The sequence below is a fragment of the Bidens hawaiensis genome, unplaced genomic scaffold (assembly GCF_021521415.1).
Source record: "Bidens hawaiensis isolate Kalapana, Puna unplaced genomic scaffold, B.hawaiensis_p1.1 tig00006635_1, whole genome shotgun sequence".
Taxonomy (NCBI): Eukaryota; Viridiplantae; Streptophyta; class Magnoliopsida; order Asterales; family Asteraceae; genus Bidens; species Bidens hawaiensis.
This window is the reverse complement of record NW_027491449.1, coordinates 352,793-424,881: the sequence shown is the minus strand read 5'-3', so window position 1 is coordinate 424,881 and position 72,089 is coordinate 352,793. Positions and strand designations below refer to the sequence as shown.

General features: G+C 38.1%; 3 protein-coding genes and 1 pseudogene across 5 annotated transcripts; 1 reads left to right on the top strand and 3 right to left on the bottom strand.

Moving 5' to 3' along the window:
* The window catches only part of LOC143633241 (protein FAR1-RELATED SEQUENCE 5-like), a 10,300-nt pseudogene extending 983 nt beyond the window's left edge, over positions 1 to 9,317 (bottom strand).
* A 38,097-nt stretch (positions 9,318 to 47,414) lies between these two features.
* LOC143633246 (14-3-3-like protein D) lies at positions 47,415 to 49,749 on the top strand. 3 transcript variants are annotated; one of them, XM_077101587.1, is made up of 7 exons: positions 47,415 to 47,538; positions 48,167 to 48,476; positions 48,548 to 48,635; positions 48,721 to 48,831; positions 48,912 to 49,059; positions 49,307 to 49,365; positions 49,497 to 49,749. In XM_077101587.1, the coding sequence occupies exons 1-7, from the start codon at positions 47,469 to 47,471 to the stop codon at positions 49,497 to 49,499; spliced, it is 789 nt and encodes a 262-aa protein (XP_076957702.1). In that variant the 5' UTR covers positions 47,415 to 47,468; the 3' UTR covers positions 49,500 to 49,749. The 3 variants fall into 3 exon arrangements, with proteins under 3 accessions (XP_076957702.1, XP_076957703.1, XP_076957704.1); XM_077101588.1 differs by having other exon boundaries at positions 48,721 to 48,844; positions 48,925 to 49,059; XM_077101589.1 differs by lacking the exons at positions 49,307 to 49,365; positions 49,497 to 49,749 and having other exon boundaries at positions 48,912 to 49,064.
* Positions 49,750 to 56,334: 6,585 nt separating this feature from the next.
* On the bottom strand, positions 56,335 to 58,333 carry LOC143633234 (reticulon-like protein B17). The gene is made up of 8 exons (XM_077101576.1): positions 57,839 to 58,333; positions 57,602 to 57,758; positions 57,443 to 57,517; positions 57,203 to 57,344; positions 57,051 to 57,120; positions 56,896 to 56,961; positions 56,698 to 56,820; positions 56,335 to 56,531 (listed from the first exon to the last, which is right to left on the bottom strand). The coding sequence occupies exons 1-8, from the start codon at positions 58,302 to 58,304 to the stop codon at positions 56,407 to 56,409; spliced, it is 1,224 nt and encodes a 407-aa protein (XP_076957691.1). The 5' UTR covers positions 58,305 to 58,333; the 3' UTR covers positions 56,335 to 56,406.
* Positions 58,334 to 60,262: 1,929 nt separating this feature from the next.
* LOC143633243 (nicotianamine aminotransferase 1-like) lies at positions 60,263 to 63,073 on the bottom strand. Its single transcript, XM_077101583.1, has 7 exons — positions 62,811 to 63,073; positions 61,527 to 61,866; positions 61,223 to 61,441; positions 61,065 to 61,124; positions 60,833 to 60,988; positions 60,659 to 60,752; positions 60,263 to 60,552 (listed from the first exon to the last, which is right to left on the bottom strand). Exons 1-7 carry the CDS (start codon positions 63,071 to 63,073, stop codon positions 60,434 to 60,436), a joined length of 1,251 nt encoding a protein of 416 aa, XP_076957698.1. The 3' UTR covers positions 60,263 to 60,433.
* Between the last annotated feature and the right edge of the window lie 9,016 nt (positions 63,074 to 72,089).

The following is a 72,089-nucleotide window of genomic DNA, read 5'->3' as shown; positions in this document are numbered from 1 at the left end:
CCCCACTCGAGGCCTCTCTTTCTCCTTCCCCATCCTTCCTACCATCACCACCCGCCCCTTCAGCAGTTCGTTCACGGCTCCCGGCAGATTTTTCGGGATTTAGGTTCTTCACAGCAGCAACTACAGCTTGAACAATGGCTGCTTGAACTGCAGGACCAAGTTGAACCTCTTCGTTATTGCTCGGGTTTCTTCCAGCTACGCTTCCTTTCTCTCCAGTTTTGGAAGCTGGTTTAACCGAAGGTTGTTGGTCACGACGAGGCCTGCCACGACGCCCAGTGCGGCCTCCTGCTCAATTGCCCTAGATCCAACCATCGTATTCTAAAAAGGAAAACACAAACGTCATCACTCGAGGAATTATTTAGCACGTGATTCGTAAGGTAAGTAGTTAATGACGTTGATCAAGTGTAATTAACTATTTTCATTACTCCTCAGGTTCTACATACTTCCCTTCATGATTTTACTTGTGCTGGTTTCTACTCTTAAACAGTTAATCAATCAAAATCAATTAATCCTATCCCTAACCTGCACTCATTCTTCCTTTAGCCAATAAGCTAACATTAACATACATTATATTATCATACACTTTACCTTTACGGAGCTTGCTTGAGTGACACATGACTATCTTGAACTGGCATCTTTTTTCTTTCTCATTTTAATCCCATTCTCTGTTCAAGTCTAAGCATGTAGGATGCTTAAATCTCTCGAACTTTGCTCTGATACCAACTTGTAAGGCCCCGTTACCGGTAGCCCTACTTTAGCATCAGATTTACTCATAAACAAAGTTCTACAAATCAGAGTTTATTAAAACTTTCGCGGAATATAAACTTGTGGTTTAAGACCCGAGTATAAAACATTTAGTTTAGATATGATGAAATGTCACCCCCAAAACAAAAGATAGAAAACGGGGTATGAAGTTACTCACATTCAAGTAATAAACTTGAAAGATTGATTATTTGTAGATTTGCCGGAACGACGAGTTAACGTATGAAGCCTAAAATAAAAGAAGTCTTGGATTTAGAAGGGTTGCCTTGAAGATATTTAAATAAAATAATTGTTGCAAAAAGTAAACAATTTAAAGTTCAAGGTTTAACATGTAACTATTTAAGAATTTATAATAATAACCCTTTAAAAAATGTGAGTTTGCTCAAAACCGGGTTAAAGTATCTAACCTTAATATTTACTTAACCAATGTTAAGTAATAAGGTGGGAAAAATGCTAAAATGCAAGTTCCTTTGGGACAAAGATACTAAAACGGGTTTTTAACGAGTGTTCGGGTTGTCGGTTCGGGTCTTGACAAATGGTCAAACCCAAAGTCAACTTTCCAAAATATTAATTGTTATGAGATAACTCATTAAAATATAATAACACTTAACCAAGTATGTAGATCTATTGTTTAGAACTAACAACGCACGTTAAGCGGGTGTTCGGTTTTGTCGGTCCAAACTATGTTATGAGATCAAGTTGGATCCAACAATTCCAAGTACTGAAGATAATAATTAAAATCAGTTTGTAAACTATTTTTAAAGAAATATACAAGTCTTGATAGCTAAAAACACACTTGTGTGTCTTAAGCGAGTAAAAGTCGGATTTCGTTCGGTTTCCATCTCACAACAAGTTCATAGATGGATTCTACATACCCATATATCATAGATCATGTATAAAAATATACAAATGAAAATACTTAAGTTCTATAACTAAAAAGGTCAACAACAAGTCTTTTTAACAAAAGTTCGGTTTGGTTCGGTTTCCATCTCACAATGAGTTCATAGACGGATTCCACATACCCAAGACTTGTAAATGTGACTAACAAACTAAAATGAGAAGAAGTTAGGCATAAATGATACGTATAATAAGTTATGTGTGTGTGTATATATATCAAGAACACGAAGTCCTCCATGAAGCCTTGCCTTATGACATTCGAAACTTAACCAACCGGAGTCGGTGAAGTAACAAATAAAGGAAACAAGGGGTGTGTATTATATATATGTTGTACCACCATATTAAAGAGTTAGTAATGTTAGATGAACAAGTTAGAATGAAAGGCTATAGTTAGTTTAACTTGAGAAGTCCAAACCTTCAAGAATAAATAAATAAACAACCTTGAATCTATGGAGAAATGAGAGAGTTTTTGGAGAAGATGAACAACCAAAATAGTGTATGGAGCCTTGCTTTTATAATGGTAAGAGTATGGTTCATACAAATAGGGTAAAGATGCATGTGATGATTGAAATGGTCAAACAAGTTTTTGGTAAATGACAATAATAGTCCCCAAAGTTTGGTTTAAGTCATTTTTAAGAAGTTTTTAAGGATCAAAAAGGATGTTTTCAAGACCCAACAAGTGTAAAACAATATTGTAACATAAAATCAATCATTTTGATTATATCATAAGATTTGGTTTACAAAATGGGTCGGTTTACATGATAAACGAATACAAAAACGAATACAAACGAGACCCGAAATTGACGAATGTCACAGTTGTCATCTATGACATCAGTATTTTTAAAACTTTTTTCAAAGAACACAGATTTTAATTCTTTTATCTTCATAGCAAAAGAGTTGAGACCTTCAGAGTCAACCCTCAACATGTCAACACACTGACTTACCATCTCCAAAATCTCAAAACATAAACACTTTGAGGGTTTGAATCCACACTAAAACGGTTTGAAAGTGAGAAAACAGTTCTAGGTAGAACATCCCGTTTCCACCTATCACTTACATACTTAAGGGGGATCTTGTCAACTTTTTTAATTCTATAAACACAAAAGACATGGCGGTACGAAAAACCAATACGAGTGAATCCCATACAAGAACAAGTGGCAGAGTTGTCAGCAGGATCAAAATTAACCTGTAGGAAAAAAAAATATAAGAATGATTATAACTTATGTTAAAGTAGACTTTACTTATAACATATGTTATCAGGGTAACATAAAAAATATGTTAACAACAAAAAGTATGTTAAAGTGACCAAACTTGATCCTTAACATACCAGAAAAACGTTGGTTATGTCCTTCCTTTTGTCCAAGTGTATCACGGAATATAAAACATGAGCATCAGCGGTTTCAGTATTTGTTACATAACAACAATACTTCCCTTTCATTATCTCCTTTCTAACTTGTGACACTCGTCAATTTCAGGTTAACTCCGTTAATCTGAACTCCGTTAATTCAAACTTAAGATCACACGAACTGTAACGCACATCTCATTACATTTAAACTAGGGTTTAGATGACGCATGACAATCACTACACAAGTAGTCTTTCGGAATTCCACCAAGACACACACGAGTCAACTCAAACCGTTGGTGAACAAACAATATATAATATAAACAAGTGCTCGGTATAAATATGTGTTATGTTGACATATGATTGTGTGCTTGCATAGTATAACCTCTTATTATGAATATTATAAACTAGTTATGCTAGAATTAAGTTCACTTGAAGTTTAGGGTGCGATTTGTAGCATGTATTATATTTAATAAATATATAAACAACATAATCACCCAACCCTAATCCCACTCTCTCCCTCTCCCCTACACGACGGCAGCAGCCCCTCCCCTTCTTCACCATTCTCGGCCGATCACCACACACACACACATACATATACAAGTTGTTTACAAGGTTGTTGAAGGATCCAAGGTGATAACTAGGTAAATAAGCTTCATATCTAACCCATTCTATAAGTTAATTGCATGATTAAACCTGCAAATCATAAACCTAAGTGCTAAATGTGTTGTTAGTTGATGAATTAGGATATCATGTATGATTGTTAGTGTAAAGGTTATTAGTTTGTTGAGTTTTAATGAAAACTGATGCTGGACAGATTATTGAATTCGTGTTTGGATGACTGTAACTCGATGTTAATTACATGTTTTGTTGTGATTGTTGATTGTACAATATACTAGGTCGAGTCTAGTTTCTGAAAATTCCGATTTTGTAATTTTTGGACGTATAAAAGTTAGTTTTTATGAGTTTACAAAACTGTTGGGCAAGGCTGATTCGGGAGACCTGCTGTTAGGCTATGTTGAAATTAGTATATCTCATAAACTACAAGACCAAATGGGTTGGTTCCACTTCTGGAAGTTAATATTTTAATTTAGGAGTCTAACCCAATAGGTCTTGCATTAATTGGATTTGTTATTTAACGGGAATAATAAATAAAGTTCTATTGCGCATGATAATGATTTCTGTGTGTTTACTGTGATGTTTTGATCATTGTGATAAAACTGTATATGATAAAAATATAATAAAAATATTTTTAAAAACCTAACCCAAGTGCACTTCTATGATGATTTTTGGTGATTTATTTGACATGTTAGGATTTATTAATAAGACTAATCTTGTCGAGTGAAAATATGCCTGGACAATTTAGCTGCTGTATTACTTGAATTGTCATGAAAAGTGCATAACTGATCGATGATTGCTATGTTTTGACCAAATTGCCCTTGTGGGGGATAATTGCTAGTCATGTACAATGATAATATATGACACTTAAGTAGTTGTTCACACATGTAACGCATCACCAACGTGTTTGTCGAGTCGCACTTATTTCACAAATGGAACACGAAACACATCTCATGCATAAGTTGTATGTGTCGAGTCTAGGGACTCACTTGTAGTTTAAACACTTAGAAAATCTCATTTTTGTTGTTAGAGCACTAGTGAGGATTTTCTTTGATGCACACTTCTCTCGGATTCTTTTTGATTTTCTTCGCAAACAGTGAGTTTCACGTCCCCTTTTTTACTCTTTTTAAACGCTTTTATTTGGGGGAGATAACATACTCCAACGCTGTAGATTTTGTTTAGTTTTTATATATCACTTGTAAGACTAAGTGGCAAACAAACCAACTAAAGTCCTTCATAACATCGAACCGGTTAATATTTGGATAATAGCGAGTCACTGTTGAGTAGTACTACTGGGTTTGACAAACCCCACCCAACTCTAAACTCGACTGTAGGTCGAGTGGGTGTAATCTTGGCTAACACATTACCATGGTCGTGGTTGACATGGTGGCAAGGCAATCGTTAAACAGTCAGCTTCGGTGTCTAACACTTAGTAATACATGCTTGATAGGTTAGCTACTTATTGATATATAATTGACTTAACACTATCTGGTAACGCAAACGCAAACGCAAACACTTTATTTATATAAACCTGTGAACTCACCAACCCTGTGTTGACACTTTTAGTATGTTATTCTCAGGTAGCCGAGGTGGGCGCGCGGTATAGGAACATGCATTCGCTAAACACCATCGCTTTGAAAACTTATTTTAATTTTTATCTTAATAACTTGGGTTTTTAAGTCGTCCTGTGTGGCGCAAACTTTTTGGTTTACAATTTACGCTTCCGCATTTTATTTAAGACTTAATGCCTTGTTGGTTTGAAAACTTTAAACATGGTGTTTGATTATAACTAATGATTCTGACCCCGTTAGTTCACACCCTCTGACGGTAAAACTCCGTTAGTGGATTTTGAAGGTGTGACATAACTTCATTAAAGATGGTTTGAGTGTACAACTCAAACGCATGTTTCTCTATTTCTTCACCGGTACTACTTTTAAAGGAAGCAGATGAAGTCTTGTACTCACAATTTCTTTGAGAATAACGTTGACTGTCTAGTCTAGACTCCATACACAGCATAAACTAGGACAAGAGTGTTAGCGCTAGTTTAGTTGACTTTAAATGTTGCATTCGAGCTTTCACAACGAGATGTAGTCTTCATCAAACAACAAAAAGGGATCTCTCGAAAATAAGCAGGAACCCAACGATCACGGATCTCAAACATATCATTCAACCACTCGTTGTCTTGTAAACCAAACTTCTCAATAAGATAATGCCATCTAGACTCAAATGTATCAGGGGTGATAAACATATTCCAAACCAAACGATGTAGTCTCGAACGCATGTTAGTATTCTCAATAACATCACCAGATACATAATGTAACAAGAAGCAAAAACATATCAAAAAGACAAAACACAGATATCAACAAAATAATCATCGCTCAAAATTAAGATAATAACCTTGGCCGGCAATTTCTTCATTATATGCCACATGCAAAGCCTATGACGTGACTCAGAATATACCTGAACTATTGCTTTCCGCATAGAAGGATCATGATCACTTAAAACTAGCTTGGGTTGTTGACCATGACAATTAAGAAAGGATTGAAGCAACCATTTGTAAGAGTCGATAGTCTCACTACTTATCAAGGCAGCTCCAAAAGAAACACATTTTTTGTGGTGATCTATACCAGTAAAGGGAACAAATATTATTTTGTACCTGGAAAAGTTAGAATCTTAAACAATTAAAACATATGTTTTAAAGATAAAGATATATAAGATAAGTGACAAAAAAAACGTGAAATCAAATGACTAACCTATTAGTCTGATAGGTGGCTTCAAAAGCCAATACGTGACCAAAAGCTTTATAATTCAACTTGGATATCTCATCAGCCTAAAAGATAGATCTTAACTTGCCATTTTCAACAGTAAAATCAAAAAAGAATTCGGGGCAACACTCATATCGATCTTTCAACCGGTCAATAACTAACTGTGAATCCCTATCACCTATGAAAATCCTCATTCCATTATAAAAGTTCTTGAAATCAATAGGTGTACCTCTAACGTTATGATGACCACCCTTTATTGAAACAAGTAAACGATGAGCAACAGTAGGACCAATTCTATTTAGACTCATCTGGTGGATAAAATTTTTGGTTGAGAATGAAAGCTTTCTAGATATCTTTGTCAAGTCACGGTTAAAAGTTTCAATAAGATAATGATTGTGATCTTCTACAAACTTAGACAAAATAAAGTTGCATGTTTCACGACAAAATGAAACACCTACGTGAACCTTGCAATCAGTTACAGTAAATGTCTTTTGCCTGACATACATTGACGGTTTAGACATGGAATCAAAGGAACGTTTTCTTTTAGGGGAACCGTACTTATTACACCTTAGATACTTGTGTGTAGCGACACCTTTCCATTTCTTAGTCAGTCCTTTGCGGACCGAAAAACCAGATTCTTCAGCGTACTTATAGTACATAGTAACAACATCTTCCCATGATTTAAAAAAAGTGCCTTCAATAGGTTTTAGATTGTTATCAACCTTTGGACGCCAAAACTTTGAACCATTAGGAGAATAATAAACATAATAAGCATCCTCTTCTTGAAGAATTGTTTGTTCTATTGAAAGAGGAGATACACATCTGTTGGCCTAAGGATGTTTGGTTGCTAAAGACATTCTCTAAAAAAATCTTTTAAATATAGTAGACAAATAATGCTTCAAAAATAAAGGAATTTAAGTTATAAAAGCATTAAAACAAACGACACCCTTAAAAAACCATTTACAAAAAAATAGATTATAATAATAAAAAGTAGACTTAAAAGATTCATATGAGTTAATGAATTCTACCTTGACTAGTGGGACTAATTAAGTGGTCCAGGAAAGTATTTGGAGTAAACTTATCAAAAGGAATGTTAAAAACTTGTCTGCTTGGAGTAGTTAATGTGATATCGTCACTGTAACCGGCTGGAAAATCCATCACAATAAAGGATAAATGGGTGAAGGAAGGTGGATAACATTAATGGTGAGTGGGTGAGTCTTCAAATATTGTTTACAAAAGAAGAAGTAAATATAATATGGGAGGGGGGGGGGAGGTATGAAATGACATTCTAGTAAACTATTAAAAGACAACAAAGGACAAGCAAAAATAAAAAAGATCTTCCAAAACCAATAAAATATATTATAATAAATGAGGTACAAAGGAGGACTTCACTCAAAGTGTTTGTACAAATAACTAAGAGGTATCATCTACCAAACTCACATCAACATCCCATTCACATTTCAAGTAATACATTTTACTATACCACAAACAAAAAAAATATATACAAAAATGTATCCCATCCCAAGTACACCTCCAGAGGATGTTATTGAAAATAAAAGGTGTTTTGCACTAAATCATGAAAACAATGTGGATGAACAAGCTAACCAGCCAGTTAACCTGAAATTGTCCAATTCGAACCGAATGGTGGGATTAACAATCAGCCACAAGTACACGGGGGCCCACATGAAGACGACCACCTTCCACATCCACCTCCACCTCCACCTCATGCTCCTACTCTTCGACCCACACAACAAGTACCTGACTGGGCAGAAGGGTACGAAACAGACCCCGGGGCGGAATACAAACCACCAATACACTCTCCTCCACCTACAAAAACCGAACCAGATGGTTACGACTATGAACCCGACCCCTTTTACTATGTTAGTGATTCGGACGAGTCATGGGACTATTACAATTGGGGGAGAAAATAAGTTATTTAATGTTTAATTATGTTGTAAGATTAGTGTAGGTTGAATGTTTAATTTACGTTTGTTTAATTATGTAGAAGAAGTAAGGAAGAAAGAATAGCTTAATATTTAATTAAGAAATTAAATATGGTTGTTAAGTCCAATGGTCAAACGTGGTTAAATACATATGCTACTATAACATATGTTAACATATAATGAAAATATGTTAACTTTCAACAACAACATACGTTAACATACAACAAACATATGATGCCGTTATAAAAACATATGTTAACAAACAATGAATATACAATTAACAGACAATTTCAACTCCATTTCTTTCAACAACAAAACACACAGATGCAACCATAATGAACGTATGACAAACATAAAGGGGAATACAGTAATATTAAAATAAAAACAACAAAACATCTAGATTACATTACTAAAAAAAGAGTTCAACATTACAACTACAAATACCGAAATAGAAAATTAAAGTAAAATAAACAACAAAAGAAAGTAAACAAATTAGGGTGATACATCAGGACTGTAATCACCCCATTGGTTATAACAAACTGGACTTAGTCGAGCCCATTGCCACAACAAGCATTCCTCACCCATCAAACTTGGATATGGGTGGTCACCGTCACACAACACTCAAAAACCAAAATCTTTACCAACAAGAGGAACATCATTTTGTATTGTTAAGTCTTCAGTGCCCGAAGGAGAAACAGTTTTAACCTCAGATGCAAGGGGACGGCTGAGATGAGACACATGAGAAGCAGCCGAATAAGGGGACGACTGAGATGTATGACTAACATGTTCAACAACTGGAACAATATCAACAGACAAAGAAAGATCAAACCTAGAATTAACAGGTTCAACAACTGGAACATCATCAGCAAACACGGAAAGATCAAGGCTTTTAGATTGACTATCACAATAAACGAATGGTGTTACTTGATGTTGTTTCTTTGACGGAGAATAGCCAGAAAAATCTAAAACTCGCTTAACTTCGGAAGACATAATTGAATAAATGTAAAACTGGGAAGAGAGAAGGATAAAAGGAGAGAAGATCGGAAGATTGAAGTTAAGGAGAGAAGATTCGGAAGATTTGAAAAAATAAAGTAATGATTTGACATGATGGAAATTATATTATAAGAAAAACCGGCAACATGGATTGAAAAATGTGAAAAGACTAAACTACCCTTCGGGTTAAACAACTATTAAATATATAAAGTGAACACGTGGCAACACCACAACCACATACTTGAGTTTCCAGGGTTTTCTCAACTGGAGAGGGTTTCTGGAATATACTTTCCCTATATATATATATAGGTATTGGATCATTTCAGAAGTTTTTTTACAGCGAGAAGTACGAGAAATAAATCCAACCAATCACAATTTATTCTTTTCTTTATCATTTATTTTATTAAAGGGGTATATTAGTAAAACATTCTTTTTATATTTTTGGTAAGTAATAATAAAAATAAATTAGAAAGAGTTATATATTACTTTTTTTTAATTTGATTTATTACTTATTCCAAATTATGTTTCAAATTTTGATAAACCTACAGCCAAATTCTAACGAATCCTTTTTATCGATCATTCAACTAAAGTCAGATATTTTAGTTCTGTTGTATAACTTTATTCCTAATTCAACATTCAACAAATATATTCAATCATTAAAAATGTATTTCCTTTTCTTCTATTTGCACAGTTCTACTATAATTTTAACATGTACTTTTATTTAGTGCAAGTCATTCCATCCAATTCTCCATTAAAACTCACATGTTAAATACTAATAATACATACTATAACCATACACACAATGTACATGGTACAACAATCATAATCTAGATACTTAAATTTATAAAAAAAATTGTTTAACCAACTAAGGAAAGAAATATGGGGTGCATAAATTAAAATACACAATACACATATTATACAAATTACAAAATCAGAATTATAACCCACTACATTAATACGTTGGAGCAAATCCTCTGATGGCTGATCATTATTTAGAGTGCATATAATAATGATTTTCACCAGGCCAAGCTCATTATTTAGGGTGCGTATATAATGTTTTTACCATTACCAATCCTTCATTGTGTGTGAATCCTTTAAGCCCCAAATGTCATTCATTCTATTTTAAAAATAATCAAAACAAAAAAAAACTTATTAAACATTTAATCATACACCTAAAAATGAAATTCATATAACACCTATGACCAATACACGAAACACATATGCGTTTCCTACTACACTACACAGTTTCTTACTCAACGTACACATTGTTTCTAACTAAAAGAACATAATATGCCCCACAATCAATCATACTAACATAATATCCTACACAAACCAAATCACCTATGTTATTTTGCTACATAGTCAGCATAGCAACAAAATAACATACATAAATCCTACAAATAGTTTATTCTTATACCAAAATAATGTCCCACGCAATCAAACATTCCAATAGATTATTTTACGTAGACAACATACATTCAACATTTCCGGCAAACATTCCAATAGATCATCCTACACATTCTGTTAGAAAATATAAAAAGTAATTATAATCAAGAATATTCAAGGACATGCAAATAACATCATTTATTTTTTGAAGATTGCAACATCAGCGCACCACCAAACTGCCAGCCATGTGTGACCGTTATCTCTAACAATTAAGGGATTTCCTTTTACTTTTTATTCTATTTTCCATTATTAAGAATATGGTTCATATGTATTTATTTTCTTCTTTGGTCTCTGTAACAAATATACACAATTACTAGAAAGAAAAATATTCTCTGATGTCATTTCAAAAACATTCAACATACCAATATAATATCCTACACCGCCAACTTACATAATTTGTTACCTACATATTCAACATCCAAAGATAATACCCCTCACAGCCAAATTACATAAGTTGTTACCTTCACATATTCTCTCTTACACACGTATAGTTACCTACACATAGCCTCTTGCCTACACATACAATACACTTATTAGCACAACCCTACACAATATGTATGTATGTAGTGTAGATACTTATGGATGTAGTGTAGGTACCTATGTATGTCCTTTCATACATGGTATCAAAGCAGGTTGTATGATCTTTGGATCGGCCTACTCAAAATTGATTATCATCTACCAGTTTTTCAATCTCGTGAAACCTTAATTTCTTTCAGAAAATCTGCTACAAACCACATTTTTTCCCAACCATTTAACCCTGACAAAGCTTGAAACAAACCTGTTTACAAGTTCTTCTTTTATCAAAAACAGAACCTTTTTTTTCCAGCCATTAAACCTTCAGCCTGTGTTAAAACATCATGTCCGGGAACAATAATAACGACGACCTCGCATTACAAATTACCAACCTACTCAAAAATGGTCTAAACAGCCAAAATCAATCTCAATAACAAAACCTTTCCGATAGTTTGAAAATTAGTCGCAAGCTAAACAGCCAAAACTATGCGTTGTGGGCTCGAATGATTCGGGTCGCCATCGGTGGGAAATCAAAATCTCTTTTGAGTCACTTATCGGGAAACCCGACACCACCGAAACCTACCGATGAAATGTATGAACAATGGGAAAAAGATGATTTAGTCGTGTTCTCTTGGTTAATACAGAATATTGAACCCGATCTTGCAAGCAACCTAACCGAATTTCACATCGCAAAAACTTTGTGGGATGCCTTGGTGATCACTTACAGCAGTGGGAAGGATAAATTACAAACGTTTGATTTACACGTAAAGGAAAACGGGATCAAACATAATGGAATGTCATTAGAAAACTTTTGGATTATTGTGCAAGGTGTGTAGGGAGAAATCGAAAGACGAGATCCAAACCCCATGACTTGCACAACCGACATCGGAACATACAACAAAATCTGGTCAGAACAAAAACTCTTTCAATTCCTCAACGCCCTTGACCGACAATACGATACCATTAAGCGGGAAATCCTCCGATCGGACCCGTTACCCTCGGCAGAGGGTGCCTACTTGGCCGCTCAAAAAGAGATGGCGCACCAAGGTATACTAGGAAATCTCACAGACAGTTCACCATCTCATAATGGAGTGGCGGCAGGACTAACTGCCAACAGGTCAAACGAATCGAAAGGACAAGGGCTAGGGTTTGTGTCAAAGGGCAAATCGGGCAACAAGAGTTTAAATTTTTCGACATCCCAGATCGATAAGACAAACCTAAAGTGCAGCCATTGTGGGATGTCAAAACATACCAGAGATCAGTGTTTTAAACTCGTGGGCTATCCCGAGTGGTGGAATGATGGGCACAAGAAAAGGAACAACGAAGGGACAAAGGTGGCGGGTACCGTTGGCAGCGCAACTGGAAAAGACAACCACAAGGGTGTTGGGTTCGGCGGCATGGCACTTGCTGATGAAGAAGCTTCAAAGCCTCTACAGAATGATGATGACGGAGGGAGAGGTAACGGGTTTGAGGGAATACACTAAAACTCTTGTATTTGTCATGAATCTTTTATTGATATTATAGATAACAAATTGCTTAAAATACCCCTTAAGGAAGAAAAAGATATAATAAATAATACTAAAGAATCTGATTTGTTAAAGAGCTTCGTTGGTGAATCTACTAATGCCAATAAACATCACCAAGAATATGATTCTTTTAAAACCCATGAACAATTCATTAATAATAGTAAAATATCTAAAGAACATATTATATTTGATACAAGCCAAAAATATAAAAAGCATATCTCAGAATTCCCTCGAAATGATGTTTTTGAAAATAACAAAAACATGGGAGAAGTTAACATGGCCAAAAACAACAAAAATTTAAACATATCTTGGATTTTTGATTGCGGTGTTACCGACACCATGACATTTGAATTATCAGATAAAATTTAAAACTCTAAACCTAAGATTAACTATATAAAAACAGCGAATGGGGGAGTGGTTCCCGTAAAGAGAGGACGGACCATTGAAATTTCACATACTTTAAAACTCTCAAATTGACTTTATATCCCGTCGTTGTCACATAAACTTTTGTCTATTAGTCATGTGACCAAAGAATTAAATTGCTCTGTTTTAATACACCCGACTTTCTGTATATTACAGGACTAGTTGGAGGCCCGCGCGATGCGGCGGCATCATATTACAACACATTACATTTTTTCTGTCGATCGGTTTTTGTTCGGTTCAATACGGAATCGGTATTGGTTCTTTCATATATGTAGAGTGAAGAAAAAACCATGCGTAGCAAAAGTTATGCAAGTGAAAATATTATATTAAAAACTTGGGCTTCCATCTTAAAACTCATGGAGTTGTTTATATAACGTAACAGTAAGCTATTAAACCTGAACCGAATAAGAATTTTTTTTGGGAAGCTATTAAACCTGAACCGAATAAGAATTTTTTTTGGGTTCCTAGATTTCGGACAAGCTTAATTTTCAGTTTAAACCTACATGGTGCATATGCGGAACATAAAAAATAACATTATCTGTTCTTAAGCATCAGCTCTAAGCTAAAATAGCAGCCCTTAATGTGCTCAAAGAAATATAATCATTACAAAACACATGAACTCAAGCAATAACTATAAATAGGCAGGAAATAAAAGAATAAGCAGAAAATGAAAATTGTCTTCAGACATTATTAGCACATTCCAATCAACAGCAAGTTCAACATAAAAGAAAACAAAAGGTTGCACTAAATCAGGTATCACATTTTATTCCCAAATAGAGCTCTTAGCATTCTATCTAATAGACTATTTGAAATCACTGTCAAATACAAACAATACAGAAACAGAGAGAGCTACAATTAGTGAAACTTCCTAATGTGGTGATATTTATAATTCAGGATGTCAGAGTCGCTGCCATGTATTGCTTGTATTAGACATGTTCATAGAAGCCAAAAAATTAATACATAAGATGAAAATAACAATGACTACTTTCTTTTGGAGTGCTCCAAAGAGAGTTTTTATTGGTGATCTTGGTACTGTGAACATGTATCTGCAACAGGTTCAAATGCGTTTTCCTAAAAAGATTAACGATAGCATACAATCAAATATGTTTTGCATTAAAAATGCATAATTCTGCATATTAAAACTGAAACGTTTAGAATTACCTGTCTTTATCGCGAACAACCAACTTTGCGTACAGAGTGTAATCTCGAAATCCAATGAGAATCTTTCAGTAATCCAGCCCGGTATTCCTAACTGAAGTGTAATCTCTGGATTTCTAGCGGGAGACCTGTAAATTAAGTCAAGAAGCTGCTAATTGATCAAAGATAACTGAAATTAACCGACTTCAACTGACACGTCTCTATCAATTAAACGAAAACATACCATGATTAGATTAACCCTAAATATATGCCCTTTCAACTGGATAAAAAAAGTGCAAAAATTACCATGTTTATAATAACTTCTTGTTTTAATTAAATCAAATTATTTGAACCAAATAACCAAAACCCGAACCCAATCACCGAAAATTAATGAACACTCACAAATCATAATGCAAATAATCATAAAAAGATTAGTTTGGCAAACCATGTTTATGCATAACCATATGTAACCCAAGCATGTTGAATTTACACAAACATGTAGAACGCAAATTGAATTTTTTCAAAACATAAATAATTTGTGAATTTGGGTCAAATTATATGTCACGAAAAACCAAATCTAGTCCACGATTAACCAAACCAGCATGTAAAACCGATTAACCACAACCAGCATGACCGAAACCGATTAGCCATGACCGACTTCACCAAAAGTTATGTTATGGTTATAGTTTTGGGGCAAAAATGAAAGATTACAAGCATAAATGAACAAAAAAAAAACTTGCTCATGTTCGTTCGTTTATTAAATAAACGAACTTTCAACTGAAACCGACTTTACACATCAATGCTTATCAAAAAAATACGCAGAAACAACTAATCAACTGTCATGACATCAAGAAAACTAAAAAGCTTTCCCTCTTTCTAGTGCAAAAGAATATATTGCAAATATGTACATTAATTAACGTTTTAAAATAGATATGTGAAAAATTTCAGCTGCACAACTTACAGGTATTTTCAGTCATGTTTCTTTTTAAGCACAAGAAAAGTATATGCAAAAGACAAAACAAGAACCATCATTTCCCATAGATCATTTTTAACTGGTAGCAGATTTAACAACAAACGCTATAAAACCCGATAAGAGAATAATTAAAATGATTCAATAACTATTGAATTAGTAGCAGAATTTAACAATATAAAAGTAATAATTATTAATAAGTTAATTACCCTTCCTTGAACCTTTTTCTCCAACCTTTTCAAAACTTGCTACACAATCCCGAGTTGGCTGCAAAAAAAAAATCATGGCATATGTAAGTAATGAAAGTTCATATTAGCATCTAATATCAATTGATCATTTTATCAAAATAAACTAACAGTATTTTACATTAAATCATAAACCATTTCGTTTAAACATGTTTAAGCTGTTACTATCACATTCCATCAAGATTTCTAAGTTTGAATACCATTTTAATTGAAAGCACATTTCTTTCATGAAAACAAAAATATACAAACATGATGTAGCAGATTTATAGCATGAATTCAAAAGCATCATACATTAATTGGAAAAAAAAATCAAAAACATACCTCACGGTGCAACAAGAACTTGAACTTGTCTAGTGGCCTTGACCTTTCAGCAACTCAAAATCTCCTCCTGATTTCTGAATTCCCGTAACATTTTCAGGTCCCGCTCATTTGAACAGAGAGCACACCGAATCTAAGATTCCAGAAAACAATACACGTCAGTGAGCCCCAACCAAATCCCCCACCTTGTTCTTCCATTTTCATACCTAGAAAATAACAAAAGCTACAATCAAAACCCAAGAAACTAAAATCGCTAACAGGTCACAAAATCAATAGTGGTAGCCAACAACAACTTAAAGAGATAAGATCTAACTGAACATGGGCTAGAAAGGTAATTTAATTAGATTTATCGCCGGATGTGTGGGTCCCGAGAATCAACTTCTGTAGGGAGTAGTCCTTTCCGACAGGGTCCATCATGGTCTGTGAGCCATTCGATGGTGAGCAAGGGGCTTCTGAACGGAGTAATCTCCACTGTGGAATATCGGCTTCTGAAGATCAATAAAAACCAAGAAGGGGAAAACATTGAAGATAGGTAATTGGGGTTAGCACTAAAACCAGGAAAGGGAAGGCGGAGAAACTGTGTTTAAGAGAGAGATGGTTTTGAATTTGAATTCAGTTGTATTTCACCAGAGTTAATAAAAACATTCGTGGAAAATAAAACTTTCATAAACATTACATTAATCCATAACTTGTCTTAGAATAAACACCTCGTCTTTCAAAATAACACAATATTAAACATAAATGTCTTCCGATGCCAGCCTCTTATTCAATGCCACGTGTTCCCCTCAAGCGAGCTGCCTCATTCTACTCACCTGCACGCATACTAAAAGTCAGCTACGCTGAGTGAGTTCTAGTTAATAACATAACATACCTTACATACATACATACGTACTTTCATTCATACTTTCATAATTCAAATTCTACTTTACTCTATTCTATTCTGCCTCGGATAATATTAGGGTCCGGTCCATTTTTCTGCGTTGTATATTATTAGGGTCCAGTCCCTTTTCTGCCTCGGAAGTTATCAGGGTCCGGTCCCATTTCTGCCTCGAGATTATTTAAGGGCTTGGTCCCTTTTCTGCCTTGGATATTATTAGGGTTCAGTCCCTTTTCTACCTTTCTATCTCTTACATTCATAACATACATGCATATCATTTATATTTCATACATAGCATTACCACTTGACAACATGTGCAATATCCAAAGATCGTTCACGTACCGGCAAGCAATCGTTCTTACAATTCACATAATCACATAAGGCATATACTTATCACTTAGGATATATGTATTAACAATCACATCGAGTATGCATACAGCCCCGAAAACATAACACATAAATGGGGCTAGAAACTCACTTGAATGCTGTTACGTTCACCGTTAATAGTTATTCCCTTCTTGAGCTATGCACGGCTAACTGTATAATATTTACATGTATCAGTTAACTTACGCTACTCATATCGTATTTCTATCTTTATATAACCCACATCGAACGGGGGTCCGGGGGCAGCGCCCCTGGTAGCAGGGTTCTAGGGGCGGCAGCCCCTAGCGGGGTCCAAGGGGTAGAGTCCCTGGCTGGGGTTAAGCAGCTAGGTCAGCTTGGAAAAATTTTATTTTCATTAGCTGTCTTAACACATTTTCCATTAACATTTTAAGTTAATTTCTAAGTTGGGCTTATTTGCTAAGTCTAAAATAATGGGCTAGTTGCTTTATATTAGATATGGGCTTAGCCCACTGTCCATTATGGTACTTGGGCCCAATTGGACTCAAGCCCAAAACCCAACAGAGGTCTGATCAGCCGAGAACCCTTTGGCAGGGAACTCGTGACCAAGAACACTTTGGTTGACCGAAAACGTTGACCGAAATCAGCTTTGACCAAGAACTCTGTGGCCGAGAACTCATTGGTCGAGAACCTGTTTTGGCCGAAATCTTAGGTTGACCGAGAACCACATGGTTGACCTCAGATTCTTAAATTAGGCCGAGAACCCTCAGGTCTAATGTTTTCAGTTCATTTCTCCATCCTAATCATTTTTACTCATCACTGTTAACTGTTTTATGGTTTATAACCAGAATTTCAACTACCCATTAACTGTTTTACACCCGCCACTAAGCCAATATCTAGATCCAATCCGTTTTAGGCATAAAGTTTGGACCTTTATAAGTTTAAAACGTTCTAGGCAAGATCTAGGGTTCACTTGACGAACCGTATATAGCCATGAGTTCATTTAATCCATTTTAATCATCAAGTTTGCATTTTTATGACATATCTAGACCCGATTTACTCTAGGGTTGAGTTTCGTGGTAAACCGTTTATAAAAACGTAACCTTTAAACGTAAAGAACATACCTTTAGACGTTTGTAAGGTCACGGCTAGTTTGAGACGTTATCTTGGACTTGTTAGCTCACATGTATGATCGAGATCCTAAGTGATGATGCTCGGTTTATGGCTCGGATGGTGGCCGGCGGCTAAGGGAGATATATTTGGCTTAAGTGTGTGTTTTATGGTGTAGGCAAGAGTGTAGAATGGATGGAAATGGAAAGATTTAGGGTTTAAGGGGTATTTATACTCCCTTAAGCCCATGGACCTAAGGCCCATCTTTCCTTTTTGTTCCATGATTAATTCTATTTAATTAGCCTACTTATATTTTCCCTTTTACAATTTTATTATTTATTTATCAACTCAAGTAAACTTTTCCGTCATAACGAGTCAATATTCATTATTACTATTATTCGAAATTTGGGATGTTACGTAGCGATTTCAAATTTTGAATCTCTTTTTTGGATGTAAGATACCCGCCCAGCCATATTTAGGGTTTGTGTTTACATGTTACAATAGGGTACATTATGCTTGAGAGGTTGTAAACTCTTAATTTTAAGAGTTTTTGATGAAATGACTTTTTTGCCCATCCTATATGTATATTAATATAATATAGATATCAGGGCGGGAGCGATTATTGGGCATGGCACTGAACCCCAGGGATTGTACTATGTGGAAGAAGTGACTCAACACGGTACTGTGATCCTCGCCCATGGAACTATCAATAGAGTAGCTTGGCTATGGCATAGGAGATTAGGACACCCATCTATCGGTTATTTACATATTTTATTTCCAAAGTTATTTCCTTTAATTGAAAGTTTTAGTTCTGAAACTTGTGTCTTGGCCAAAAGCCATAGACATACTTTTAAACCTAATAATATGAGGGTTAATCCACCATTTTTCCCTTATTCATTCGGATGTATGGGGACCGGCAAAAGTTTTTGGAGGTCAAAGTTTTCGTTTTTTCGTTTTATTCGTTGACGATTGCACTCGCATGACATGGCTTTATTTTCTAAAACATAAATATGAAGTTTTTGATAAATTTACTATGTTTTATGCTATGATACAAACACAATTTAAAACCAACATCCAAATTCTATGATCTGATAATGGTGGTGAGTTCATAAACCATTCAATGAAACAATTTTGTCAAACAGAAGGAATAATTTATCAAACGTCGTGTGCACACACTCCCGAACAAAACGGCACCGTCGAACGAAAAAATCGCATTCTTTTGGAAATAACTCGTGCCTTAGTGATTGAATCGCAAGTTCCAACATCTTTTTGGCCTGATGCCCTCGCTACCGCTACGTATCTTCTCAATTGACTACCAACAAAATCCCTCGACCTAAAAACCCCTCTTCAAGCCCTTTCAAAATTCACCAACCTTCCACCGGCCCTCCAATTACAACCACGGATATTTGGATGCTCTGTCTTTGTTCACATACCCAAAAGTAATCGAACCAAGCTTGATCCATGTGCAGAGAAGTGTGTATTTGTTGGTTATGGCATAAATCAAAAAGGATACCGGTGCTATAGTCCAAAAACCCGACAAATGCACACTACCATGAACTGTGACTTTCTTGAAACCGAGTTCTTTTATGCCACGCAACACAGTGGTCATGGGGAGACCGAACATGACACAACGAGTTGGCTTAAATGGGTCCCAAATTGGGCTTCATCGTCAGAAGAAGTCAATCACAGTACCCAATATGAGTTACAAACTTCACAACAATCCGATGGACTAAGAATCAGTGTCTCAGATCCAAATCCTCTCGATCTGCCATCCGAGGTAAGTAATTCTCAAACTACAACAAACAAAGGATCTCATGAAAATCAAATTAGTGACATATCTGATAATCATGAGATAGAAGTTGAACAAACAGTACAAGAGGAACAAGAAGAACCATTACAAAAAGAGACAAGAGAAGAAGAAACGACCGAGAAATATGTCCTTCCTCCAAGGGTCAACAGAGGCATCCCAGCAAAAAGATAATCTCCGGAAAAACAATCTAAATCCTCTAGGTATCCCATAGCAAACATAGCCAACGGAAACCTTTCCAAAGAAGCCAAGTCTTTTACTTCTTCCTTATACGCCGAACGAATTCCATCTTCTATGGGACATGCCCTAGAATCGAGGAATTGGAAGAATGCAATGGATATCGAAATGAAGGCACTAATGAAAAACAATATATGGGAAATATGTAACCTTCCTCCAGGGAAGAAACTAGTAGGATGTCGTTGGGTCTTTATAGTCAAACACAAACCCGACGAAACAATTGAAAGATATAAAGCACGGCTCGTAGCTAAAGGCTACACCCAGACATAAGCTTGTCAGAATTGCATAGCGAAGGTCACAAAATGCACCAACGGTGCAATAAGAGCATTAGCCACTGGGAAACTTGACTTGTCTTCCTTAATCATGTTGTTCTCTATCATCTCATGCTCAGCAGCTTGTAAGAAGAAGATCACACCACCCAGACATACGGGGTGGACTATTCTGATACGGGGTGGACTATTCTGAAACATTCTCCCCAGTAGCCAAATTTGACACAATCAGAGTTCTTTTTTCTATTGCAGCTAATGAAGGTTGGCCTCTTCATCAATTTGATGTTAAGAATGCATTCCTACATGAAGAGTTAGAAGAAGAAGTTTATATGGAAGCTCTACCAGGGTTCACAAATAATTTCCAAGCAAACGAAGTATGTCGGCTAAAAAACTCTCTCTACGGGCTCAAGCAATCCCCTCGAGCATGGTTTGGCGGATTCACTATAGCAATGAAGAAATATGGATACCAACAAAGCAATTCCGATCATACATTATTCCTTAAACGGAAAGGTAAACTTGTGAATTGTTTAATTATATACGTTAATGATATGATCATTACAGGAAACGATGAAGACAAAATGAGAGAGTTGAAGGCCAACCTATTCATAGAATTCGAAATGAATGATTTGGGAAGACTTAAGTACTTTCTTAGAATTGAAGTATCAAGGTCCAAAAAAGGAATCTATATGTGCCAGAAAAAAATACATTCTTGACCTTCTAGCCGAGACAGGAATGATCGACTGCAAGCCCATCGATACACCAATGAAAGTGAACCACAAACTTCTATGGAAAAAGAAGCCAAGTTAGCACACAAAGAAAGATACAAACGCTTGGTGGGTAAACTAATATATCTCTCACATACTCGTCCTGATATAGCATATGCAGTGGGAGTGGTTAGCAAGTTTATGCACCGGCTTCAGGATTCTCACAAGGAGGCAGTAATAGGGATTATTAGGTACCTAAAAGGAACAGTGGGTCATGGAGTTCTCTTTAAACAGAACAAACATATGAAGATCCAACTATATACTGATGCCGACTGGGATGGAGATCAAGACGACCGAAGATCTACATCAGGATATTTCACTCTGGTATGCGGAAACTTGGTGACTTGGAGAAGAAAGACACAAAAAGTAGTGGCTTTATCCGGCGCTGAAGCGGAATTTAGAGGAATTGAACGAGGTGTGGCAAAAGTTCTATGGATCCACAAACTTTTAACTGAGATTGGGTTCCCTCCAACCGAAGCAAGTAGAATTATGCATGATAACAAAGCCGCAATCCAAATTTCAGAAAATCCTGTCCAACATGATTGTACAAAGCATATAGAGGTTGACCGAAACATCATTAAAGAGAAACTTGGAGCTAGAATTATAGAGTTACCGTTCGTCCGATCAGAAGACCAATTAGCAGATATCCTAACAAAGGCCGTCAACGGAAAAATATTCAACAACTGTCTTAGCAAGTTGAGTATTGGAAATCCCACTACTCAATTTGAGGGGGAGTGTTAGAAAATATAAAAAGTAATTATAATCAAGAATTTTCAAGGGTATGCAATTAACATCATTTCTTTATTTGAAGATTGTAACATCAAAGCACGACCAAACTGCCAGCCATGTGTGACCGTTATCTCCAACAATTAAGGGATTTCCTTTTACTTTTTATTCTATTTTCCATGATTAAGAATATGGTTCATATGTATTTATTTTCTTCTTTGGTCTCTGTTACAAATATACACAATTACTAGAAAGAAAAATATTCTCTGATGTCCTTTCAAAACACATTCAACATACCAATATAATATCCTACACCGTCAACTTACATAATTTGTTACCAACATATTCAACATCCAAAGATAATACCCCTCATAGCCAAATTACATAAGTTGTTACCTTCACATATTCTCTCTTACACACGTACAATTACCTACACATAGCCTTTTGCCTACACATACAATACACTTATTAGCACAACCCTACACTATATGTATGTATGTAGTGTAGGTACTTATGGATGTAGTGTAGGTACCTATGTATGTCCTTTCATACATGGTATCAAAGCAGGTTGTTTGATTTTTGGATCGGCCTGTCAGAACCGATTATAATCTACCAGTTTTTCAATCTCGTGAAACCTTAATTTCTTTCAGAAAATCTGCTGCAAACCACATTTTTTCCTAACCATTTAACCCTGCCAAAGCTTGAAACAAACCTGTTTACAAGTTCTTCTTTTTTAAAAAACAGAACCTTTTTTCCAGCCATTAAACCTTCAGCATGTGTTAAAACATCATGTCCGGGAACAATAATAACGACGACCTCGCATTACAAATTACCAACCTAATAAAAAATGGTCTAAACAGCCAAAATCAATATCAAAAACAAAACCTTTCCGATAGTTTGAAAATTATTCTCAAGCTAAACAGCCAAAACTATGCGTTGTAGGCTCGAATGATTCGGGTCGCCATCGGCGGGAAATCAAAATCTCTTTTGAGTCACTTATCGGGAAACCCGACACCACCGGAACCTACCGATGAAACGTATGAACAATGGGAACAAGATGATTTAGTCGTGTTCTCTTGGTTAATACAGAATTTTGAACCCGATCTTGCAAGCAAACTAACTGAATTTCCCATGGCAAAAACTTTGTGGGATGCCTTGGTGATCACTTACAGCAGTGGGAAGGATAAATTACAAACGTTTGATTTACACGTAAAGGGAAACGAGATCAAACAGAATGGAATGTCATTAGAAAACTTTTGGATTATTATGCATAGTGTGTGGGGAGAAATCGAAAGACGAGATCCAAACCCCATGACTTGCACAACCGACATCGGAACATACAACAAAATCTGGTCAGAACAAAACTCTTTCAATTCCTCAACGCCCTTGACCGACAATACGATACCATTAAGCGGGAAATCCTCCGAGCGGACGCGTTACCCTCGGCAGAGGGTGCCTACTCGGCCGCTCAAAAAGAGATGGCGCACCAAGGTATACTAGGAAACCTCACAGACAGTTCATCATCTCAGAATGGAGTGGAGGCAGGACTAACTGCCAACAGGTTAAATGAATCGGAAGGACAAGGGCTAGGGTGTGTGTCAAAGGGCCACAAGAGTTTAAATTTTTCGACATCCCGGATCGATAAGACACACCTAAATTGCAGCCATTGTGGGATGCCAAAACATACAAGAGATCAGTGTTTTAAACTCGTGGGCTATCCCGAGAGGTGGAATGATGGGCACAAGAAAGGGAACAACGAAGGGACAAAGGCGGTAGGTACTGTTGGCAGCGTAACTGGAAAAGACAACCACAAGGGTGCTCGGTTCGGTGGCATGGCACTTGTTGATGAAGAAGCTTCAAAGCCTCTACAGAATGATGATGACGGAGGAAGAGGTAACGGGTTTGAGGGAATACACTAAAACCCTTGTATTTGTCATGAATCTTTTATTGATCCTATAGTTAACAAATTGCTTAAAATACCCCTTGAGGAAGAAAAAGATTTAATAAATAATTCTAAAGAATCTGATTTGTTAAAGAGCTTCGTTGGTGAATCTACTAATGCCAATAAACATCACCAAGAATATGATTCTTTTAAAACCCATGAACAATTCATTAATAATAGTATAATCCCTAAAGAACATATTATATTTGATACAAGCCAAAAATATAAAAAGCATATCTCAGAACTCCCTCGAAATGATGTTTTTGAAAATAACAAAAACATGGGAGAAGTTAACATCGCCAAAACCAACAAAAATTTAAATATATCTTGATTTTTGATTGCAGTGCTACCGACACCATGACATTTGAATTATCAGATAAAATTTCAAATTCTAAACCTAAGATTAACTATATAAAAACAGCAAATGGGGGAGTGGTTCCCGTAAAGGGAGGAGTGACCATTGAAATTTCACCTACTTTAAAACTTTCAAATTGCCTTTATATCCCGTCGTTGTCACATAAACTTTTGTCTATTAGTCATGTGACGAAAGAATTAAATTGCGCTGTTTAATGCACCCGACTTTCTGTAAATTACAGGATATCAAGACGGGAGCGATTATTGGGCATGGCACTGAACCCCAGGGATTGTACTATGTGGAAGAAGTGACTCAACACGGTACTGTGATCCTCACCCATGGAACTATCAATAGGGTAGCTTGGTTATGGCATAGGAGATTAGGACACCCATCTATCGGTTATTTACATATTTTATTTCCGAAGTTATTTCCTTTAATTGAAAGTTTTAGTTCTGAAACTTGTGTCTTGGCCAAAAGCCATAGACATACTTTTAAACCTAATCATATGAGGGTTAATTCACCATTTTCCCTTATTCATTCGGATGTATGGGGACCGGCAAAAGTTTTTGGAGGTCAAAGTTTTCGTTTTTTCGTTTTATTCGTTGACGATTGCACCGCATGACAAGGCTTTATTTTCTAAAACATAAATATGAAGTTTTTGATAAATTTACAATGTTTTATGTTATGATACAAAAACAATTTCAAACCAGCATCCAAATTCTTCGATCTGATAATGGTGGTGAGTTCATAAACCATTCAATGAAACAATTTTGTCAAACAAAATGAATAATTCATCAAACGTCGTGTGCACACACTCCCGAACAAAACGGCACCGTCGAACGAAAAAATCGCATACTTTTAGAAATAACTCGTGACTTAGTGATTGAATCGCAAGTTCCAACATCTTTTTGGCCTGATGCCCTCGCTATCGCTACGTATCTTCTCAATTGACTACCAACAAAATCCCTCGACCTATAAACTCCTCTTCAAGCCCTTTCAGAATTCACCAACCTTCCACCGGCCCTCACAATACAACCACAGATATTTGGATGCTCTGTCTTTGTTCACATACCCAAAAGCAATCGAACCAAGCTTGATCCATGTGCAGAGAAGTGTGTATTTGTTGGTTATGGCATAAATCAAAAAGGATACCGGTGCTATAGTCCAAAAACACGACAAATGCACACTACCATGAACTGTGACTTTCTTGAAACCGAGTTCTTTTATGCCACGCAACACAGTGGTCATGGGGAGACCGAACATAACACACCGAGTTGGCTTAAATGGGTCCCAAATTGGGCTTCATCGTCAGAAGAAGTCAATCACAGTACCCAATATGAGTCACAAACTTCACAACAATCCGATGGACTAAGAATCAGTGTCTCAGATCCAAATCCTCTCGATCTGCCATCCGAGGTAAGTAATTCTCAAACTACAACAAACAAAGGATCTCATGAAAATCAAATTAGTGACATATCTGATAATCATGAGATAGAAGTTGAACAAACAGTACAAGAGGAACAAGAAGAACCAGTACAAAAAGAGACAAGAGAAGAAGAAACGACCGAGAAATATGTCCTTCCTCCAAGGGTCAACAGAGGCATCCCAGCAAAAAGATATTCTCCGGAAAAACAATCTAAATCCTCTAGGTATCCCATAGCAAACATAGCCAACGGAAACCTTTCCAAAGAAGCCAAGTCTTTTACTTCTTCCTTATACGCCGAACGAATTCCATCTTCTATGGAACATGCCCTAGAATCGAGGAATTGGAGGAATGCAATGGATATCGAAATGAAGGCACTAATGAAAAACAATATATGGGAAATATGTAACCTTCCTCCAGGGAAGAAACTAGTAGGATGTCGTTGGGTCTTTACAGTCAAACACAAACCCGACGAAACAATTGAAAGATATAAAGCACGGCTCGTAGCTAAAGGCTACACCCAGACATAAGCTGGTCAGAATTGCATAGCGACGGTCACAAAATGCACCAACGGTGCAATAAGAGCATTAGCCACTGGGAAACTTGACTTGTCTTCCTTAATCATGTTGTTCTCTATCATCTCATGCTCAGCAGCTTGTAAGAAGAAGATCACATCATCAAGCTTGAAAGTTGGAAAGTTGACTTTCTCCTTGATGAATTTGCTAGTAGTATACCATTATCTAGACAAAGATGATAAATGCTTCTTGTTTAGATCCAAATCTGTAATTGCAAGGTCAATGGTTCTGTTCATTGACAATTGCAACAAACCTCTGCAAAACAGATTTCAGACTTTCTCCTTCTTTAAACTTGAATATGTCTAGATTCTGCTTCAATATGTCCTTTTTGATGTATTTTAGTTCAGTGTTTCCCTCAAACATCTCTACAATTGCATGAAACATAGCCTTTGCAATGGTGTAATGAGCCACACTTGTCAGTATTTCCCAAGACAGATCAAGCTTTACCATAGACAGAGCTTTATCATCTTTCTTTTTCATCCGTCTTTCAACCGTTTGATTGTTGTTCGTGCTATCAGGGGTATAGGGTCCATTTTTGATCGAATTCCATATTTCCACATCATTATAATACATGGCAGCCTCAAGCATAATCTTCTATTTGATATAATTTTCCTGTCCTACTAATCTTGGAGTTTTGTTAGTTGAAACCTCTTGTTCATCCATTATTCCAGACATATTTTTGGTATTTTGAAAGATTTTTGAAACAAAACTTACTTAAAACCTTATAAAATTTTTGAAAATAACCAGATCTATGAAATAAATCCTCAGATCTGATGAATCTGGATGGATAATAACAAGATCTAGACACAAAAGGAAAGAAATCAAAGTAAGGCTAAGTAAATAGAACTATTAAACCTCAAACAACCGTAGATCTAAGAAAAATAAAAAACAGGGCAGCTGACGTCACAAATCAATGGAACAGTTGTCAGCTTACGTCATTCTTCATCTTCAAAATCAACAGTTTTCAGCAAGAAATCAGCAATCGTTCTTCACAAATGTAGCCACACAAGCTCTGATACCACTTGTTGGTCCCGATTATCTCACTCAATCACACTCGTAACCCACACAGACGTGTCGAAAAAATGGTTACGAAATGCTACTTTTGTAAAAGTACAATGAATATCAAAGGAGGAATTAATGATATTCAGATGATTACTGACTAGGACACAAAAGTAAACAAACATGCAAATAAAATCAAAATATTTCCATTTATATTGTGAAAGATGCAAAGAAAATCAATTAGGGTTTCTAGGTGGTAGGTTTGTATTTTGCTGCAGCTTTTTCCGTACAAGAATATTGTTTCTAGAAAGTGATAGTCGTCAAATCACAAATATTCGCTCAGTGTCCGTATTTTATAGGCGTGCCCTAAAGTTTCCTTTTATAGTCACACCTGACATTCCTTCTAGAAACTCTATTAAATGATATTAAACATATTCAAACATATTACAAAAGTTACTAAGTGTAAAACAGGTCTTCGAGTAAGCTTGACAGCTTTTGTCTTTGTCGAGCGGACCTGGTAACCATTTAGTTTGCTCGGGAACAGTTCTCTGAGTAAGCTTTACTTAGAATATTTTCCTTAGAAAATATTCATCAAACAGACTTTAATCTTCTGATCTAAACCAAACTTTGCTCGATATATACCCTACGAGCAAACTTGTTCTTCAGAGATCCCTTCAACCTTTTGTTACTTAACTTATTTGAACAAATCCAAATGTGCTGGTGACATTGTAGCTTGCTCGAGGTTGAACCTTGCTCGTTGGAAGTCCTTAGAGTAAATTCTTCATTAACTTCCTTCATGTTTTCTTGGACCACTGTTTATTATCAAACCTTGCTCAATCCACCAAAATACATGGTTTTTGCTTGATTTGGTCAAGAGTTTGCTCTGAAACAAACCTTGATCGACTTGAAGAACAACCTTGCTTGATGAAGTGTAGTTTGCTCGAACTAACACTTAGAAGACTTCAAAAAGACAACTTTGCTCAGAAAGCAAAATACCTTGCTAGACTAAGTTTAGGCTTGCTCGGATGTCTTAGTGTGCTCGAATTCCATACTTAGCCATTTTCTGAAGAGGTTGAGAAGTTCCAATCTTCCTTAAGTATTTTCTCATCCCAACAATAAAATAAACAAACTATTAATTTTTGAATAATTAAAGTTTGAACCAGACAAGTAAACAACAAAATGAATTATATAAGCACGGCTAAAAAAATATACCTTACAAAGAAACAATTACGATTTTGCTAAATCCGATGTGATGGTGTGAGAATTATCGTGTGAAGGTCAGAGTATTTATACATTAGCAGTATATGTTTTAATTTTTGGATAGTTGAAAAAAAAAGAAGGTATAAATGTAATTAATTTACATCATAAAATTAGGGATGTTGAAATAACTTGAAATATGAAAGAAAAATAGGAAATATAGTAATTAAGGATGTTTAATGTTTTGTTTTTAACACAATTAATTAGAATTTAATTTGATTTGTATATGATTTAAATCTGGGTGATATAATGTTTTTAACACGATTATAATTACAATATAATTAAAATTGATATGTTTAATTCTACACCATATTTCAAGCTAGAGCATAAAGTTAGTAATGTACAATAATAGGTTACTAATTTATTTATTACCATTAATATAATTAATCATATTAATTCAATTATTCCGTAATTGGTATGAATTGTGGTAACTGGTATAAATTATCAATTCCCATACGTCTAAATTAGAATCAATTATGATTCTGGCAAATCCTTAATCACTGGTTAGGATTTTTTTAATTAGTCAATCAGTCAATTCCCGTAAATCTAAAATTAGACCCAATTATGATAGATTTAAATCCGCAATCACTGGTTAGGCTGTTTTATATTAAATCTGGTGGATCAAATATCAATTAATCAATTAAACAATACATATAAAAAATGAAACTGACATTTCATCGAACACCTGGTGGGCGGCCTAAATTACTGTATGAAATCACAAAAATAAAATATACCCTTATGTGAATCAACATACAAAATATAATACCTGATGCTTTAAGTGACCAGTAGCAAGCTTGATCGTTGGTGAACACAGTCATGGGTAGGGTGACATGATGTAGATTAAACATCCGGATGGTCAACAGCTTCATTGGTTGTGGACGGTACATTTGCCGGATCGATGAAATCAAGGGAGAGATCCGTGGAAGAGGATGGAGGCGTGAAAGATGGGATAATTGATTTGGGTTATTAGGGTAAAATACTTACGTTATAATGAATGTAGAATAATATAAATTAATTAATTAATAGAAATTAATAATCATTTAACAGAAACGAGTTGGTCTAGTATTTTAATTTATATTAGAATTATTTCATTCACATGAAAAACAGAGAAGTGGTAGATAAAAATGGAAAGGTTAAGAATAGACCAATAGGAAGGTGCCATGTTGAGTTAAATATATTGTTTTAATTAATAGTATAGATAGATACAAGTTTAGAAAAAAAAAATACTCCTCCATTATAACGCTCTTCCAAAAAATACGTCTTTTGACATCATTTTTCTCCCACCTACATTAAATATAAATTATCAACATTATTAATGATGTTCTCTTTCTCTTTCCATCGTTTGGCGTCATTTTTCTCCCACCTCCATACTAATGCTCATATCATCAATGTAAGGCCCCGATCCCGGTGCCTCACTTTAACGTCGGATTTACTCATAAACACATTTCTACAAATCATAGTTTATCAAAACTTTCGCGAAACAAATACAAATTCAATCATTCTTTATAAAACATTACAACTTGTCTTTAGATCATAACATAAAACATCATATTTAAAACATCGTTTCCTCCATCTTCAGATGCCAGCCATTCAGTTCATGCCATGTGCCATCCTCATGCCAGGTTGTAAAACATAATTACCTGCATGCATACTAAAAGTCAGCTACGCTGAGTGAGTTCTAGTTAATCAAGCAACTTATCATACAACCATTACATGCAATCACATACGTGTCCGAAGACACATAGTCCACTGTCTGACCTACTCACCTTACCACTTAACCACTTAGCTGTCCCCTACGTCCTAGCCACTTGTTTTACGGAAGCACATAGAGGCTTACCCTCCCTCGCACTCACGTCATGCCACTTAATAACGAAGGCACGTATAGGCTTACCCTACCACGTACTCACGTCATACCACTTTAATAATGAAGGCACATATAGGCTTACCCTACCACGTACTATCGGCATGCCACTAACTCCCTTACTAGACTTTGCCACTTTTAACACTCTACCTCTTCTTGTCTACAACACACTTTCTATCATTACATCATTTACATAATAACCAAGTTACATAATAACATTTACACACACTAATAACCACTTAAAGATCATTCCCATTGGCGGGTACGTGCAATATCCGAAGATCGTTCACGCACCGACAACATTCATTCATAACATAATACTTACTATCACATCAATCGTTATAGCATACACTTACCACTTAAGGTAAGTGTATTCACACTTCACATCGAGTATGCACACAGCCCTGAAAACATAACAAGGAAATGGGGCTAGAAACTCACCTGATTGCGGTTATGTTCACCGTTAATGGTTGTCATTGTCTTTAGTTGTGCGCGACTAACTGTATAACAATTATATGTATCAATTAACTATCACTAACCATAACGCGTTCATGGTCTAATTATAACCCTCAACGAACGGGGGTCCGGGGGCAGCGCCCCTGGCAGCGGGGTTCTAGGGGAGCAGCCCCTAGCAGGGTCCAAGGGGCAGAGCCCCTGGATGGGGTCGAGCTATTTAATTCACCATCTCATTTGCTATAATGAATTAAGCCTAATTCGTTATCAAAACACAGCGTAATTCGTTATCAAAACACTGCCTCGTTGCTGGAAAAACGTGAATCTCGTCAGAAAAGCGAGATCTCACTTGTTTCACCACCGTTTTCACCGTTTTTCATCCTGTTCGATCCATATCTGAGCTAGGGTGATCTCTAAGCTCATATTTTGACCGGTTTATACCCGATTCCAGCCGGATCTCATGTCTTTAATGGTTTAAGGTGTCGGCTCATTGTTTCGCGACTAAATCTAGCGGGTTTAGGTTCATACAACATCGTACTATCATTACCTTGGGTCGGGATCGGTTCTTCTTCTGGGTTTCGGCTAAAGAAAGAGAGAAATATGAGAGAGAGATTAAGTGTGTATTTTGGGTGGTGAAAAGAATGGATGGGAAATGAGGGATTAAAGGATGATTATGGTTTATATACTATGGGTCATGGGCTTAAGCCTATGGTCTTTTCTTACTAATCCAGCTCCATAACCCACCTTATTAATATATTATTATTACTCCACTAACTCAATTAATTCGTCCGACGTAAATATTATATTAAATATTATTCTAGAATTTTCGGGATGTTATAATCAAGCATTTACTGTGTTAAGAAAACCAAGGAATTAATTGACCTAACCCAATATTTAATTTATGGAATTACAAAATTCAGGTAGACAAAAAATTTTAACCCAAAAAAAAACGTGAAACTAGAAAAATAAAATAAAATTGGAAAGATGTAAAGCCCCGTCACCGGTAGCCCTATTTTGGTGTTGGATTTACTCATAAACGCAATTCTAAATATCAGAGTTAATTAAAAATAACTTCAACCATAACATATTACCAAAACTGACAAAACTTGTCTTAACAAATATTCAAATTTATTTAAACATAAAACATAGTTTTTGAAAACATCATAACATTTCCTTGAGATGCCAGTATCTTCGATTCTATGCCATGTGTCTTCAATCACGCGAGCTGCCTCAAACTATTTGCCTGCGTACATACTAAAAGTCAGCTACGCTGAGTGAGTTCTAGTTAATCACATTACTTACTTTACATACGCATATACGTGCCCGGAGGTACGCATTACATACTTAACCTGTCCATCATTCATCATACACAATCATAACTAACCTTACGTTGTAAAGAGCATTCGCCCTACATACCTCGGATATTATTAGGGTCCGGTACCCTCCATCCTCGGATATTATTAGGGCCCGGTACCCTCCATCCTCGGATATTATTAGAGTCCGGTCACCCTTCATCCTCGAGTATTATTAGGGCCCAGTCGCCCTTCATCCTCGGATATTATTAGGGTCCGGTCACCCTTCCTTCCATACCTTTGTAACATACTTTTCTACATACCTAACCGTAAGTTTCATACATACATACATCAATCATTCGTTGTCATACAACATACTTATATCATCAAACCATTACCTGTCAATACATGCAATATCCGAAGATCGTTCATGTACCGACAAGAAAGCATTCATACATTTCACATAATACATATATGGCATACACTTATCACTTAGGATAAGTGTATTAACTAATCACATCGAGTATGCACACAGCCCCGAAAACATAACAAGGAATGGGGCTAGAAACTCACCTGAATGCGGTTACGTTCTCCGTTAATAGTTATTCCCTTCTTAAGCTGTGCACGACTAACTGTATACCAGTTACACGTATCAATTCACTATTGCTACTCGCATCGTATTTCTATCTTTATATAACCCACAACGAACGGGGGTACGGGGGCAGCGCCCCTGGCAGCGGGGTTCTAGGGGCGGCAGCCCCTAGCAGGGTCCAAGGGGCAGAGCCCCTGGCTGGGGTCGAGCTGGCAGGTCAGCTTGGAAAAATTTTATTTTCATTAGTTGTCTTAACACATTTTCCATTAGGATTCTAAATTATTTTCTAAGCTGGGCTTATTTAAATCAGGTCCAAATATCCATCATCTGGCCCAATTTGGGTTCAGGCCCAAGGCCCAACAGAACTGTGGCCGAGAACTCCAGACCGAGAATCCTTATGACCGAGAACCCATATGGTTTGACCGAGAACTCGTATGTTGACCGAGATCTCATACTTGGCCGAGAACTTGTGTTTTCGGCCGAGAACACTGACCGAGAGCTCTGACCGAGAACACATGGTGTCTGCATGTTTGACCGAGAACCCTATGGTTTGACCAAGGATTCTCAAATTTGGCCGAAAACACCCAGCTCAGCTAATTTTCTATATTATGTTTCTATTTTGCCCAGTTTACTAGCACTAAGGTTCAAATCGTGGATCTTTAATCCTTTATCATCATCATTCATACCCGATTGCACCCATTACTATCACGGCTTCAAGATCTATCCCGTTTCAGGCATAAAGCTTAGACCTTTATAGGTTTAAAACATTCTAGGCTAGATCTAGGGTTTATCTATAAGCCGTATATTGCCATAGGTCCATTAAGTTCATTTTAATCATAAAGTTGTCGACTTTATGTTTATCTAGACCCGATCTACTCTATTTTCAAGTTTCATAGCAAACCATTCATAAAAACGTAACCTTTAAGGTCAAAGAACATACCTTTTGATGTTTCAAAGGTCACGGCTAGCTCGTTTATGGACTTGAATCGTGTATCTAGCTTGAATATCTAGGATCTATCAACAAGAGGCTTGATTTCGGTCTCGGTTCTTCTTTCTCTCCTTGCGGCCGACAATGGAAGGGTTTGTGTGTGTTTAAGGTGTGTTTAGAGAATAAGATGGATAAGATGGATGGAAATGGAAAGATTTAGGGTTTAAGGGGTATTTATACTCCCTTAAGCCCATGGACCTAAGGCCCATCTTTCCTTTTTAGTCCATGATTAATACTCTTTAATTAGCATACTTATCTTCCCTTTATTATTTTGTTATTTCTTTACCAAATCAAGTAAACCCGATTATTATAATAATATAAATATTATTACTTGAAATTTTAGGATGTTACAAAAGATAGATTAAAACGGACCTTTGGAACAATTTCCGCCAATGTGGCAGAGGTGAGTGGTGGACAGAGAAATAGAAAGTAATGGTGTTGTGAGAGTTACGATGGTGCAATGGTACCGGATGTGGTGCGATGGTGACTACGATAGTGCGATGGTGGTTCGTAAAGGTGCAGAGGTTTCACTTGTATAGATGGATTGAGAGCCAGAGAGATGAGATGGAGGTTTGAACCATTGAGGGCTTTGAATTTAGGTTGGGGGAATGAGAAGTTAAAATTTGATGAAAAGAGAATTATGGGCGGGAGATGGTGGAGGGAATATTTCTGTGCATTGTATAAATAAATTTTATACTTGTGTAACAAGGAGTTTTATGAGAGTACATTATTTTTTAGATCTTACAAACTTCAAAATTAATAAATATTTAGTTATTACTTATAAGTATTTTTTGACTTGTAAATATTGCATATTACTTGTAAGAGAGTTAGATTGTGTTGTAGTGAATCACATAACAATGATTGATAGTTATAAATCATACGTGTCGTAATAGACCATATTAGGTCCTATTATATCTTAAAGAGTTAGATTAGGTTGTAGCGAGCCATGGTATATTATAACTCACTATAAAGAGTTTGGAGACAAAATCAATTCCAAATAAGATCTCTTACAAGAATTTTTAAAAAAGATTTTCAACATCCGATACTTTTCTCAAAATAGTAGAAATTGCATCAAATAATTGGAGACTAAAAAACCATCCCTTAATTCATTTATATACAGAAGACCTTTTGTATGTGAAATACTTCTAGGCTACATCCCTATATTGGTTTTTATTAATCCTAACCATTATTATTTAGTCGTTGTCGGTCTCAACTAATGAATTGACTCCTAATGGTATCAACTTTTAACGTATTTGTTTCCAACAGTCCGCAACTAACACAATCCTAACGTCGTTAGTTGCAGGTCACCGGACAAACATTTTTGGCCGGTAAACTCACATTTTCTTCGAAAAACTCAACATTTTCGTCCCAAACATCTTTAAAACTTTGTATCAGACCTTTAGGAATCTTTCTCTAGTAAAATCCCCAATTATTGAGGTCACCGGAACCCTAGAACCATCGTCGGAATCGGTTGGTGGTGCTCAGGTGGTGGTGGGTGGTTACTGGTGAGTCAATTGGTGGTGGTGGCGGTGTTTAGGTGATGTTTTCCGGAAAAAAAATTGAGTTTTCAGGCCAAAAACGTTTTTTCAGTTACCTGTAACTAAAGGCGTTAGAATCCTAGACCGGCAGCGACAAAAAAACGATAGTTGGGATTAATAGAAATCAATATATCTATTTAATATGCAAGACCTTTCATAAATGAATCAATCCCTAATACGTTTTTTTTCTTAAATTGTTTAGACTTGTTTTTATTCATTAATATATTTCCTTAAAGTAGTAAAATATGAATCAATTATATGAGATTGAATATTAGTTCCTACTTATTCTATCTACTAAACTTTCTGTTCGAAAAATGGTCTTTGTGTGATTTTTTTAAGCTGATTTCAACCTCCATTTTTTTAATAGTAGAAATTGTGCTATGTAGAGATTAAAAACTAACAATTGATTCTTTCATTTACAAAGGGAACCATGACGAAATAAATAGCAGTCCCTAATTTGATCCCTTTTAAAAACATTAATTACTAATTTTCAGTCTCTAATACATTTTTCACATTAGAGACTAAAGATCAGTGTGATACATTCGTGTCATTTCTCATTATGTCTTTAGGACTGAAATTCAGGAGCCAATGGGTTTCTCCTATAAAAGTTATGATGTCTAGAAATATTAGAGACTGAAAATCAGTCTCAGCTAAGGTACCAGAATATCAGTGACTGATTATCAGTCACTAACATTACATACAAATCAAATCTGGATACCAATAGTGACTGATAAATTAGTCCTCGATGTTATGTATTTGAGACTGATATATCAGCCCTTAATAGTGTAGTCTATAATGGTCACTTTTTTTGTAGTGTTGGTCGGGTTTTCACCAAAACCACCAACTCAAGTTTCAAGTGGTCAAAGCTAACATCCAACTAAATCGAAACAATAAAACCAATAAAACAATCGTTTCAAATACAAAGCATCGACCTAAACAAAATTTAATCGAACAAACGAATTAACGGGGAATTGTGAATTCCGATACATGTGAAAAACATAGTGTTAAGGATTGCGTCAAAAATCCAAGGCATTGTTACGATCAGCGGGAAGACGATGAATAAGGGTGACGATGAAGACGGAACAACGAGAAGACACGTCTTGGGTTACAAGTTGCGATAAAGGGGGATTATATTGTATAAGGGGGTACGATTCAACAAAAAGATGAATTTGCCTTTATGTTTAACGGATTAGACTAGGGGGAGTTGACGGGAAACCCGATTGTAAAAAAATGACCACCGCAAGGGCCTTATCTGCGAAATGGGCCACCATAGGGTTGAAAGCTGCGTTTTGGGTTTTACCACAGGGACCAAATCAATAATTAAGTCTAAAATAAATAAATTAATGAGAACAATATGATTTGTGCCCCTGTGCATTATGGGCGGGCGCACAATGCAAGCCTGATTTTTAAATTAATTTGTGCACTCGTAGTTTTCTGGCGGGCAAAATTGGGCCCTTTCGTCAGTATACCGCGCGTTGATCGTTCAAGAAAGTGTTGAAATGACCATTTTACCCCTAAGCCTTTTGTTGACCTTCAATAATACAAGGACACAAATAATTATTTTCTCTAAAAATAATCTACCAAAAGAATGTAGAGGATGAGATTAGAACCTAGTCCTCCCGTTACCATGTGAACTAGGTTGCCCTTTGATTTAATTACATAATATGAAATATAGATTACAACTAGCATCACTTCATCTTCCCCAATTTTCAGTTGAGGTCTCTCATATTCATTTTCCCTAGTTAAATTAACCAATAATTAAACAATCTGAAAGCATTCTTTATAATTCTTCGAAAAGAACCACCACCACTGAAGAAACACTAACCGGACCCTGGGCAGATTACGAGTAACCTGGGGGTTAGATAGATGTTTCCCACGAGGGGTTAGACCCAGAGAAGATGGTTCTTCTGATAACCTGCAAAACAGACACCGTGAGCTTGTCACTGAGAAGGGGGGGTTCCTCCTTGTGACCACCCTCCGGCGTGAGAATCAGACTAGATTGCTCTTTAAATATAAATGTATTTTAAGAGATTGCTAGAGCAGATATCAGGTATAATATGGTAAGATATGATGAGATATGTTAAGATCAGATGGTCATACCATTTGTGGTATTTATAGCCGAAGGTAGGTTTCCAAGGAGGTGTGGCCGGCTGCAACAGTGTTCCTGTTCCACCAACAGTGGCCTACGCACGTGCCCTGCTGGTAGTTGGTGGGTAGGCAGCGGCTGATAGTGACCAGGCCTGCTGTGTACTATTCCTTTTCCACCAACTGCCGGCTATGCACGTGGTATGGCAGTAGTTGGTGAGTAGGCAGCGGCTAATAGTGACATACAGTACAGGAGCATGCTGCTCGCCATACTGTTGTCAATAAGCTGTCGTATCTTTAGTCAGATCTTTTTCCCATACCTCGTCAGGTACAGTACAGAAGATCTTCCCGTATCGTACGGACTGGCTTATTTGGGCGGGAGTATTCCCCCTCCCGCCCTTGTGCGGGATTGTTCCCGGCTTCGCTCATTCCTTCAGGTGACACTGAGTGATTGAGAGCTAAGTGTCTTGTGCGTGTAGCCTTGCTGCGCGGGTGGCCTTCCCTGATGGCTTGTATCCGAGGCTGCGGGGACAGGCGGAGTCCTTTACCATTGGGAGGCATTTCCTGTGGGAACAGCTTGCGTACTGCGCGTAAGGACGTCACGTCTCTGAGCATGGTTGGTCCTGCGGATCCAGTTGGTTTCTGCGCAGACGTCCCTGTTCAAGGTGAGTCTTGCGGGTCCAACTGGGCTCTGCTGGGACCTACCTCTTCAAGTCCCCCCAGTCCAATGTTCTTCTCATGCGTGTTTAATAAAGTGAGGTGAACTTTTGGACTTAAGCAAAGGGTTTTGAAAAGGGTTTTTTAAGGTTTTCCATGGGGATTCTTCCCGCGGAAGTCCTTGTCACTTGCAGAAATTCCCGAGTTTCCTGCTTGGTCTTTGGGTATGATGCAGGTAGGTCTGTAACCTCCTCGCAAGTCAGGAGCGTTGAGTCCCACTTGTGTGGATTCTCCATGAGGTTTTGGTAGTTTTGAACATAGTGATCAATTATGTTAAAACCACCAATTCCATCCTGGAGCTTCAAACAACGTAGTTCTCGACGTTCCCGCTATGCGGGGATGTTATTTCCGTTTCCGCAAGCATTGCCCAGAAGATCCTTCTTGGTTTCAATTCCCAGCGGAGCGCTAGGTATGTGAAGGGTTTTGCCTTGACACTGTACCAGCGCTCGTCTTACGGTTACTTTACTTCCAAGGTATTCCTGGCGTCAATTCCCTGCGGGTGCTAGGTATGTGAAGGGTTTTGCCTTTACACTGTACCCGCACCCGTCTTATAGTTACTTGGTTGCCGAGGTATACTTGGCTTCAATTCCCTGCGGGTGCTAGGTATGTGAAGGGTTTTGCCTTAACACTGTACCCGCATCCGTCTTACGGTTACTTGTTTGCCAAGGTTTTCTTGGCTTCAATTCCCTGCGGGTGCTAGGTATGTGAAGGGTTTTGCCTTAACACTGTACCCGCATCCGTCTTACGGTTACTTGTTTGCCAAGGTTTACTTGGCTTCAATTCCCTGCGGGTGCTAGGTATGTGAAGGGTTTTGCCTTAACACTGTACCCGCATCCGTCTTACGGTTACTTGTTTGCCAAGGTTTTCTTGGCTTCAATTCCCTGCGGGTGCTAGGTATGTGAAGGGTTTTGCCTTGACACTGTACCCGCATCCGTCTGACGGTTACTTGGTTGCCAAGGTAAGGGGTATTTTCCCGCTTACTTTTGAATCTTTTTGAATTTTGAATTTTGAAATTCGAAGAGTTGGTGGAAAGATAAGAACAGTCCAAACCTCTGAAACGTCGTGCGACGGTTTCTTCTGACTGTGTCAGGACGTGCAGGAAGTTATGGTGACGTGACAGTACATGGTCATTCCAGACGCTTTTTCAGGCGCGTGGGCGCGATTATTCGGGCGCGTGGCCTTGAAATTAATGGTATGCGTCCTGTCAACAGCTGTTGCCAGCTTGCTTTTTGCCACGTGTCATAGTTTCATTGCACATTCGATTCCTCTCTCTTCCGCATTAAATGCATCGCATTAATTGCGATTAGTATATAAAGGGGGAGAGGGTTCTTTGTAATCCACACTTTCACTCTTCTCTTCATCTTTTAAGCGATTTCTGGCGAATACTCCCCTTTTCAGGCAAGCATTCTCTCGAAATCGCTTTCTTCTTTCCTTTGCAAGATGTCGTCTCGTGATCTCGAGTCTACAGCCGATGACAAGAGTACTGCTGGCGAGTGCCAGTGTGCTCTGCCTGGCGATCTGTATCGGTACGTCGTCAGGAAGTTCATGCTCGAGTCTCTCGAGCCTGAGTTTCCTGAACCCCACCAGACGGTGTACGATGCCCCCAGAGGCAAGATCGGGGTTTATGCTGCATTCTTTGTCTATGGGAATCTTAGGTTCCCATTGACAAAGTTTGTTTACCGTGTCCTTGAGAGGCACGGCGTTCATTTGACCGAGTTGCACCCCATGGCGATCGCCAAGATTCGCCACTTCGAGTGGGTGTGCCGGATTTTGGGCATTGAGCCCTATGTTGACCGCCTGATGACCTTCTACACTTGGAGGTGCATCCAGGGGTGGTATACCCTGATAACCCGAATCAAGGGTTTGAAGATTTGCTCGACCGAGCGCAGTCTTCGCGCGTGGAAGCGGGAGTTCTTCTTCATATCCGCTCGCGCCATCCCCCTTGCCATGAAGTTTAAGAACGGGCAAGCTCTTCCCAGCCTTCACGCCTCCAACTACGAGGAGGCGGAATGGTTTTCGAGGATTTCCCGGGTCCAATCTCCGGTTTACCGGTTTGCGGAGTCCGGGATGGTGATGTTGGGGATGAGCCGGGTGTGGAAGGCGGCGGATGCGCAAAAAATCCCAATTGTCCTTGAATATGGTTCGAACTCTGTTCCTTACGGTATGCTTTGTTTCCTTTTGTTGATTTTGAATTTCTTCTAACTTCTTTCTTGTTTATTTCAGAGGGGAACGACTTGAAGTCGCTCCTGAACCCGCGGGAGGCTGACGGTCCCGCTCGGATGGGTACTCGGGCTCTAGACGAGAACGAGTTGCCCCTCCTAGAACAAACGGCGGATCGGTTCGTGGAGGTCTATCCGCTAGGCCATGAGATCCTTAGCGCCCGTCGGCCAGGTAAGGCGCTATTCGACCCTCGACCCCTCAATGTTGAAACCTCTGCTGGAATTCCTTTAATCGTATGCTCTGATGAGGAATCCGCAGATGGTCCTCTGTTGGTGAGGAAGAAGAAGGCTGCCGGCGGGAAGGGGAAAGAGAAGGTGGCCTCCACTGCCGATCCGGTGCCTCGGTCTGACTCGGAGACCGAGAGCGAAGAGGTGGCGGGGAATCCCGGTGGTGATAAGATCACCATTCCGGAGGCTGTGACAACTGTCACCGAAGAGCCCAGGATGACGACGGTGACCGGCGTGAAGAGGCCGGCTCCATCGGGTTCATCCCCGCCCGTCCGCACTTTCAGGCTCAAGAAAACCCGTAAGTACAACTTCCTTTAGCTTTTAACTTCATAGCTTAATATCATTTAACACTTATCTTCTTTGTGCAGGCGTGGATGTTGACGCATTCCAGGGTGGAGCGCAGAGGAGTACCTCCCCGCCAATGACGGTAAGCCCGGTCAGCCTACCTGAGGCGACGACCCAGGCGCCTGCGCCTGCTTCCGCTGGTTCAGTTGCTCACTCCTTTGAGCCGACTGTTCCAGCTGAGATGACGTCACCGCCGGCTGTGAGTGCTATTTTTACAGCATCCTTCACCGAGCCGGCGGTTACTATTGCTGCGGATTCTGCGGCGGCGACCGCGGCGGCTGCTACCATGCCCCCGTCATCGGCAACGACGGTCGATCCATCAGGTACGCATGGGGCTTCTCGCCAATCTCTGCCACCTTCCCATCTGCCTGACCTCTTGGATGGATTTCCCTTGGGTTCAGGTGATGGGTTCGGCGGCTATCGGCCTGTTATTGACCCTACAGGTGCGTAGGGTTCTTTTGGCCCATTTTTTTTATATATATATTTTTTTATCATCTTTTCCTAACTGCTTTATGTTTTTTGCAGTGTCGGATTCCAATGAAGTGTATGTTCCACGATGGAACATTCGCCGAGGAACAACCCTTCGCACCCCTGTGGAGTGCGTGGAATGGGCTCGTCACGCTGCTCCCAGTGGTGCGTTGGGGGAAGCCATGGCTAGCTACCAGGAGGGTAGGCTAACCAATGAGCTTCGGGTTCTCCTGGCCCGGATGCAGCCGCGCGTCGAGCTGCTTTGTCGTGAAAACGACAAGTTAAAAGCAGCTCGCCTTAAAGAAGTGGCTCAGGCGCGAGCTGTCCGGGAGGAGAACCAAAGGCTTTCCGCAGTGGCTGCGGAAAAGGAGAAGGCCTTCAAGGCCCTCGAGGTTGAAGTTCAGGCTCGACTCGAGGCCCGTTCCAAGGCTGCCCAAGCTGTTAATGAACAGCTTCGGCTGGCTAAGGAAACTGCGAGGAACGCAACCGAGAGGGCCACCAAGGCTGAAGCTGTTGCTGAGCCTCTACGCGTGGAGAATGAAGAGCTTAAAGCCAAATTAGAGGCTCTCCAGCAGGCTCATGATGCCTTGGCGATGGAGGACGCTAAGAAGCTTCAAGAAATCCTGGACCAGAGGGGGGTGCTTGACCATACCGAGCGTAAGCTAAAGGGCGTCGAAGAGGCTGCGGCTAAAGAAGTGTTGCTTGCCAACCTCAACAAGAGTGAAGCCGAACGCGCCCGTAACGAAGCTCAAGCTGCCCTCCAAGAAGCTCTGGTTGCCAAGGAATGGCTTCTTCGAGAAGCGTTGTCTCAGGTATGTTTTCATGTCTTTACGCTTTTCTTTGTAAATAGAAAAGGTTTTGACACTTGTATATTTTCTTTTGTAGGTTGTGCATCGGGTCTTTGCTGAGACATCTTATGACGATGCTATGAGCGCAGCCCTCAACGCTTTTCACGAGGATGGGGAAAGGGTCGGCTTCCTGCTTGGTCTAGGGTTCGTTGAGAAAGGCGTCCCGCCTTCCAACTTCCCTTTGTATAATGTGGATACTGAAGCTATTTACGACCAAGCAGTGAACCAGTATGCTGCCTTCCCGCATCCGGTGGTGGAGAAGGTGAACGAAGTCGCTGCTGCTGATGATGGGCTAGCTATCCTCAAAGCTTTCCTTGAACTGCCACGTTCTACTGATGGGGCTGGTCCAAGTGGAAGTGGCCCTGAAGCCTGATCCTGAAGATCCCTTCCCACTGCTAGGATAGATTTAGCTTGTATAGATTTATTTTCTTGTAGGCGGGTAGTTACCCGGCCATTTTTGTAATGAATCATTGTGAAATATAAATCTTTGTGCCGGTAAGACCGCTATCTTCTTTGGGTTCCTTGCTTTATAAACATTATATGACTTGCATACTTTAGTTTAAATTAGCAATTTTCCAAGTGTTTAGAATAAGTTAACCTTTGAACGTGGCAGATAATAGGTGTGAAGTTTTGCTTCCTCTTTCATGATTGTGCGGGTAGGACCGTCACTTGCACTTAGTAGGATGGCTAAACTTTACCTATATCTGACCTGCGTGTAGGTTTCTCATCCTTTAGGATAAGTTAACCTTTGAACGTGGTAGATAATAGGTGTGAAGTTTTGCTTCCTCTTTCGTGATTGTGCGGGTAGGACCGTCACTTGCACTTAGTAGGATGGCTAAACTTTACCCATATCTGACCTGCGTGTAGGTTTTCCTCATCTTTTTATGAAATTTCTATTTTGAACCGTTCGACGCGCGGTTGTCAATAGGTTAGTGTTCAGTTTCCTTTCATGATTCATGCGGATAGACCGACACTTTCATTTAATGGGATAACTGAACTTTTCCCCTTCAACTGACCTGCGTGAAGGTTTGCCGTTTTTTGGGTTTATGCGGGTTTTGCCGCCTTCCCCACGCAGCGACTTCACGTAATTATGCAGTGAAAACCGGCATATCCGTGTTGAATAAATTAACCGTTCGACGCGCGGTTGTTAATAGGTTAGTGTTCAGTTTCCTCTATCATGATTCATGCGGATAGACCGGCACTTTCATTTAGTGGGATAACTGAACTTTTCTCCTTCAACTGACCTGCGTGAAGGTTTGTCGTTTTTTTTGGGTTTATGCGGGTTTTGCCGCCTTCCCCATGTAACGACTTTCCACGTAATTATGCGGTGAAAACCGGCATATTCGTGTTGATAGTTCATAAAAGTATAAATGTAAAATCATCAGCGTCGATGTTTTAAGGAGAATCATTTCCATTAGAAGTGGCTCTTGGCCTTTTCTTTACAAATTTGGAATTGATTTACATGCAAACTGTGTAAATGAGCTCCCTTCCATGTTGTTGGGATGGGAGTGCCATCGAGCCGATACGCACCTGGTTCGGGATCTCGTTCTTTACGCAGCATGTAGTCTCCATATTGAAGCTGGAATTTTATTCGTGTTTTCCCCAGCTGGGGTTCTACACGCATCAGCCTGCTCAGCGTTCATTGCGCCACGAGGTGTGCGAGCGTCCCATCTCTGACAAATGCTTCGACCATGTCTTTTACGTCTATGCATTCTTCGGTGTTGTGGCCTTTTGTCCTGTGAAAGTCACAGTATTTGCTCCGATCAGCATTGTGACGATGTCGGATTATTTGAGGCTTTGGCCATGGGAGCTCCTCGGTGGCGAATATCTCGGTGACGCTTTTGGTGAGCGGCGTCCATCTGGAGTTCTGGGTCGATGTTTACCCTTGACTGCCAAATGCCTAGCTTTCGCTTTTTGTTTAATCGGGCGGTAAGGACGTTGTCTTCCCTTGTTTTCTGGGTGTAGAGGTTTGTGCTCTGTGGGAGATCTCTACCCAGTTGCTTCTCCGTTTCCGCAAAGCGTTTAGCTGCTGTCATGATGGCATCCCATGTGGATGGCATGCCATCTTTACCCGTTAAGGTGCGGATGAGCTCTGGGTCGTTCGCGCCCTGAATAAAGGCAGCGCGAACAAGATCTTCGCTAATGTTACCCAGACTTAGCTTCTTCGAATTGAAGCGAGTGATGAAGTCTAGCAAAGATTCGTCTTTTTCTCGAATGCACTTGAGGATTGTCCATTGCTCCTCGGTATACTTTCTTTGCTGGCTGAAGTGTTGGCTAAACTTCTGTTGGAAGTCAGCCCAGTCGTAGATGTGGTTGACCGGTAGACGATCGAACCACGCTCTAGCAGCCCCGACCAGCGTCATTTGGAACATGTAACACCACGTAGGTTCCGTCCAACTACTGACGGTTGCCCCCGCTATGAATCTGTTCAAATGATCATCTGGGTCGGATATACCATCATATGTGCCTATGCTGGACATTTGTTTGGCACTTTTTGGGGCAATTGCTTCTGCAATGTCCCTTGCAAATTTGGACGTTCCTGCATTTGCAACGTTTGGTCTGAATGTTTTGGAGAAGTCAGTTGGACTTCCACTGTGTTTTTTGGTTTGAAGGCTTGTCCAAAATGCCTTCTCGGTTGGGAGTCCGTTTCCTTACGCTTCCCTTTTGCCCTATGGCGAGGGTTCGCGTCGGAGTCGGATTCCTCCGAGTCATCGTCCAAGTATTCTTCGAATTCGTCAGCCTGTTGGACGGAACGCAAGCGTTCGTCCAACTCAGCTTGGAATTCCTTTTGACGTGCCTCCGCCCATGCCTTAACTTCATCGAGTGTTTGGCGGGGGAGTCTTCGTTTCTCTAACTGGGTATCGGTGAATCCCAGTGGGCGATCATTTACTGCACTTGCCCCAGCTTGGGTAACTGGGGTAGTGTTCGTAAAATTTACTTCACTTGCCCCGGCTTGGGTAGCCGGGGTAGTGTTTGTAAAAACTGTGTAGCCGGTATTCCCCCCAGTAGCTGGGGTTGTGGTTACCGGAATTTCTTTAACCATCTTTCTAAAAGTTTGAAAAAACTGGAGAAAAATAAAGTTCTAGCTTTATGCACGGATGGCGCCAATGAAGAAACACTAACCGGACCCTGGGCAGATTACGAGTAACCTGGGGGTTAGATAGATGTTTCCCACGAGGGGTTAGACCCAGAGAAGATGGTTCTTCTTCTGATAACCTGCAAAACAGACACCGTGAGCTTGTCACTGAGAAGGGGGGGGGGGTTCCTCCTTGTGACCACCCTCCGGCGTGAGAATCAGACTAGATTGCTCTTTAAATATAAATGTATATTAAGAGATTGCTAGAGCAGATATCAGGTATAATATGGTAAGATATGATGAGATATGTTAAGATCAGATGGTCATACCATTTGTGGTATTTATAGCCGAAGGTAGGTTTCCAAGGAGGTGTGGCCGGCTGCAACAGTGTTCCTGTTCCACCAACAGTGGCCTACGCACGTGCCCTGTTGGTAGTTGGTGGGTAGGCAGCGGCTGATAGTGACCAGGCCTGCTGTGTACTATTCCTTTTCCACCAACTGCCGGCTATGCACGTGGTATGGCAGTAGTTGGTGAGTAGGCAGCGGCTAATAGTGACATACAGTACAGGAGCATGCTGCTCGCCATACTGTTGTCAATAAGCTGTCGTATCTTTAGTCAGATCTTTTTCCCATACCTCGTCAGGTACAGTACAGAAGATCTTCCCGTATCGTACGGACTGGCTTATTTGGGCGGGAGTATTCCCCCCTCCCGCCCTTGTGCGGATTGTTCCCGGCTTCGCTCATTCCTTCAGGTGACACTGAGTGATTGAGAGCTAAGTGCCTTGTGCGTGTAGCCTTGCTGCGCGGGTGGCCTTCCCTGATGGCTTGTATCCGAGGCTGCGGGGACAGGCGGAGTCCTTCACCATTGGGAGGCATTTCCTGCGGGAACAGCTTGCGTACTGCGCGTAAGGACGTCACGTCTCTGAGCATGGTTGGTCCTGCGGATCCAGTTGGTTTCTGCGCAGACGTCCCTGTTCAATGCAAAACCCTTGAACAGTCTTGCGGGTGCAACATTGTCGTCGGCTACCAATTCTGCCATGATTTCTAGCGTCACCATCACCTGCTACCAATTACTATAATTTGTAATTATGGGTGACAATGGCATCGCCTTCCCAACACCTTTTTATAATGTTTTGGGGTTGAACAAGGAATGCACTGAAGTAGAGCTAAATTATATATAAAATTCGCACCGGTGACGGATGAAGACTGAATCGATGTTGGGTGTAGCGTTTGGCTGGAAGTGGTTGGGTGACGGCCGGTGGTAGAGATATAGATATTATATCGGTTTAGGTGGTCTACTGTTTCAGTCAGCGACAATGATGGAATTTTCATACGACAGCATTGATGGTGCTATCAGAGTTGGAGTTCTAGAGAAAGAGTGATGGAGTTTCATGGTGATGCCTGATCTAGTTAGGGTTGAACAAGATGGTGATGAGTTAGGGTTGGGTAATCATAATATATTAGTTATAATTATCATTATTAAAAAAGAGAATTACTAAATTGTCCTTGCCGTTAGACAATCAATAAACAGTCAACTGACAAAAGAGCGCACTTTTGTGCGCCATGAGAATACAAATCAATCAATCCGCTTATAAAACACTAGGCACAAATCATATTTTTCTTTTTCTATAAACTATTTAAAAAGAAAAAGAAAAAGGGTCAAAATAAGAAAGAAATAGATTGACTAGTAAGACTACCCCACTATGGTGACCATTTATCACAACCGGTTGCAAGGTGGCACAAAATGACAAAAAAACATTTTAATTAAAAAATTGGAAATTCTTTTTTGTTCACAACCGGTTGCAACCTTGGTTGTTCCAACAACCCAAGTTTGTAAACAAACTTTTATATCTAACTTAGTTTTTTCATGAAAATTACAACTTTTAACCTTTTTAAAAAAAAATGTAACAACATGGTTTTATTTATAAAAAAATACTAAACATTTTGATATAAAGTTTATAAAAAATGAAGCATTTTTATTTAATAAAATATTGGTTTAGGTTGGGTTGTGATAGTGAGTAAAATATTAAATTGGGTTGGGTTGTATAGGTGGAATAAAGCGAAATTAGTTTTTTAATAAATTGGGTGGGTTGGTTTGGGTTGTGACAGTGGATAGGTGTCTCGCTGTGTTGTCTCTTTCTGTTTCAACTGAACCAAACGAAACGAAACCCTAGATCCATGGCTAGTTCTGATCGCGAGATCTTCGTCTACACTGCTAAGCTCGCCGAGCAAGCCGAGCGTTACGACGGTATTCACTGATCTAACATATGCTTATCATTATTATTATTATTATTATTATTATTATTTATGCACCTTCATTCATTCATTCATTCTTACTTGATAGAATTTAGTTACTTTATTACCAATCAATTTTCATCTCGATGTTTCTACTCTACGATTTACTTATTAAGTTGAGCTTGTTTTTTTCTCGATCCTTATTCAGTATATTTATTCTTTCAAATTCAATTTCAATTTCAATTTCAGATCGTTTGCCCGAGCTTCACTAGGCTCTAGCTCGGCTCGTTTCGAGCTCTTTTTCAAAAGCTCGGCTTGTGTGTTGTTCTTTTAGGCTATGGCTCCGCTGCTTTATTTTTTGTTAGTTAATTGTTATTATATATTATGAGAAAAAACCTTAAACAAGCCTAAATGAGCTTATGGTACAAGGCTCGGTAACTAAACGAGCTTTATTTGAGGCTCTTGTCGTTTCCCAGCCTTTTATCCGTCCGGGACATAATCACTTGGTTTCAAAGATGATAACTTCCTTACAAGATCTCGATTTAACTAATTACGCTTGTTGTTTTATAAGTTGCTAATTGTTCTTTCTTTGCAATCTGCTAATCTGATCAGCTGTTTGTTTGCTTATTTGATGACGACAGAAATGGTGGAAGCAATGAAGAATGTTGCAAAGATAGGCGTGGAATTGACTGTGGAAGAGAGAAATTTGCTCTCGGTCGGGTACAAAAATGTGATTGGTGCTAGGAGAGCTTCATGGAGGATTTTGTCATCAATCGAGCAGAAAGAAGAATCAAGAGGGAATGATCAGAATGCAAAGCGGATCAAGGAGTACAGACAAAAGGTCGAATCGGAGCTTGATACCATTTGCACTGATATCATGAATGTGATTGATCAACATCTCATTCCTTCCTGTGGTGGTTCTGGTGAAGCAAGTGTCTTCTACTACAAGATGTAAGTTCAACTGTTATTTAACAAACTGTTGCAGGACATAATCGTTCATGGGGTATACTTTCTTTTTGCAGGAAAGGGGATTATTATAGATACATGGCAGAATTTAAATCTGGTAATGACAAGAAAAAGGTTGCTGATCTTTCAATGAAAGCGTACGAGGTATGTTATAATGTTATTACTTGAGTTAGCTGAAAAAGATTAGAGTTAGTTATACTTATTTCTTTATAATTTTTAATGTTTTCAGGCAGCTACAGTTACCGCAGAAGCTGAATTGCCTCCTACGCATCCAATTCGATTGGGACTGGCTCTAAATTTCTCAGTGTTTTATTATGAAATTTTGAATTCAGCTGAAAGGTTTGATCTTTATAGTTTATATAAAGTCAAGTTGAAATTTGCACAAACATAGTCTTTAAATATTTGATTTATCTTTATTAGGCCTGCCATTTAGCCAAACAGGCTTTTGATGAAGCAATTTTAGAGCTTGATACTTTGAATGAGGAGTCATACAAAGACAGTACTTTAATTATGCAACTTTTAAGGGACAATCTCACCTTGTGGACCTCTGACATTCCAGAGGAGGGAGGTTAGTATTTGATTATGTGGTTTTCAGTTGTTACGCCTTACAGTGGCGAAGCTTGAGCGAGTTTGTCCGGGGAAGGGGGGGGGAGGGGGTGGCAGGACTCAAAATGTTTTTTTTTTAATAAAAAATTCATAAACGAGGTTTCCTTGAAATTAATGTTTCTCCATTAACGCCTTATAATAATTAATGTTTCCTAGAAAACATTTTTGTATGTCTGTAGTTTTGACTCATATGCTTTTTTATGTTACAGAAGATGCACACAAACATGATGGAACTACAAAAACTGGTGGTGAGATTGAGAATGGAGAGGTGGGTGGTTCATTCTCGTGATTTATCGTATTTATATCTGTTTAGTTCATATCTTTTGAATTGCTCGTCGTTATAATATTATTGTGTGATGGGTTTGAAATATGTTTATTTCTTGATTGATTACATTACAGTGATGGGAGTGATGCGTTTTGAGAGTAGAGGTGGATGGTGATGATGGATTGCGTTTTCCTAGTTTTGTGAATTGTGATGTTATGATTGTCTATGGGTAGATTTTAGAGGATTGGTTTGGGCGTCTGATAGTTTTATCTTTTCAATGACTGCCCATTTCCAACTCGGTCTTTTATGTTTGATGTCTTTGTTTTCCTTTTCATTTTTCTGATTATCCGGATTATTATCAAGAGTGATTGAAATGCTTGAATTGAAGTTCCCGAAATTTGACCTTGCGCGGTTTAGTGGCCTTAGATATATGTAGATAAAATCATAAAAGTTCTTAATATAGGGCAGAGAATAGCTAGAACTCCAATTTCTTAAAAAAGGATATTGAAAATAAATAATTATTCTCTCTATTAAATATTTTTTTTTCTAAATAATTAATCAGTCTCTTGAAGATAAGACCATATTTTCTTGTGAGATGCGAGTTTATTTTCTGGCATTATGCATATATGTAGCATGTAGGTTGCATATGTGTAATTATACTGTTATAGGGAGTTAACATATCTAAGTATAATATTAAGCAGTGTGTGTCTACAAAGGTTGAAACATGCACTTGTAGAAACCTACATGTGGTGATCCCAATTATAAACAAATCACATCAAACACACTTTTGATTGCTATATTTTCTTCAAAACTATTATTTGGGTCTTCTTTTGAATAACATTTTTCATTAAAACATCAAAGTTTCCACTCAACAATGAAGACCAAGTGATTTCCTGATGCAGCAGTTAACTAGGCATGACTTTAGATGTTTTTATATCTATATATTGTGAATAGTCTTATGATAAAGTTGCGTCGGCAAAACACCACATGAATTACTCCAAAGGATAAGATGAAAACTTTGTTGGTTGTGAGTTGAATCCACTGTGCGCGCAGGTGTAAAGACGTATGATTGTTCTCATCCTAGTCAAAATGCAAACGCAAATGTGTAAACACAGGGCCAAACGAAACCTTTTATTACCAGATTCAACAAAGTCAAAACACAACATTTATAACAAGACACCATACTAATAAAATGTGCATAGATCCATGATAAACTAGACAATAACCAAATGCTCATACTCAGTTGCTCCCTTGACGCAACTCAGGTCTGACAAAATCAGCATCAGCAGGCACAGAGATATCAACAGTCGGTCTCAACTCTGCACAAACTTTCACAGCGTCATGCACCGGATCATCAAAAAAGTTGCTAATCAAATCCTGGTTAAGTGGGTTCCCGTTGTCCACAGCAACCAACGCCTGTTGTGTAAGAATATAATCAAACCGTGGAGCCCACTTCCTTGATCCCAACCTTGCAGTTGTCGAACAGTTATCCACCATAAACGACACACCTCGTGCATGCATGAACGGGTTCAATGAATCCACCGACTCAATCAAACTCTCATTAATAATCTCAGATATTTGCCCTATCATGTGCCTGGAACAACCCATTTAATAAACAATGAATTTGTGGTTGTTCCTACACGCATAGCGGGATCAGTTGGACATAGGAACCCAAGTCATAAATGTCTTGGGGTTCCTTTGAGCATCAACATATGTGACCTCTTGCCAACTCATATCTTTCCCATCTTTAACAGAATCATTTGTTAATACAGATTCTGTTTGCTGAGTTTTAAGTTTTCAAGTCTGTCTTGGTTTAGTGAAATTTGGTAGAAAAGACTTTGGAGTGGAGCAATTCGAATTCGAACTCTTAGAACTCTCAACACTCTTTGATTTCTGAAAATTTATTTTTTCTTTTAACAGTTTCTAAATCATTTGAGTGCAAACCTGTCATATTAGCTTTGAATCCTTGAGTATCTGTGACCCGTTGTACAGATACTCGTGGTTTTCTAAAATAAGCATTTTGTTTAACCACTGGATTCGGTTGAAACTTGTTACCTTTCACCTGAGGGGCTTGTCTATTAACAGCACGGTAGTGACACTCCTTTGCCAAATGCCCCACGTTCCCGCAAACGAAACATGCCTTCATCCTTCTTCTAATGTCAACGGAAGCACTTGCCTCATGTTGAAATTCATTCTTAGGAAAGGTTTTTCCATTCTTCTTGCCCCTTGGCACAGCATTCTGATTTTGCTTGTAATAGGGAACATATAGACGATGAACACAATTTCTAGCTATATGTCCTGGCGTGCCACAGTGGTAACATGTTTGCCTCTTCATATGAATGGCACCCATTGATTTATCAACACATGGAGATCCGGAGGATCTATGACGACGAGACTGTCCTTGTTGTGTTGATTTCTTACGTGCCTTCCCTTTGTTGCCACAACTCGATGTATTATTATTAGTACAATTTTGAGTTGTGGTGTCATCTGAGTTTGATGACACGTTAGAATGAGATTCATTTTCACTAGCCTGAACCCCTTTATTATCAGAAGCAACATCATTTACTCTATCAGAAGCAACATTATTTACTATATCTGCACATGAAGTAGAAGCATCAAAATTGTTCACACATTTAAAAACAGGCTTGATTTCCTCTAGGGATCCTGATCCAACAGTTTCATATTTAACCTGTTTACCATACTTCATGTCTTTTATCTTTTCCTTTTGTTCTTTGGTGACAGGGGTAGGGACATAATTGTGGTTGTAAGGTGGGGGAACTTGACTGTATCCTATTCCCTCACCTTCATTTTCCTTCCACCACAATTGGTTTTCAATCATTGAGTTAACTACTTTACTGGAACCCTCGAATTTTTTAAAATCAAGTTCAACCTTTTCAAACTTACTAGTTAGATTTAAGATTTCTAACCTGGAAGCTTCCAGTTTAGCAGTTAACTCAGCAATTTCTTGTTGGGCATTTAGATAATGACAGCCTTTTATACTAAGATCAGACTTAAGTTTTTTAATATCCTTGTTTTGAGCTTCTATTTTGTCTAGAAAACCCTTTTCATTTTTCTTAAGTTTAATATTCTCTGATTTTATTCTTTCCATATCTCTACTTAGACTGTCATTATGAAGCTTATACATTTCTATTTTCTCACCACAATTTAAAGAGCATGGTTGAAAACGTATCTCAGACGAACTCATTTTCCCGCCAAAATTTCTCGAAAAATATGATCGCCAAAATTCTCAAGAAAGATGTCCCGCTCAAAAGAGGCGTCCAGAAAAAAATTTCGTTCAAGACAAATTTTTTGATTTTTCCCGCCAAAAATTCACCGAAAATTACCCGAAAATATTTGTTATCGCCAAAATTTTCAATGATGGATTTTTACTAATAAGGAGTATTCTGGAAAAATTTCGTTCAAGAAAATTTTTCCTGTCAAAATAATTTTTTTTTTACCGAGAACTATTAGTTGACCGAGAGCTGCTGAGTGTTGACCGAAAACCAGTTTGACCGAAAATCAATGTTGACCGAAAACCAAGTTTGACCGAAAACCAGTGTTGACCGAAAACTAGTGTTAACCGAAAACTAATGTTGACCGAGAACAGATGTTATTGACCGAAAACAAATAAGGTCAACAGAGAACACCTTTTTGGCCGAAAACAGATGTTGACCGAAAACATGCGCTGACCGAGAACACCTAAAAATGGCCGAAAACACTTATACTTGACCGAAAACCCTTAATGTTGACCACGTTTGACCGAGAACTCAGTCCTTTGACCGAAAACAATGATTTTAATCCGAAAATAGTCAAGATTTGGCCGAAAACACAGAAAGCTCTTGATTGATGGTCGAAATCTACTGATGTCAGTCAAGATCTGGACTTGATTGAATAGTATTGTAACCCACTGAATCCCGTAAATCAAGGGATTCAAATTTTCTTTCCAAGTGACCAAATCTTCACCAAAAATTGTTGTTGTTCTTCTTCTCCGATCAGAAATCCGCCGGAAAAATCACCAACACCACCAAACCTTAATATCTTGAATCCGTTGATACCACAATAACGAGCCTGAATTCGTCAAAGGCTCTGATACCAATGATAAGTCCCGAATCTGGATCACTACAATATGATATCAACCAAACACGTCAAATATGCGGAATCTAGTTAACATGGTGATTCAAGAAGAATATAAATGAAGAACACTATGTAATATGGTTTCAATGCATACGATTATATTAACAATAAATCGTCTAATACATAAACCGATTCACACAGAATCTTATGCTCACTAGATAGTGGCTCTTACTGATTTACAGTTTCTCTCAATGTGAACAACCTAAAACCCTATACAAGATGTTCTATATATAGGGAGCCAAAACAAGCTGGCCCAAACAACCATACGCAGCCCAAGCCCATATTACATACTCAGCCCAACAAACATAGAACTAAGTACAAACCACCAAATATGGACCCAACAATGGACCTAAGGCCCATTACCCTTTAATCCACCATAATTAATCCAAGTCCATGATTCTTTATTAAACACTAGCTAATATTATCTAACGCTTGACAACTTAACAAAATCTTCCTTTATTTAATATTATAATATTTTAGGATGTTACACTTCTTTCCCGCCGGGGCCGTGCCCAATGAAATCCGGGACGAGCCAACAAACCCAAGCGTTACAACACAAATAAAGCATCTCGATCTTCAAATATTTGGTCCGTGACACTCTCCCACCACCATAACCATGCACGTCCTCGTGCATGCACTTGTCGTCCCATACCGACGTGCAAGACTTAGACGTTGGTCTTCCCCTATGCCATGCATGTCTGAAGGGCAAGTTCGCCGTCCCATACCAGCTCACCAGCCGAAGCCATGCGTTTTGAGAATGATCCACTCTGATAAATGGGACACCCGGTAGTTCAGCAAAAATGTGAGTTAGCCGTGTCGGTTAATTATGTCGTCAGATTATATGACACCGACGTTCGCCAACTTAGCAGACTTCAACCCAAATACGGCTCTGCCACACCGTAAAACTTTTTAACACGAACACGGTAGCCTTCACTTCACTGGACTAGGGCGGAGCTCACGATCCCATACTCGCGGCTTACAAAGACCATTCGATCTTCTCCCGCCACCATTGCATAACTCATCCTCGACACTTTTAATCTCTTTTTGGTTGAGTGTGCACGTTCCAACGTATCCGAGGTTCAACCTAGATCTGATACCACTTGTAACGAAGCTATCCCTTTGACTCCGGGTGGTGGCGCTCGAAGGCCAGCCAATCGGTCCGCTCATGATCAGGGCTTGCTGGTTTCGTCCTGCCTTGGACTCATCAGGCGAGCGGCAACAGCTCGCAACCAGCGATGCGTTCGTCGTGCAAGCACGACTAGGCATGTACGCCTTCTTTCCCGCTGGGGCCGTGCCCAATGAAATCCGGGATGAGCCAACAAACCCAAGCGTTACAACACAAATAAAGCATCTCGATCTTCAAATATTTGGTCCGTGACATTAGGCTCGTTAAAGGTTTCCTCAAAATATATAAAAATAATTATAAACATACATAATTTAGTTAATAAATAACAAATGAGCCGAGCCCAAAAAACAACTCACGAGCCAAGTTCGAGCTCTCTTAAGTCAAAACAAGCCGTGCTCGAGCCTAGTCAAGCTTGGGCTCGGCTCGGATTAATTACACCTCTAATGAGGGTGTTGACTGAACATTGACTTAGAATATAGACCCATGATAGATGTATCATGTGCTGTTGTTGCTTTGTCTGCCAAAAATAGATAGGATTTGCTGATGGAACGTATCCTAGATGTGTTGGTGGTTATACTTTTAAGGCAATGGAAATGGCACAAGGATATGGCTAGCTGTTTGCTTGTTAAATGTGTTGGCGAAAGGCATTGCAGCACACATGATCTACCAACAATGGTGCGGTATGATTTGAATATAACTGGAGCAAAGGTTAGGAAAATGTAATGGAGCTTAGTTGTATCAATTAGAACAAGATGTATTCGCTGAATTGCGTTTTCCAAAACATTGTTCTATTTGTATTCAAATCTCAGCGGTTCTACTGTTATAGATTGCACTTTCTGCAATGTCTTTAACTGACTATTTTATTAGGTGAAGAATTACCATAATGTTATTGTTTTTCCACCGCCTTGAACTAGAATAATCCAACACGTCTTGGACATGCTCCATCAACAAAACATATCTTTTTCTCTATAGACAAGGTAACCAAGAAGCATACCATTGCCACTGAAAACAGAAATGATCAACAGCATACCAAGATGATCTGTTTTAGATTATTTCATATTTCTTTTTAGATACTTAATTATGAGCAAGTCTAAACATCTTTATATAAACGACTAGATGTTTACATTGTTTCAACAAGTATATTAAATGAACTATGAAATTCTTTGATGATTGATGGTTGCTTTAAAGGCTGATGAACTTTCTTTTTTATGGTGTTTTGATTTCATGATACACAAAATATATCTTATAATCTGCTACTTGACCTGTTATAGGCTCATGTGAATATCATTCTTCAATTAGCCTGCAGCAACTAGATTTCAAAGCAGAAGGATGGAATATTGTAGTGGATTTGATACTTTGATGTATGATTTTTTGCAACATTACTGAATTTAAAGAATTCACATTTTATACAAAAATCAAACCGGTAGCAAGCTATCTTCGGTTGCCAGAGTAACAGGTCAGGATGTCTTAGGGTGTGAAAAGGGTCATTTTGGTTCTGCCAAATGGATTAACAATATATAAGCAACTAGATGTTGCTGTGTCTACACGGTTAGACGCAAATTATATCAGTATGCAGGCTTGCTACTAAAATCATAAGCAACAATATTTTTTTAACTATCTGAAATCAGGTCATTTCAACTTCAAATTCTGTTAAATTTGTGCACGTCAACAAAGAACGATTACCGGGCATAGCAACAAGATATGAATTGAAAGATAAAACGATTCATTTTATTATATAAGCTATATTGCATTTTACATAAGATACAAAACAGTCACTAAAATTTCTAGTCTGCTTTCACACTTTCCACCAAAGTCAACGTCTTCACCGGCTGTTGACCTTCTTCCTCTCCTTCCTCTTTCCATGTCAAGTGTTGTCTATACCATCGAAACATCACCAAACATATGAACGCTGCACGCAAACCAGACCCCATTAGCACCATACTTTCAACTTTTTAATCATTAATCTCTCTCAAAACTAATAAATCTTACCCGCAAAAATGCGCGTTTTAATGGAAGTCAGATTCCAAAAGGCAACTTTTTAATCATTAATCTCTCTCAAAACTAATAAATCTTACCCGCAAAAATGCGCGTTTTAATGGAAGTCAGATTCCAAAAGGCTGTCACCACTGATGCTGCAACTAATTTCTTGCGAGAACAACCTCCCCATGCTTCAAGTATCCAATTTTTCATGCTTTCACCTGATTTAATATAAACTTTAAATGTTAATTTTAAATAACATCCAGATTTAAATAGCTTCTATTAATTCATCTAACCTTTCTTGCATATTTGGGCCGAGTACAACGAGTACAGTTTTGGGCCCGTGAAGCCGATAAAGAACCCTAAAAGATGCAAACACAAACTGTAAGCTTTCACCGTTGACAAAACCAAGCACCATCAGATTGAAAACTCGTGTCTAAATTTATCTTACCAAGTGCACAAAGCCTCTTGAATGTTGCAATATGACCATATTCATATCCAACAAGTAACCATGGTGCCACCTGAAAACATACACTTTTTAAGTATTTATAACAATGTAAAGTGTATATTAAGATGAAGTAATTAATATGGATTTGAGTTTACTTTAAGGGTCATAGATGGTTCCCCTGAAAACAAGTCTCCTGCTTTTGAAATTACAAAATTTAATGCAGGAAGTACAACTCTTGCAGCTCTCAAAATGTCATCTTCTTTAAGCTTAAATTCTCTCTTGGTTACAATCCCATTTCTGCAAGTTTGTGACTTTAACAAGTTAAAGCAAGTACTCCAGACTTGGCATTATTGCATTAACATAATAACAGTTGAAGAAATAATAATCTTTCTGACCTTTGAGCAATCATATTGGAGAAGAATGAAACACCCAAACACAAAAGGCCCAATTGAGAGATTAAAGAAAGCATACTGAAAACAAAGTTCATAAAACATATCAACATTAGTGCACAAAGCCAATTTTCAATTTTAGTAAAACTCAAAATAATTACTTACCTAAAGCTAACACCTGTTGAAAAACAAGATGATAAGAAGCAAAGCGATCCGAAACCGAACCAAAGTGTCGATTTTGCCACATCATTCCACATCACCAGATCATTAACGAGTAATCCGATTCGATCAAAATTATACCCGTAATCATCCTCATTTTGTTCTGGAAAATTCACAATACCATCAAAAGATTAGAAATGAAACCCTAAACCGTAAACCCTGGAAATCAGTGTAAATTCTTACTTGGGGACGGAACTGAACTCGGTTTCTCCTTCTTGGATTTACCACTATGTCTCCTCTTCTTAACCTTATTATTCACAACCAAAACAATATCTTTATCATCAACCGGAACAATATCTTTATCATCCAGAGCCGCCTCTTGGTCGATTCGCCTCCTGGATCTCCTAGCATTTCGAGGCGAACCCACATTGGCGAAGCGGTTCTTGCAGCGCCTACCGAGAACCTCTTCGCAAACATCGTGTCGGGTTTTGGATCGCTTAACAGGGGAAGGGGATTGAAGGAGGAGATCATGGATTGAAATTGGGGTTGTGGGTTTTGGAGAGAGAGTGGTGGTGGGTGAGTATGAGACTAGATCAAACGAGAGAGTTGGTAATGGGTCTTGGGTGGTGGTTCGGGCGAGACGAGAAGCCGATTTGGTTCGGGTTCGATGAGGGTCTGATCGGGCGGTGTACGGAGGCGGTGAATCCATTGGCTTTGATTGAAACTGAAAATAAAGAAGGAAGAGATCGGGTGGGTATAAATGGGTTAGTGTTTAGTTGCAGGTAGCCGTTGGGTATTTGAAAAAGAAGAAGATGATGGTTATTGGAGTTTGTGATTGACGCATTAACGGTAAGAAAACTTTTGACAAAAAGGTACAAGATTAGTGGGGTAAATGTGTCATATGCAATTTTATTTTATTTTGTTTCACACATGGTTTTATTTTAATTTAATGAAGATTATCATTATTGAATATTTTTTCTTATATAATTTTGAGAGCACCTGTAAGGATGTAATGTACGTGCACATATGTAGTTATACAACATATACTACATTGTATGAACTTGTATGCGGTATTTATGGACAAGAAGAGATGTTTTTCATTTTCTTCTTTTGAAATTAATCTTGATTTATGTTTAATAAACTTTTTAACTTAGAGAACTTTTGAAAAACATTACAACCTTTACAAAATTTAAGATTTTTAAGAACTTGGAATTAAATTTAAAAACTTTTTATAGAGAATAATCAAATATAAGAATTTAGAAACTTTTTAAGAATTTCAATTAGTCAAATTTCACCCATAATTTCTAAATTTCCAAATTGACGATTTATGGGATAAGTACAATTATATTTCAACTCAAAATTTTATAATAGTTTTAAGTTAGGTGATGTTTAATTTGGTAAAACCTTAAACGCCTTAATAATTTTCTTCTATTATATAATATTTAAATATATTTTCTACATTAATTTATATTATATTTAATATGTAAACTAAATAGTTCATTATAATAAATAGTTTTGTTATATAAAATAAATGTAAAATACGGTAATCATGTGATGAAGAGAAGAATGTTTTTAAGAATGATTGAGAGAAGTTTGTGAGTGAAGGATTTATTTTTGTGTCAAATAGATATGTTTTCGGGTGAAATATGGAAGTCTGTATGTTCAAAACAAATCCGTTACTAACGTCACATGGATATGTTGGGTTGAAAAAACGCCCACAATGATCTAAGGGTCCTAACCCCTAAACATAATGTTTTATTTGCCTTATCTTTTTTTCTTTTAGTGGTAAATTTTACTCATACTCTATTTTTATACCAATAATACTAAACTACGCCCCTTGCCCAGGTTAAACCTGTCAGTGACGGAGCCACTTTATAACCACCGGGTTTGGCCGAACCCGGTCTCTTTTCAGTTTTATATATAACCTATGGTGTTGAATTAACGAGCGAACTCATTCTTTTTCGGCGAGCGAACCCATTATCGTTTTAAAAAAGTATTTTCGAACCCATTTATTATAAAAAGTTTAGTTAACAAACAAATAAAAGCATCGGCCATCGACTCGGCAACGATCAACTTTTTTCTTCGTCGTTCGCCTCAAGGTTTTTCTTCAATGAAGCCTGTGAAGTCGGATTTGCATAATCATTTGGGTGACGATTATATAAATGATGCTTGTATTTGTTGTATTGAGAATGAGTTCTTTTTCAAAGTCGCAATTGAAGATATTTTTCAAAACATGAAAAAACATAAAGAAAAATTATAATATGCAATATCTTTATATTTAATGACTTAGTATTTTATAGAATGCTAACGATATATTTTTATTATGATAGTGATATTGCATTTTATTTATCTAATCGAATGATCAACCCAACCCGACCCGACCCATCCAGGTGGGAAAACTATGACACCGGAAAAAAAAAATCAAGCATTGAAATTTCCGAACCCATAGAAAAAAGTTTCTGGCTCCGCCACTGAAACCTGTGACCTTGTCTAAGAGGCAAATGCCTCTACCTTTTCAGTGACCACCTTTGACAAGATAACTGGTACCTCTTAAGGGCTTGTTTAATATGCATAAGGAGGGTTTCATGTAAATCAGGCTGGTCAGATTGTATGAATTATGTTGTGAATTTGCACCCATCAGGCAAAGCTATAGAAGGCACAACTAGATTGGGCAGGCAACATGTCAATTTGATAGGTTTAAAGTAACGATACAGGTATATATCTTATTGATCTTGATTGGACAGGCAACATGCCAATTTGATAGATTTGAAGTAAGAATACAGGTATATATCTTATTGATCTTGAATGAAGATAAATCTTTGTATTAACACCACATTTCTAGAAGTTGCTTGCATGTCTCAGGCAAAATGCTTTAATCCTTTCAAGCCCATCTTCAAGAAGTGATGGCTCGATTGCAAATGTTACGCGTACCCAATTCTCCATTCTCAACACAAATCCTGCAAAATGACATTGACCCCTACTCAACTTATAGTCAAATGAGGCTGACTTTGACTTTCAAAAGTCAAATGGATTTACATTTACAAACTCTCTTTCAATACTTACCTGGCAAAAGGACGACAGACTCCTCTTTAGCAAGTTCTGAGCAAAAGTCCATGTCATCTTTTATGTCTTGTAGCTGTGACAAGTCTAACTTTACCTGTAATAAACATTTTCCAGACTCAAAACATCTACACCGTTATAATTCAGAATTATAAATTTCCAACAAACTTAACATACCATTAAAAAGAGTGATCCTTGAGGTTTTTGTAGGCATGTAAAACACGGGATCTCCTTCAATCCTTCATAACACGCATCAGCGTCTTTTCTTAGTATGTTGATAGTCTTCACAAAGAAATCATCAGTTGTTTTCTCAAGAATGTGAGGAAGGGCTGCCTGTACATCATTGCATCACTAAATAATATAACTGAAATGTTTCAAAAATAAAATCATTTCTTTTTTAATAATATACCTGTACGAACGTGGCAGCTTCTGTATTGATCATAAGAGACCTCTTGATGGACTCAACAATCTGAAAAGCAAAGTATACAAATTAGCAAATGCCGTTCAAAAAAAATAATAACAATGATAAACAAATAAAACAAATTAGCTAATAAATAAAAGACATACCCCTTGTTCTTCAAGAATACCATCAGGGTCACTTTTTGCTATCCAACCGAGCCTCCATCCAGGAACCATCCATCTTTTAGATAGAGACCCGAGGGTTAACACAGGTGCAATATTACCAAACTGCCCCATTGGCACAAACAGGTTACTTCCAAAAGTCAAATGACCATACGCTTCATCTGCTATCACTAATATTCCCAGCCTTCTTGCAGTCTCAGCAATCTTTAAACAAACATATAGTTTGAAATTAAAAAAAAAAAAAACAACACATAATTATATATTAGCTATGGCTTTAAAGTTTGAACACCTTTTTTAGATGGTCATGTGTGTATACATTGCCACAAGGATTCCCGGGGTTGATAATGACCATAGCAACGGTTTTATCATCGGCCAATGTTTGAAGTCCATTTAAGTCAACCTCCCAATCTTTTTCTTGAAGAAGATCAAAATGGCGGACTTCAAGATGATGAATAACTGAAAGAGCTTCATATGCTGGATAACCAGGTTTAGGAAGTAAAATATTTGCACCAGGAAGTCTCAATGAGCTTAATACAACTTCAATTGCTTGTTTCGCACCAGCAGTCACATAAACATCATCAGGTGATAGTTTATAAGGGAGGTTGCTGGAAAGGTGATCAGCTAAAGACCTGTTGTCGCACAATAAAACTTATTATAGGGAGTGTTCATTATTATATATGTGTAACATAGGGGTGTCCACAGTCCGTTGTTCACAATATTTAAGTTAACCGTTAGTAACAGTTATTTATTTCAGAAAACCAAAACCGGACCGTTGAAAATTAAATCCAAACCATGACTACCGGTTTGGTTTTATGGTTTGACCTTGGGTATATATTGAACTTAAAATAAGAACTAGTAATCTAACTACACCTCTAATTATAAATAAGTAACAACAGAACGTAAAAATTAAAAAAGTTCATAACATGAGCAAGGAATATGATTATAAAGTTATAGCCATGTAATAGATAAAATTAATTGAAGAATTAGAAAGCAAAAATATAACAGAATCAACAAGAATTAGAGTTGTATGGAAGTAGAGATAGTCCTTCATCTAAGTCTAATGTAAATAAGTCAATATAAACCGTAAACCAAATTGCTCGTTACAGTTTGAATTTTTTGAAACTGACAGCCCGAAAGTCGAAAAACTAAACCAACCGTGAGGCCAAACCGTTGACTGGTTTAGAAGCGTGAACTTAAACCGAGCAGTGAACGCACCGTTAAATTTCAGAATTGTGTTATGGCGTAAACTCTTGATTTACGAGAAACTAGAGGTTAGCATCATATCATTCAGGTCAGCAATAGTTATCTAGGTCAACCATACATCATTTGATCATAACTATTGCACTAATCATCATCTAAAATACAGTAATATTCAGTTGACAAATCGAATGAATCATTTATCCGTGTGACTGTTCAATTATTACTTCAAATATCAAAAGTCAAATAATCTTACCTACTACCTAGGTCAACACAAAACAAGTAAACAACAAGCAATATAATGGAATATGGAGGCTAAATTACTAGTTAAGTAGTACGGCTAACACTAAATGAATCATCAACATATATACGGTACCTTCGTGCTTGAAGAAGTCCGCCTTTAGGTGCGTGACCGTTGAATTGAGCAGAAGTAAAAGCCTCAACTACCGCATCTTCTGCTACTTGATCGGTTCGAAAGCACGGGAATACGGAAGGATCTCCGATGCTGAGAGGTATAACTGGCCGTTCATCACTTTCATTGAGGTTTGCTTTCACATCAGCAATTACACGAGCGATTGAAAAAGCAGATGCAGGTTTTATAACCCTGTTTGCTTTGAACTTCCACTGCTTTGTCTCCATGTTGGAGTTATAGGTGGTGCTTCATTTGTTATGTTCCTGATTAATTAATAATAATAATAATAATAAATATCTTCTTGTATTTTTCTTTCTATGAGGAGTTTAATATCAAATATATTATTTTAAAAAAGTTTAGCCAGAGCAACGCGTGGTTAACTGGAATACGAAAGTATTTATACTACTGAATAGTGGATACTGGATACCATCCAGTCATTGGGTAGACCCGTGAAGTCCATGTGACTTTCACGACAAGGTAGTGGAGTCTAGTGACATGGCATAAGGATGTGGTGGTTAGCATAGTCCAGATTTTAAGTGTATGTGTAAAAATATTCATAATAGATAGACATTCATTTTGAAGACGGATATAGTTTAAAAATATTATTTTTTAAATTTCGAAGAGGGATTTAAAATTGGTTGGAGGAGACGGATTTTATTTAAACTTGGACTTTTACGGATTTTAAAAACGACATATTTGGATTCAAACTTGGCCGATTTCGACGGGTTTTCCTCAAACTTGTACAGTCTTGTCAGATATCTTACACATGACATCACATTATTGAATATTGAAACCCGTCGGCTCGATTGCAAATGTGTCATTGTCATATATTTTAACAATGACATTTATGGGATCGATGTTCAAATTTAAGGGGTCATTTGGAGTTTTTCTTTCTTAAATTGGGTTATTTTGAGAATTTTCACGATATTAAACCTTTGCAATTATTACCAAGCCCATCTTCACAACCATTTCGAATTCGGGGAACACCATAACTCCGGTGAACCCGGCTTGTATGACACCACCGCCCACCATACCGCCCTCACCAGATATGCAAAGCATCATCATTGGCCATGTCTACCACCTCCTTCCACCAAATGTACTCCATCCCAAAATGTTCTAATTTGAAAAGCAAATTTACAAAACTGTGCATGGCCAAAATGAGTAATAAAGCCCCACCCTTCGTAGTGCAGAGGCGCTTTAGGTGGAAAACGGTGGGGGCCTATGCCCCATTACAGATGCGCTAAAACAACTTTTGTAAAAATTCCACTTTCAATAGACATCTAATATTGTTTAAATTTAAAATGTAGATAATTAAATTAACTTTAAAGCTAAAATGCAAATAATTAAATCAAAGCACAAACTTGCTAAAAGATATTGAAACACTTTGGGAGTAAAAAATGTTTTTTTTAAGAAATAAGGCCATGAACCAAAATCGAAGTCAAAACCTTGGCATTAGTATTTACCAAATTCTGATAACTTTAGTCGCATTGTGATCAACTGATTGTAGATCATGGGCAGAAACTTTGAATGGAATCAAGATATAGTAGCACGTGGGTGGATCGTCGACTATAAACTTTTGTTAATGACGGATGTTGTTTCTAAATATGTCCAACCATAATATGATGAGTCAAACCATAATACTTAGATTTTGACCCGGCGCGTTGCGCCGGGCTGGTAGTTGGTTATGCATATGTTGTGCTTATTACGGTTAGGTTCGATCACATTTTCGTATTTGTATTTGGAGATGTGCAGTTAAGGTTTTTGTTTTTACAGTCATAACTTAGAACTACAAAATAGCAAGAGCAAACCATATATACATTGATTTGATGGAAGCATTGAAGGAGTGACAGAGACAAAGTTTATACAAAAAGTTTACATAGTTATATTTTAGATTGTTAAAGGGTGGCATTTGGCATCACGACCTTTTCTTGGCATGTCTTCGATTAAATATGTCTTCAAATTGACTTTGTGCCGGCTTGCCTTATGTGATCTAATTATGGATCATGTTTCTTGGCTACTTAAGTCCTTTACCAAGCTTGTCCTGCAATATATAGTTATGTGTGGTTTATTATGTTTGAGTGTAACTTATTTTCTTTTTACCTTAAGTTGCCAAAAAAAAGGTTTATTTGGTGGGGAGGGATGAGTTCCTGGCCTCCTTTGATGGAGGCGTTTCGTGTGTTGAACATATATATATATATATATTATATTTGTGTTCTATCAGTTCAATCTTTGTAAACAGTATTGAAGTTTGTTTGTTTGTTTACCTGTTGTTTCTGGTTGAGGCCTTTTGTTGCATTCTTTTGTTGGTGTTGTTGGTGGTAGTTGTTTAGCTGGTTGTTTGTTGCTGAGTGGAGTGGCTGGTGTGTCTGTTATGCGTGTGACAATTGCAGTGTTTGGTTTCCTGTTGATTTCTTTGTGTGTTGCAAGCGAAACTTTTTGCGAAATCCTTTGATCTGCTGGAATGGTTCTGGGAAAGTTGTGGGATCAGTGTACCCTTCTTTTTGAATGAGGTCTTCATAGCTTTGACCCATGAGTGATGCCATTGTGTCATCGAAGAAAGTGGTTGTGGTTTTTCTAGATTCGTCTTCTATGGTTGCTGATACGCAATACCTGTGTTTATAGATGGCAAGTTTGTGAGAAAGTTTATGAGCTGTATATGTTTATTTTCAGTATACCTTAACATGACGTCAGTGACGATTGCATGATCTTCACATTTGTAAAAGTCCTTTTTTTTGGCCAACTTGCTTTCCTTTGTCAGTTGTGTCAGCCTCTGTTTTGAATGCTTTATTTTTGCACTGGTTGCATGATTTGTAATACCAGGTCTTGTTGTCAGCGGGATTGATTTCTGTGATTGTTCCGATGCAGTTTACCTGTTGTTTCTGTGTGAGTTAAAGGAGGTGTATTGTTATTATCGTTTTCATTACTTGATTTTTTTTTGTAAAATCTATCAAAGTGCGTATCGTGGGCTGTTTGTTGAACAATGCCATTGCTTCAGCTATTGACAGTTCGGGTTCTTGTTCCTGGTCTGTTGGTTGTGTATAGTTGGAGCGATTATGTATCCTAGTTCCTTATACCTGTAATTGGTTGTAATAAAATTAGCAGATTTAATTTTTTAAAGAATAGGACAATTGGCTATAATGATATACATTTCATATTATATATGATTTGTCATCATCGTAGAGGTATTAAGTTGTGTACCTGTTTATTAATTGTGTCAATTTTGGTATAGGAGGATTTATGACTATTGTGGTGGAAGGGGTGGAGCCAAGCTGGATATCACCTATTGGGGAAAATGAAACTAAGCAGTCATATTGAATGATAAATACTTATCCGAAAGTCTAAAAAACCGATAAATTTATACTGAAAAAACAGAGCCGAAACAAATAGAGACGGTTTTATTATATGTTTTTGTAACAGTTCGGTTTTGTTTTTGCATGAAATTGAACCGAATTCCTATTTTTTAAGTACTCTATAAGAATTTAATAAAATATCTTTATTCGTTGATTTTTGCCAAATTTTTTTGTTCCAAAAAATTTAAAACCATAATGGCACAAGGGACCGCAGCCGAAAAATCCGAAAGCTAACGATTTTTAGAAATCCCAAAACTGAATTTATGTTTTTCGGTTTCGCACCACGCATACCCTTGGTTTGAAGTTTGGAAATAGTTAGTTTGGTTTGTTTGCTATTTGGTAGGTTACTTATGGGTTAGATGCTGCACTTTTGTTGATGTTACTGCGGTAACAACTGGAGATTCTTGGTTTGTTATTTTTGATTGATTAAAACCGTTTGTTATTTCGGGCCACAATGTCGCAATGATTGAGTTGTCACTGGTAATAAGTATATAGTTGTTAGCTCTAGTGGAGAATTTATAGTTGTGTTATCAAGGTTATTTACCTGTCATTTTTTATGGTGAGAAAAGTTTTGACATCGCCCTGTTTGTCTCGTGTGTTTGTTACGTGCATAATGTCAGGTCCCCGATTGTTGGTAGATCTTAAACGAACCAAGTCATAACTCACACAATAATGTGTCGACAAGAGAGTTAATGACGGGTTGCTATATTTAGAAAGAAAACCGTTTGATAAAGGCGGAATCAATAACAAACGATTTGGTTGCTGAATGATTAAACAAAGGTAACTAACACACAAGATTCACTCAAAAGATTTCCATTCATATAAAATAAATCATACAAACGATAACCGATTTAGGGTTTCTTGATGGGAAAGTTATATCCGTACGATTCTAAGACAGTCGTCACACTCAAATATTCTCTCTGAAATAATGAGTCTGTCTGCCTTTAGGAGGCGTGCCCTAAATTATTCCTTTTATAGGCCTGACACCCCCTTTATAGCTGTCATTTCTTCTAGAAACCCTAAATAATAAAACGTATTGAAATTACATATTCAAAACTATCCTAAGTGTAAAACAAGTCTTCTGGGTAAGCTTTGTAGCAGTATTAACTTTTCCGAGTAGACTGTGTGCTCTGCCTTCCTTTAGTACTTGGTAACATAGAGGTGTGCCCGGGAACAGTTTCCGGGTAGACTTTACTTAAAGAGTATTTCACCAAGTGAAATACTCACCGGGTAGACTTCAATCTTCTTGACTTTATCAGACTTTGCCCGACAAACTCTTACGAGCAACCTTGTTCTTCAATGGTCCCTTCGATTCATTGCTAAATAGCTTATTAGCAAAGTGTGCTCGGTAGCACTTGTACCCTGCTTGAGTTGAACCCTGTCCGATGTTACTTAAGATATTCCTTTGCACATCAAGCTTACTCGGACCACTAGTGTTATTAATGAATACCTTGCCCGATCTTCCAATCACTTGGCTTCATGAGCTTGGTTAGCCAAGAGCTTACTCTGAAGTAAACCTTACTCGGCTCTGAAGAACTAACTTGCTAGACAAAGTGATCCCTGCCCGGGTATGTACTAACTAGTGAACCTTGCTCGGTTATACACTAATTGGTGAACCCTGCTCGGATATCCACTAAAGAAGAATTCTAGAAGATAACCTTGCCCGATGGACAAAATATCGTGCCCGGCTAAGTAAAACCCTGCTCGGATGTCTCAGGTGTGCCCAGTTCCATACTTGGCGAATTCCAAGGAGGTTGAGAAGATTCCAATCTTCCATATACTTCCCTTAAGTCAAATCTTTAACTCAACAATCTCCCCCTAGATTGGAACACCTCAGCTGTCCCAAAACATCTCTATGGTTACATACACTTAGTCAAAATACATATTCAAATCAAAATCAAACTACATATTCAATACAAAATCAAATAATTACATAATCAAAAGCTGTCCGTAGACATTACAAAACAAAGCCTAATCTAAAGATCATTGTCTTCTTCTTGCATTGTAATAGGCTTGCTTTCGATTCACAATGACTGTACCTGCCCTTTGTCTGAAAATATCAAGGATTTGGTAGTGAGTGTGACTTTATGGAATGACCAAATCCCTAATATCTCTTAAATCTTCATAGTGCAGGTAGGTCAAGTCTTCGTCTCTTCTGATTATACCCAAAATTATTCCATCAGAGTTTCGAAGAATATAATGGCCTGTATTTTTGTTGGTGCATAGATGTCAGTAGTTCATATGTATAAAGTCTGTAATCGAGTCTGTAATATTGTTTATGTAATTGTTTGTGTAACAGCGAAGTTGTTGACAAGTTCGCTTAGGCGAACTTGTTAACCAAGCGAAGTTGTTGACAAGTTCGCCTAGGCGAACTTGTTCAACGAGCGAAGTTATTGACAACTTCGCCTAAGGCGAAGTTGTCGTGTATTTAAGTAACCTACGGGTTACTGTTTCAGTGTTGGTCATTTTAGGTTTTGGTTGATCGAGTTCAGTTACGTGTGAGTCTATTGACGTGAGTCTGTAAGCATCTCGGTTTGAGTTATCAATATAACGTGTGGTTGTTCGTATTGTGTGTACGTGTGTTCGTGAGCTAATATTCTACGTCCGTAACGATCTACACAGGGATTCCGCACCTGTGTATATCGGGATATCTCGTAAGATCCGTCCAGGAACCTACAATTGGTATCAGAGCTTTTGCTCGATTGTGAGGTTCGGGATATTCACGCGGGGGTAGAATTCGTTCCATTTTGGAGGTTACCGGGACGAGTTTGTGGTGTTTTTGCTCATTCTAGCTTCCTACCAGTGTGTTTAAGCCTTCAAATCGTCAAAATCGTCGTTAAAATCCGTTTTTCAGATCTGCAGAAAGTTCAAGTTCGTCAGGCGAAGTTGCTGTTCATCAGGCGAAGTTGCCGTCAGGATTCGTAGGGTTTCAGCGAAGATATAAGGAGAAGCGAAGTTATTCACAACTTCGCCTACCTCCTCAACTTCGCCTAACTCAGCGAAGTTCTTCTCAAGTTCGCCTCGTTCAGCGAAGTTCTCTTCAAGTTCGCTTACTTTCTAAGTTCGCTTATCCTAAGCGAAGTTATTCTCAACTTCGCCCATTTACGCGAATTTACAAAGGATCCAGCGAAGTTTTTACTTAAGCGAAGTTACACTTAACTTCGCCTACAGTACTGTTTCGAAGAAATTTTTCTAACTTCGCCCATTTCAGAATTTTTCGGATTTCTTAGTCTTCAAGAAGGATGTCGTCAATCAACATCTCAGAGCTTGTCAAGATGGAAGTTGAAGCGGGGTCAGCCACAAAGGCCCCAAGATTGCTAAAAGGAACCGACTTTGTTGCGTGGAAGGATCGGTTCATACAGTATGTTAAGTACCAGGATGCAAAAATGTGGGTATGCATCCAAGATGGATATATTCCACCAATCATGCAGTATGAGGGTCGAGACCAAATAAAGAAATACAGTAAAATGGAGGAGGAGGAGGAGAAGAAGATGTACGAAGCCGAAAGCAAGGCTCATGCTGCAATCACAATGGCTCTTCCGCAGGAGATCCTCCATACATTCAGAAAGTATACATCGGCTAGAGAGCTTTGGGAAGCTCTTGAGAGCAGATTCGAAGGAAATGTAGGCATTCGGGCCTCAAAGATAAAGCTGCTTAAAACTCAATTTTCAGTCTTTAAGTACTTAAAGAACGAATCTCTTGATGATATTATCACTCGATATTATCATCTCATGACTGAATTGAGTAACTACTCCATTTCCTACCGAGAGGAAGAGATTGTAGAAAAACTTCTCGATGCTCTCCCACCAAAATGGGAGATGTATACTGTATTAATGAGAGAAGACAAGGACTTCTCTACTTATGATCTTGAAACCGCTGTCAACAAGCTAAGAAATTTTGAGCTTAATATGGTGAGGAAAGAAACATCTATGGATCAGGTTCAAGATCCAAGCATGTATGGTGCGAAAGTGAACTCCAATACAAGTTCAAAAACTGACTCTGCCGCCTACTACTCGAAAGGTGAGTCGGGTGCCAATTCTTCACAGGAGGGGCATGTGTCAGTAAATTCAAATGGGGATGTTTGCTTTGTTGCGAGTGGATCAAGTGGTACTCAACAGACAGCAAGCCAGAGTGGTGGATCTTCAAGTTCCTCAAGCAATAATTACTCAAAGATGCCAATGAGCGTCAAATCTGCTGAAGAGCAGTTTGGCTCTATGCTTCATTTATTGCTTCATACGAAAACTATATTCAAGGAAAAGTAGTTGATCCGGCAATGCTAGATGAAGACTATGACCAGATCGATGCTGATGATCTGGAGGAGATGGATTTACAATGGCAGATGGCCATGATTGTGAGGCGAGTGAAGAAGTTCATGAGGAAGAAGGGGAGAAAGTTTGTTGGTGGCAGACCAGGGTTCGACAAGTCCAAGGTAAGGTGCTATAACTGTCAACAAAACGGGCACTTTGCCAAAGATTGCAGAAACGAGAGAGTTGAGCGTGGTCAGGGCCGGTCCCCACAGCACACTGGAAGTACTAAAGAAGTCAATGCCATGCTGTCCAGAGAAGCAGGTGAATACAACTGGAACCTGCATTTGAATGAAAATAATGAACAGGCAAATATGGCTAAGGTTGAGAATGAAGAACGTGAGAAGACTACCGGAGAAGAGAAAGCTGCTGGTAAGGAAAAAGCTTTCATGGCAGATAACGATGATCAACGCTCCGAGGTAAGTTCTAAATCTATTTGTACTAATTGTGAGAATTTGTCTGAGCAACTTGCTACCATGACTGATCAGTATGTTCGTTTAGATGCTGAATTTAAAACTCTTAAAGAAGATCATCACTTCACAAAAGCAAGAGAAAACAGTTACAAAGTTAAAATTAAAGCATGTGAAAAAGATATTAAAAGCTTAAAAACTAAACTTGCTGAGAAATTGAAGTTATTGATCTTAGTTATGAGGTTTTAGAAGAAAAGACTAAACTGATTGCTGAACGTGAAAAGCAGATTGCTGACCACCAGGTGAAAGTGGTGGAACTGAACCGAAAACTGGAGCAGTTCCGAAATTCCTCAGCTATTCTTGATCACCTTGTTAGTGATCAAGGTACCTCTACAAAGAGAGGAGGAATTGGTTATCACGAGGTTCCACCACCGTATAACCACAATTACACTTTTAACCCTAGTGTACAGAAATCTGCTGACTTTGAAGTTCCTCAGACAATTCCTATCAAGGTTACAAGTAAAGATTCAAGCGTTAGTTGTGGCGAAACGAGTTCGCCTGTTTCAAGTGTAAATATTTCTGTTACGAGTCCAGTCTCATCGGATTCGGATAAGTTGTCCGAATCGGGTAAGACAAAAGAGAAGGTAGTGTTACCTACTGGTGGAGATAAAGATAAAACTTCTAAAAAGAGTACTCCACTCAACCCGTACGTCCCACCTTATGTGAGACGAACGGCTGGTAACACTGCCTCTACATCCAAAACAACATTTGAAAAGAAAATGGAGTATAGGTGTTGTTTTCGGTGTAATAAGGTAGGACATCTTGTTGCAGATTGTCCTCTGACGCCGAAATTCAGAGGCGTGAGGCCTATTAAAACTGAGCATAAGATTAATGGAAATTTTAATAATGCTAAAAATGAAAACCCTTTAAAGTTTCAAAATGTAACTAATTCAGGTTTTCAGAGAAACAGACCTCAGTTTTACAATGCTAATAATCAAACCGCAAGATATAATACTTTCAATACACATAGGTTTGGAAGGCCTCACATTCAATTTCCAAGGAGATTTCCTACTAGGACTGACAGGAATTATCCAGATGCTAACTTCGGAAAGTAGAAGTACGGGATGTATAGATCCAAGACCAATTGGTCTTGGGTCCCTAGATTCTAATCATTTGCTT

Coding starts and splice junctions, on each gene's coding strand:
- LOC143633234 (XM_077101576.1), bottom strand. CDS start 58,304: ATGGATTCACCGCCTCCGTACACCGCCCGATCAGACCCTCATCGAACC. Junction 57,518..57,601: donor TCAACAGGTGTTAGCTTTAG/GTAAGTAATTAT, acceptor CTTTGTTTTCAG/TATGCTTTCTTTAATCTCTC. Junction 56,821..56,895: donor GGCCCAAATATGCAAGAAAG/GTTAGATGAATT, acceptor ATATTAAATCAG/GTGAAAGCATGAAAAATTGG.
- LOC143633243 (XM_077101583.1), bottom strand. CDS start 63,073: ATGGAGACAAAGCAGTGGAAGTTCAAAGCAAACAGGGTTATAAAACCT. Junction 61,125..61,222: donor GTATTCTTGAAGAACAAGGG/GTATGTCTTTTA, acceptor TTTGCTTTTCAG/ATTGTTGAGTCCATCAAGAG. Junction 60,753..60,832: donor AAGGATCACTCTTTTTAATG/GTATGTTAAGTT, acceptor TGTTTATTACAG/GTAAAGTTAGACTTGTCACA.
- LOC143633246 (XM_077101587.1), top strand. CDS start 47,469: ATGGCTAGTTCTGATCGCGAGATCTTCGTCTACACTGCTAAGCTCGCC. Junction 48,477..48,547: donor AGTGTCTTCTACTACAAGAT/GTAAGTTCAACT, acceptor TTCTTTTTGCAG/GAAAGGGGATTATTATAGAT. Junction 49,060..49,306: donor TGACATTCCAGAGGAGGGAG/GTTAGTATTTGA, acceptor TTTATGTTACAG/AAGATGCACACAAACATGAT.